The sequence below is a fragment of the Solanum lycopersicum genome, chromosome 4 (assembly GCF_036512215.1).
Source record: "Solanum lycopersicum chromosome 4, SLM_r2.1".
In the NCBI taxonomy this organism is placed as follows: Eukaryota; Viridiplantae; Streptophyta; class Magnoliopsida; order Solanales; family Solanaceae; genus Solanum; species Solanum lycopersicum.
In genome coordinates, this window is record NC_090803.1 from 57,968,268 (window position 1) to 58,040,356 (window position 72,089).

A 72,089-nucleotide genomic window follows, 5' to 3' on the forward strand; every position below is an offset into this window, starting at 1 on the left:
GATCACCCAAAAAATAGTGCGCTATCGCACACGAAAATCATCAAAATGAGGCGTATGCTCGCTTTGGGGCTCGTTTGACCCTCCAAATGGGCTGGAAAATCCGTGATGGCCAACTGTATGCATAGATAAGGTCTTGATGGACGTCCACGAAAAAATTTGGAAGTTTTGACATCAAAATCTGGATCACCCAAAAAATGGTGTGCTATAGCGCACGAAAATCGTTGAAATAAGGCGTATGCTCGATTCGGGGCTTGTTTGACCCTCCAAATTGGCTGGACAATCCGTGATGGCCAACCGTATGCATAGACAAGGTCTTGACGGACGTCCACGAATATTTGGCATTTTTGACGTCGGAATCCGGATCACCCAAAAAATGGTGTGCTATAGCACACGAAAATGTTCGAAATGAGGCGTATGCTAGCTTCGGGGCTCGTTTGACCCTCCAAATGGGCCGGACAATCCGTGATGGCCAACCATATGCATAGACAAGGTTTTGAAGGACGTCCACGAAAAAATTTGGCATTTTTGACGTCGGAATCCGGATCACCCAAAAAATGGTGTGCTATCGCACACGAAAATCGTTGAAATGAGGCGTATGCTCGCTTCGGGGCTCGTTTGACCCTCCAAAGGGGTCGGAAAATCCGTGATGGCCAACCGTATGTATATATAAGCTCTTGACGGACGTCCATGAATATTTGGCATTTTTGACGTCGGAATCCGGATCACCCAAAAAATGGTGTGCTATCGCACACGAAAATCGTCGAAATGAGGCGTATGCTCGCTTTGGGGCTCGTTTGACCCTCCAAATGGGCCGCAAAATCCGTGATGGCCATCCGTAAGCATAGATAAGGTCTTGACGGACGTCCACGATAAAATTTGGCAGTTTTGACATCAAAATCCAGATCACCCAAAAAATGTTGTGCTATAGCGCACGAAAATCGTCGAAATAAGGCGTATGCTCGATTCGGGGCTTGTTTGACCCTCCAAATGGGCCGGACAATCTGTGATGGCCAACCGTATGCATAGACAAGGTCTTGACAGACGTCCACGAATATTTTGCATTTTTGACGTCGGAATCCGGATCACCCAAAAAATGGTGTGCTATCGCACACGAAAATCGTTGAAATGAGGCGAATGCTCGCTTTGGGGCTCGTTTGACCCTCCAAATGGGCCGGAAAATCCGTGATGGCCATCTGTATGCTTAGATAATGTCTTGACGGACGTCCACAAAATAATTTGGCATTTTGACATCAAAATCCAGATCACCCAAAAAATTGTGCGCTATAGCACACGAAAATCGTCGAAATAAGGCGTATGCTCGATTCGGGGCTTGTTTTACCCTCCAAATGGGCCGGACAATCTGTGATGGCCAACCGTATGCATAGACAAGGTCTTGACGGACGTTCACGAAAAAATTTGGCATTTTTGACGTCGGAATCCGAATAACCCAAAAAATGGTGTGCTATAGCACACAAAAATCGTCGAAATGAGGCGTATGCTCGCTTCGGGGCTTGTTTGACCCTCCAAATGGGCCGGACAATCCGTGATCGCCAACCTTATGCATAGACAAGGTCTTGATGGATGACCACAAAAAAATTTGGCATTTTTGACTTCGGAATCCGGATCACCAAAAAAATGGTGTGCTATAGCACACGAAAATCGTCGAAATGAGGCGTATGCTTGCTTCGGGGCTCGTTTGACCCTCTGAATGGGCCGGACTATCCGTGATGGCCAACTGTATTCATAGAAAAGGTCTTGATGGACGTCCACGAAAAAAGTTGGCATTTTTGACGTCAGAATCAGGATCACCCAAAAAATGGTGCGCTATAGCACACGAAAATCGTCGAAATGAGGCGTATGCTCGCTTCGGGGCTCGTTTGACCCTCCAAATGGGCCGGACAATCCGTGATGGCCAATTGTATGCATAGACAAGGTCTTGACGGACGTCCACGAAAAAATTTGGCATTTTTGACATCGGAATTCGGATCACCCAAAAAATGGTGTGCTATAGCACACGAAAATCATCGAAATGAGGCGTATGCTCGCTTTGGGGCTCGTTTGACCCTCCAAAGTGGCCGGACAATCCGTGATGGCAAACCGTATGCATAGACAAGGTATTGACGGACGTCCACAAAAAAATTTTGCCTTTTTGACGTCATAATCCGTATCACACAAAAAATGGTGTGCTATCGCACACGAAATTGTCGAAATGAGGCGTTTGCTCGCTTCGGGGCTCGTTTGACCCTCCAAATGGGCCGTACAATCCATGATGGCAACCGTATACATAGACAAGGTATTGATGGACGTCCACGAAAAAATTTGGCATTTTTGACCTCAGAATTCGGATCACCCAAAAAATGGTGTTCTATAGCACACGAAAATCATCGAAATGAGGCCTATGCTCGCTTCGGGGCTCGTTTGAACCTCCAAATGGGCCGAACAATCCGTGATGGCAAACCATATGCACAGACAAGGTCTTGACGGACGTCCACGAAAAAATTTGGCATTTTTGACGTCGAAATCCGGATAATCCAAAAAATGGTGTGCTTAGTACACGAAAATCATCGAAATGAGGCGTATGCTCGCCTCGGGGCTCGTTTGAACCTCCAAATGGGCCGGACAATCCGTGATAGCAAACCGTATGCATAGACAAGGTCGTGACGGACGTCCACAAAAAAATTTGGCATTTTTGACGTCGGAATCCGGATCACCCAAAAAATGGTGTGCTATAGCACACAAAAATCATCGAAATTAGGCGTATGCACGCTTCGGGGCTCGTTTGACCCTCCAAATGGGCCGGACAATCCATGATGGCCAACCGTATGCATAGAAAAGGTCTTGAAGGACGTCCACGAAAAAATTTGGCATTTTTGAAGTCGGAATCCGGATCACCCAAAAAAAGGTGTGCTATTGCACACGAAAATCGTCGAAATGAGGCGTATGCTGGCTTCGGGGCTCGTTTGACCTTTCAAATGGGCCGGACAATCCGTGATGGCCAACCGTATGCATAGACAAGGTTTTTACGGACGTCAATGAAAAAATTTGGAATTTTTGACGTCGAAATCCGGATCACCCAAAAAATGGTGTGCTATAGCACACGAAAATCGTCGAAATGAGGCGTATGCTCGCTTCGGAGCTCGTTTGACCCTCCAAATGGCTCGTACAATCCGTGATGGCCAACCGTATGCATAGACAAGGTCTTGACGGACGTCCACGAAAAAATTTGGCATTTTTGATGTTGGAATCCGGATCACAAAAAAATGGTGTGCTATAACACACGAAAATCGTCGAAATGAGGCGTATGCTCGCTTCGGGGCTCGTTTGACCTTTCAAATGGCCCGGACAATCCGTGATGGCCAACCGTATGCATATACAAGGTCTTGACGGACGTCCACGAAAAAGTTTGGCATTTTTAACGTCGAAATCCGGATCACCCAAAAAATAGTGTGATATAGCACACGAAAATCGTCGAAATGAGGTGTATGCTCGCTTCGGGGCTGTTTGACCCTCCAAATGGCCCGGACAATCTGTGATGGCCAACCGTATGCATAGACAAGGTCTTGACGAACGTCCACCAAAAAATTTGGCAGTTTTGACGTCGGAATCGAAAATCATCGAAATGAGGCGTATGCTCGCTTCATGGCTCGTTTGACCCTCCAAATGGCCCGGACAATCCGTGATGGCCAACCGTATGCATAGACAAGGTCTTGACGGACGTCCACAAAAAAATTTGGCATTTTTGACGTCGGAATCCGGATCAACGAAAAATGGTGTGCTATAGCACACGAAAATCGTCGAAATGAGGCATATGCTCGCTTCGGGGCTCGTTTGACCCTCCAAATGGGCCGGACAATCCGTGATGGCCAACCGTATGCATAGACAAGGTCTTGACGGACGTCCACGAAAACATTTGGCATTTTTGACGTCGGAATCCGGATCACCCAAAAAATGGTGTGCTATAGCACACGAAAATCGTAGAAATGAGGCGTATGCTCGCTACGGGGCTCGTTTGACCCTCCAAATGGCCCGGACAATTCGTGATGGCCAACCGTATGCATAGACAAGGTCTTGACGGACGTCCACGAAAACATTTAGCATTTTTGACGTCGGAATCCGGATCACCCAAAAAATGGTGTGCTATAGCACGTGAAAATCGTCGAAATGAGGCGTATGCTCGCTTCGGGGCTCGTTTGACCCTCCAAATGGCCCGAACAATCCGTGATGGCCAACCGTATGCATAGGCAAGGTGTTGACGGACGTCAACAAAAACATTTGGCATTTTTGACGTCGGAATCCGGATCACCCAAAAAATGGTGTGCTATAGCACGCGAAAATCGTCGAAAAGAGACGTATGCTCGCTTCGAGGCTCGTTTGACCCTCCAAATGGCCCGGACAATCCGTGATGGCCAACTGTATGCATAGACAAGGTCTTGACAAACGTCCACGAAAAAATTTGTCATTTTTGACGTCGGAATCCGGATCACCCAAAAAATGGTGTGCTTTAGCACACGAAAATCGTCGAATTGAGGCGTATGCTCGCTTCGGGGCTCGTTTGACCCTCCAAATAGCCCGGACAATCTGTGATGGCCAACCGTATGCATAGACAAGGTCTTGACGGACGTCCATGAAAACATTTGGCATTTTTGACGTCGGAATCCGGATCACCCAAAAAATGGTGTGCTATAGCACACAAAAATCGTCGAAATGAGGCGTATGCTCTCTTCGGGGCTCGTTTGACCCTCCAAATGGCCCGGATAATCCATGATGGCCAACCGTATGCATAGACAAGGTCTTGACATACGTCCGTGAAAAAATTTGGCATTTTTGACGTCGGAATTTGGATCACCCAAAAAATGGTGTGCTATAGCACACGAAAATCGTCGAAATGAGGCGTATGCTCGCTTCGGGGCTCGTTTGACTCTTCAAATGGCCCGGACAATCCGTGATGGCCAACCATATGCATAGACAAGGTCTTGACGGACGTCAATAAAAAAATTTGGAATTTTTGACGTCGAAATCCGGATCACCCAAAAAATGGTGTGCTATAGCACACGAAAATCGTCGAAATGAGGCGTATGCTCGCTTCGGGGCTCGTTCGACCCTCCAAATGGCCCGGACAATCCGTGATTGCCAATTGTATGCATAGACAAGGTCTTGACGGACGTCCACAAAAACATTTGGAATTTTTGACGTCGGAATCCGGATCACCCAAAAAATGGTGTGCTATAGCACACGAAAATCATCAAAATGAGGCGTATGCTCGCTTCGGGGCTCGTTTCACCCTCAAAATGGGTCGGACAATCCGTGATGGCCAACCGTATGCATAGACAAGGTCTTGGCAAACTCCACGAAAAAAATTGGCATTTTTGACGTCGAAATCCGGATCACCCAAAAAATGGTGTGCTTTAGCACACGAAAATCGTCGAATTGAGGCGTATGCTCGCTTCGGGGCTCGTTTGACCCTCCAAATAACCCGGACAATCCGTGATGGCCAACCGTATGCATAGACAAGGTCTTGACGGACATCCACGAAAACATTTGGCATTATTGACGTCGGAATCCGGATCACCCAAAAAATAGTGTGCTATAGTACACGAAAATCGTCGAAATGAGGCGTATGCTCGCTTTAGGGCTCGTTTAACCCTCCAAATGGGCCGGACAATCCGTGATGGCCAACCGTATGCATTGACAAGGTCTTGATGGACGTCCACGAAAAAATTTGGAATTTTTGACGTCGAAATCTAGATCACCCAAAAAATGGTGTGCGATAGCACACGAAAATCGTCGAAATGAGGCATATGCTCGCTTCGGGGCTCGTTTGACCCTTCAAATGGGCCGGAGGATCTGTCATGGCTAACCGTATTCATAGACAAGGTCTTGACAGACGTCTACAAAAAAATTTGGCCTTTTTGACGTCGGAATTCGAATCACCCAAAAACTGGTATGCTATAGCACACGAAAATCGTCGAAATGAGGCTTATGCTCGCTTCGGGGTTCGTTTGACCCTCCAAATGGGCCGGACAATCCGTGATGTCCAACCGTATGCATACAAAAGGTCTTGACGGACGTCCACGAAAAAATTTGGCATTTTTGAGTTGGAATCCGGATCACCAAAAAAATAGTGTGCTATAGCACACAAAAATCGTCGAAATGAGGCGTATGCTCGCTTTTGGGCTCGTTTACCCTCCAAATGGCCCGGACAATCCGTGATGGCCAACCGTATGCATCGAAAAGGTCTTGACGGACGTCCACGAAAAAATTTGGCATTTTTGACGTCGGAATCCAGATCACCCAAAAAATGGTGTGCTATAGCACACGAAAATCGTCGAAATGAGGCGTTTGCTCGCTTCGGGGCTCGTTTGATCCTCCAAATGGCCCGGACAATCTGTGATGGCCAACCGTATGCATAGAAAAGGTCTTGACGGACGTCCACGAAAAAATTTGGCATTTTTGACGTCGGAATCCGGATCACCCAAAAAATGGTGTGCTATGCACACGAAAATCGTCGAAATGAGGCGTATGCTCGCTTTGGGGCTCGTTTGACCCTCCAAATGGCCCGGACAATCCATGATGGCCAACCGTATGCATAGTAAAGGTCTTGACATACGTCCATGAAAAAATTTGGCATTTTTGACGTTGGAATTCGGATCACCCAAAAAACGGTGTGCTATATTACACGAAAATCGTCGAAATGAGGCGTATGCTCGCTTCGGGGCTCGTTTGACCCTTCAAATGGCCCGGACAATCCGTGATGGCCAACCATATGCATAGACAAGGTCTTGACGGACGTCAATGAAAAAATTTGGAATTTTTGACGTCGAAATCCGGATCACCCAAAAAATGGTGTGCTATAGCACATGAAAATCGTCGAAATGAGGCGTATGCTCGCTTCGGGGCTCGTTTGACCCTCCAAATGGCCCGGACAATCCATGATGGCCAACCGTATGCATAGTAAAGGTCTTGACATACGTCCATGAAAAAATTTGGCATTTTTGACGTTGGAATTCGGATCACCCAAAAAATGGTGTGCTATATTACACGAAAATCGTCGAAATGAGGCGTATGCTCGCTTCGGGGCTCGTTTGACCCTTCAAATGGCCCGGACAATCCGTGATGGCCAACCATATGCATAGACAAGGTCTTGACGGACGTCAATGAAAAAATTTGGAATTTTTGACGTCGAAATCCGGATCACCCAAAAAATGGTGTGCTATAGCACATGAAAATCGTCGAAATGAGGCGTATGCTCGCTTCGGGGCTCGTTTGACCCTCCAAATGGCCCGGACAATCCATGATGGCCAACCGTATGAATAGTAAAGGTCTTGACATACGTCCATGAAAAAATTTGGCATTTTTGAAGTTGGAATTCGGATCACCCAAAAAATGGTGTGCTATAGCACACGAAAATCGTCGAAATGAGGCATATGCTCGCTTCGGGGCTCGTTTGACCTTCCAAATGGCCCGGTCAATCCATGATGGCCAATTGTATGCATAGACAAGGTCTTGACGGACGTCCACGAAAGCATTTGGCATTTTTGACGTCGGAATCCGGATCACCCAAAAAATGGTGTGCTATAGCACATGAAAATCATCGAAATGAGGCGTATGCTCGCTTCGGGGCTCGTTTGACCCTCAAAATGGGTCGGACAATCCGTGATGGCCAACCGTATGCATAGACAAGGTCTTGACGGACGTCTACAAAAAAATTTGGCATTTTTGACGTCGGAATCCGGATCACCCAAAAAGTGGTGTGTTATAGCACACGAAAATCATCGAAATGAGGCGTATGCTCGCTTCGGGGTTCATTTAACCCTCCAAATGGGTCGGACAATCCGTAATGGCCAACCCTATGCATAGACAAGGTCTTGGCAAACTCCACGAAAAAAATTGGCATTTTTGACGTCGAAATCCGGATCACCCAAAAAATGGTGTGCTTTAGCACACGAAAATCGTCGAATTGAGGCGTATGCTCGCTTCGGGGCTCGTTTGACCCTCCAAATAGCCTGGAAAATCTGTGATGTCCAACCGTATGCATAGACAAGGTCTTGACGGACGTCCACGAAAAAATTTGGCATTTTTGACGTCGGAACCCGGATCACCCAAAAAATGGTGTGCTATAGCACACGAAAATCGTCGAAATGAGGCGTATGCTCGCTTCGGGGCTCGTTTGACCCTCCAAATGGGCCGGACAATCTTTGATGGCCAACCGTATGCATAGACAAGGTCTTGACAGACGTCCACGAAAAAATATGGCATTTTTGACGTCGGAATCCGGATCACCTAAAAAATGGTGTGCTATAGCACACTAAAATCATCGAAGTGAGGCGTATGCTCGTTTCAGGGCTCGTTTGACCATCCAAATGGGTCGGACAATCCGTGATGGCCAAACGTATGCATAGACAAGGTCTTGATAGACGTCCACGAAAAAATATGGCATTTTTGATATCGGAATTCGGATCACCCAAAAAATGGTGTGCTATAGCACACGAAAATCATCGAAATGAGGCGTATGCTCGCTTCAACGCTCGTATGACCCTCCAAATGGGCCGTACAATCTGTGATGTCCAACCATATGCATAGACAAGGTCCTGATGGACGTCCACGAAAAAATTTGGAATTTTTGACATCAGAACCCGGATTACCCAAAAAATGGTGTGCTATACCACACGAAAATCATCGAAATGAGGCGTATGCTCGCTTCGGGGCTCGTTTGACCCTCCAAATTGGCCGGACAATCCGTGCTGGCCACCCGTATGCATAGGCAAGGTCTGGGCGGACGTCCACGAAAAATTTAGGCATTTTTGACGTCGAAAGCCGGATCACCCAAAAAATGGTGTGCTATAGCACACGAATATCGTCGAAATGAGGCGTATGCTCGCTTTGGGGTTCGTTTGACCCTCCAAATGGGCCGGACAATCTGTGATGGCCAACCATATGCATAGAATAGGTCTTGACGAATGTCCACGAAAAAATTTGGCATTTTTGACGTTAGAAACCGGATCACCCAAAAAATGGTGAGCTATAGGACACGAAAATCGTCGAAATGAGGCGTATGCTCGCTTCGGGGCTCGTTTGACCCTCCAAATGGGCCGGACAATCCGTGATGGCAACCGTATGCATATACAAGGTCTTGACAGACGTCCACGAAAAAATTTGGCATTTTTGACGTCGGAATCCGGATCACCCAAAAATTAGTGTGCTATAGCACACGAAAATCGTCGAAATGAGGCGTATGCTCGCTTCGGGGCTCGTTTGAACCTCCAAATGGGCCGGACAATCCGTGATGGCAAACCGTATGCACAAACAAGGTCTTGACGGACGTCCAAAAAAAAATTTGGCATTTTTGACGTCAGAATCCGGATCATCCAAAAAATGGTGTGCTTAGTACACGAAAATCATCGAAATGAGGCGTATGCTCGCTTCGGGGCTCGTTTGAACCTCCGAATGGGCCGGACAATCCGTGATAGCAAACCGTATGCATAGACAAGGTCTTGACGGACGTCCAAAAAAAAATTTGGCATTTTTGACTTCGGAATCCGGATCACCCAAAAAATGGTGTTCTATAGCACACGAAAATCGTCGAAATAAGGTGTAGCTCACTTCGCGGCTGGTTTGACCCTCTAAATTGGCCGGAAAATCCGTGATGGCCAATCGTATGCATTGACAAGGTCTTGACGGACGTCCACGAAAAAAATTGGCATTTTTGACGTCGAAATCCGGATCACCAACAAAATGGTGTGCTATAGCACACGAAAATCGTCGAAATGAGGCGTATGCTCGCTTCGGGGCTCGTTTGACCCTCCAAATGGGCCGGACAATCCGTGATGGCCAACCGCATGCATAGACAAGGTCTTGATGGACGTCCACGAAAAAATTTGGTATTTTTGACGTCGGAATCTAGATCACCCAAAAAATGGTCTGCTATAGCACACGAAAATCGTCGAAATGAGGCGTATGCTCGCTTCGGGGCTCGTTTGACCCTCCAAATGGCCCGGACAATCCGTGTTGGCCAACCGTATGCATAGACAAGGTCTTGACGGATGTCCACGAAAAAATTTGGCATTTTTGACGTCGGAATCCGGATCAACCAAAAAATGGTGTGCTATAGCACAGGAAAATCGTCGAAATAAAACGTATGCTTGCTTCGGGGCTCGTTTGACCCTCCAAATGACCTGTAAAATCCGTGATGGCCAACCGTATGCATAGACAAGGTCTTGACGGACGTCCACGAAAAAATTTGGCATTTTTGACGTCGGAACCTTGATCACCCAAAAAATGGTGTGCTATAGCACACGAAAATCGTTAAAATGAGGTGTATGCTCGCTTCGGGGCTCGTTTGACACTCCAAATGGCCCGGACAATCCGTGATGGCCAACCGTATACATAGACAAGGTCTTGACGGACTTCCACGAAAAAATTTGGCATTTTTGACGTCGGAATCCGGATCACCCAAAAAATGGTGTGCTATAACACACGAAAATCATCGAAATGAGGCGTATGCTTGCTTCAGGGCTCGTTTGACCCTCCAAATGGCCCAGACAATCCGTGATGGCCAACTGTATGCATAGAGAAGGTATTGACGGACGTCCACGAAAAAATTTGGCATTTTTGACGTCAGAATCCGGATCACCCAAAAAATGGTGTGCTATAGCACACGAAAATCGTCGAAATGAGGCATATGCTCGCTTCGGGGCTCGTTTGACCCTCTAAATGGCCCAGACAATCCGTGATGGCCAACCGTATGCATAAACAAGGTCTTGACGGATGTCCACGAAAAAATTTGGCATTTTTGACGTCGGAATCCGGATCACCCAAAAAATGGTGTGCTATAGCACACGAAAATCTTCAAAATGAGGCGTATGCTCGTTTCGGGGCTTAATTGACCCACCAAATGCCCTGGACAATCCGTGATGGCCAACCATATGCATAGACAAGGTCTTGACGGACGTCCACGAAGAAATTTGGCATTTTTAACATCGGAATCTGGATCACCCAAAAAATGGTGTGCTATTGCACACAAAAATCGTCAAAATGAGGTGTATGCTCGCTTCGGGGCTCGTTTGACCCTCCAAATGGCCCGGACAATCCGTGATGGCAAACCGTATACATAGACAAGGTTTTGACGGACGTTTATGAAAAAATTTGGCATTTTTGACGTCGGAATCCGGATCACCCAAAAAATGGTGTGCTATAGCACACGAAAATCATCGAAATGAGGCGTATGCTCGCTTCGAGGCTCGTTTGACCCTCCAAATGGCCCGGATAATCCGTGAAGGCCAACCGTATGCATAGTCAAGGTCTTGACAGATGTCCACGAAAAAATTTGGCATTTTTGACGTTGGAACCCGGATCACCCAAAAAATGGTGTGCTATAGCACACGAAAATCGTTAAAATGAGGCGTATGCTCGCTTCGGGGCTCGTTTGACCCTCCAAATAGGCCGAACAATCCGTGATGGCCAACCGTATGCATAAACAAGGTATTGACGGACGTCCATGAAAAAATTTGGCATTTTTGACGATGGAATTCGGATCAACCAAAAATTGGTGTGCTATAGCACACGAAAATCGTCGAAATGAGGCGTATGCTCGCTTCGGGGCTCGTTTGACCCTCCAAATGGGCCGGACAATCCGTGATGGCAACCGTATGCATATACAAGGTCTTGACAGACGTCCACGAAAAAATTTGGCATTTTTGACATCGGAATCCGGATCACCCAAAAAATAGTGTGCTATAGCACACGAAAATCGTCGAAATGAGGCGTATGCTCGCTTCGGGGCTCGTTTAAACCTCCAAATGGGCCGGACAATCCGTGATGGCAAACCGTATGCACAAACAAGGTCTTGACGGACGTCCAAAAAAAAATTTGGCATTTTTGACGTCAGAATCCGGATCATCCAAAAAATGGTGTGCTTAGTACACGAAAATCATCGAAATGAAGCGTATGCTCGCTTCGGGGCTCGTTTGAACCTCCAAATGGGCCGGACAATCCGTGATAGCAAACCATATGCATAGACAAGGTCTTGACGGACGTCCACAAAAAAATTTGGCATTTTTGACTTCGGAATCCGGATCACCCAAAAAATGGTGTTCTATAGCACACGAAAATCGTCGAAATAAGGTGTAGCTCACTTCGCGGCTGGTTTGACCCTCTAAATTGGCCGGAAAATCCGTGATGGCCAATCGTATGCATTGACAAGGTCTTGACGGACGTCCACGAAAAAAATTGGCATTTTTGACGTCGAAATCCGGATCACCAAAAAAATGGTGTGCTATAGCACACGAAAATCGTCGGAATGAGGCGTATGCTCGCTTCGGGGCTCGTTTGACCCTCCAAATGGGCCGGACAATCCGTGATGGCCAACCGCATGCATAGACAAGGTCTTGACGGACGTCCACAAAAAAATTTGGTATTTTTGACGTCGGAATCTAGATCACCCAAAAAATGGTCTGCTATAGCACACGAAAATCGTCGAAATGAGGCGTATGCTCGCTTCGGGGCTCGTTTGACCCTCCAAATGGCCCGGACAATCCGTGTTGGCCAACCGTATGCATAGACAAGGTCTTGACGGATGTCCACGAAAAAATTTGGCATTTTTGACGTCGGAATCCGGATCACCCAAAAAATGGTGTGCTATAGCACAGGAAAATCGTCGAAATAAGGCGTATGCTTGCTTTGGGGCTCGTTTGACCCTCCAAATGACCTGTAAAATCCGTGATGGCCAACCGTATGCATAGACAAGGTCTTGACGGACGTCCACGAAAAAATTTGGCATTTTTGACGTCGGAACCTTGATCACCCAAAAAATGGTGTGCTATAGCACACGAAAATCGTTAAAATGAGGTGTATGCTCGCTTTGGGGCTCGTTTGACCCTCCAAATGGCCCGGACAATCCGTGATGGCCAACCGTATACATAGACAAGGTCTTGACGGACTTCCACGAAAAATTTTTGCATTTTTGACGTCGGAATCCGGATCACCCAAAAAATGGTGTGCTATAGCACACGAAAATCATCGAAATGAGGCGTATGCTTGCTTCAGGGCTCGTTTGACCCTCCAAATGGCCCAGACAATCCGTGATGGCCAACTGTATGCATAGAGAAGGTATTGACGGACGTCCACGAAAAAATTTGGCATTTTTGACGTCAGAATCCGGATCACCCAAAAAATGGTGTGCTATAGCACACGAAAATCGTCGAAATGAGGCATATGCTCGCTTCAGGGCTCGTTTGACCCTCTAAATGGCCCAGACAATCCGTGATGGCCAACCGTATGCATAAACAAGGTCTTGACGGATGTCCACGAAAAAATTTGGCATTTTTGACGTCGGAATCCGGATCACCCAAAAAATGGTGTGCTATAGCACACGAAAATCTTCAAAATGAGGCGTATGCTCGTTTCGGGGCTTAATTGACCCACCAAATGCCCTGGACAATCCGTGATGGCCAACCATATGCATAGACAAGGTCTTGACGGACGTCCACGAAGAAATTTGGCATTTTTAACATCGGAATCTGGATCACCCAAAAAATGGTGTGCTATTGCACACAAAAATCGTCAAAATGAGGTGTATGCTCGCTTCGGGGCTCGTTTGACCCTCCAAATGGCCCGGACAATCCGTGATGGCAAACCGTATACATAGACAAGGTTTTGACGGACGTTTATGAAAAAATTTGGCATTTTTGACGTCGGAATCCGGATCACCCAAAAAATGGTGTGCTATAGCACACGAAAATCATCGAAATGAGGCGTATGCTCGCTTCGAGGCTCGTTTGACCCTCCAAATGGCCCGGATAATCCGTGAAGGACAACCGTATGCATAGTCAAGGTCTTGACAGATGTCCACGAAAAAATTTGGCATTTTTGACGTTGGAACCCGGATCACCCAAAAAATGGTGTGCTATAGCACACGAAAATCGTTAAAATGAGGCGTATGCTCGCTTCGGGGCTCGTTTGACCCTCCAAATAGGCCGAACAATCCGTGATGGCCAACCGTATGCATAAACAAGGTATTGACGGACGTCCATGAAAAAATTTGGCATTTTTGACGATGGAATTCGGATCAACCAAAAATTGGTGTGCTATAGCACACGAAAATCGTCGAAATGAGGCGTATGCTCGCTTCGGGGCTCGTTTGACCCTCCAAATGGCCAGGACAATCCGTGATGTCCAACCGTATGCATAGACAAGGTCTTGAAGGACGTCCACGAAAAAATTTGGCATTTTTGACGTCGGAATCCGGATCACCCAAAAAATAGTGTGCTATAGCACACGAAAATCGTCGAAATGAGGCGTATGCTCGCTTTGGGGCTCGTTTACACTCCAAATGGCCCGGACAATCCGTGATGGCAAACCGTATGCATCGAAAAGGTCTTGACGGACGTCCACAAAAAAATTTGGCATTTTGGACGTCGGAATCCAAATCACCCAAAAAATGGTGTGCTATAGCACACGAAAATCGTCGAAATGAGGCGTTTGCTCGCTTCGGGGCTCGTTTGATCCTCCAAATGGCCCGGACAATCTGTGATGGCCAATCGTATGCATAGAAAAGGTCTTGACGGACGTCCACGAAAAAATTTGGCATTTTTGACGTCGGAATCCGGATCACCCAAAAAATGGTGTGCTATAGCACACGAAAATCGTCAAAATGAGGCGTATGCTCGTTTCGGGGCTTGTTTGACCCTCCAAATGCCCTGGACAATCTGTGATGGCCAACCGTATGCATAGACAAGGTCTTGACGGACGTCCACGAAAAAAATTTTCATTTTTAACATCGGAATCTGGATCACCCAAAAAATGGTGTGCTATATCACACAAAAATCGTCAAAATGAGGCGTATGCTAGCTTCGGGGCTCGTTTGACCCTCCAAATGGCCCGAACAACCCGTGATGGCCAACCGTATGCATAAACAAGGTATTGACAGACGTCCATGAAAAAATTTGGCATTTTTGACGTCGGAATCCGGATCACCCAAAAAATGGTGTGCTATAGCACACGAAAATCGCCGAAATGAGGCATATGCTCGCTTCGGGGCTCGTTTGACCCTCCAAATGGCCCGGACAATCCGTGATGGCAAACCGTATGCATAGACAAGGTTTTGACGGACGTCCACGAAAAAATTTGGCATTTTTGACATCGGAATCCGGATCACCCAAAAAATGGTGTGCTATAGCACACGAAAATCGTCGAAATGAGGCGTATGCTCGCTTCGGCTCGTTTGACCCTCCAAATGGCCCGGACAATCCGTGATGGCCAACCGTATGCATAGACAAGGTCTTGACGGAGGTCCACAAAAAAATTTGGCATTTTGGACGTCGGAATCCAAATCACCCAAAAAATGGTGTGCTATAGCACACGAAAATCGTCGAAATGAGGCATATGCTCGCTTCAGGGCTCGTTTGACCCTCTAAATGGCCCAGACAATCCGTGATGGCCAACCGTATGCATAAACAAGGTCTTGACGGATGTCCACGAAAAAATTTGGCATTTTTGACGTCGGAATCCGGATCACCCAAAAAATGGTGTGCTATAGCACACGAAAATCGTCAAAATGAGGCGTATGCTCGTTTCGGGGCTTGTTTGACCCTCCAAATGCCCTGGACAATCTGTGATGGCCAACCGTATGCATAGACAAGGTCTTGACGGACGTCCACGAAAAAAATTTTCATTTTTAACATCGGAATCTGGATCACCCAAAAAATGGTGTGCTATATCACACAAAAATCGTCAAAATGAGGCGTATGCTAGCTTCGGGGCTCGTTTGACCCTCCAAATGGCCCGAACAACCCGTGATGGCCAACCGTATGCATAAACAAGGTATTGACAGACGTCCATGAAAAAATTTGGCATTTTTGACGTCGGAATCCGGATCACCCAAAAAATGGTGTGCTATAGCACACGAAAATCGCCGAAATGAGGCATATGCTCGCTTCGGGGCTCGTTTGACCCTCCAAATGGCCCGGACAATCCGTGATGGCAAACCGTATGCATAGACAAGGTTTTGACGGACGTCCACGAAAAAATTTGGCATTTTTGACATCGGAATCCGGATCACCCAAAAAATGGTGTGCTATAGCACACGAAAATCATCGAAATGAGGCGTATGCTCGCTTCGAGGCTCGTTTGACCCTCCAAATGGCCCGGATAATCCGTGATGGCCAACCGTATGCATAGTCAAGGTCTTGACAGACGTCCACGAAAAAATTTGGCATTTTTGACGTTGGAACTCGGATCACCCAAAAAATTGTGTGCTATAGCACATGAAAATCGTTAAAATGAGGCGTATGCTCGCTTCGGGGCTCGTTTGACCCTCCAAATAGGCCGAACAATCCGTGATGGCCAACCGTATGCATAAACAAGGTATTGACAGACGTCCATGAAAAAATTTGGCATTTTTGACGACGGAATTCGGATCACCCAAAAAATGGTTTGCTATAGCACACGAAAATCATCGAAATGAGGCGTATGCTCGCTTCGGAGCTCGTTTGACCCTCCAAATGGCCCGGACAATCCGTGATGGCCAACCGTATGCATAAACAAGGTATTGACAGACGTCCATGAAAAAATTTGGCATTTTTGACGACGGAATTCGGATCAACCAAAAAATGGTGTGCTATAGCACACGAAAATCGTCGAAATGAGGCGTATGCTCGCTTCGGGGCTCGTTTGACCCTCCAAATGGCCAGGACAATCTGTGATGTCCAACCGTATGCATAGACAAGGTCTTGAAGGACGTCCACGAAAAGATTTGGCATTTTTGACGTCGGAATCCGGATCACCCAAAAAATGGTGTGCTATAGCACACGAAAATCGTCGAAATGAGGCGTATGCTCGCTTTGGGGCTCGTTTACCCTCCAAATGGCCCGGACAATCCGTGATGGCCAACCGTATGCATCGAAAAGGTCTTGACGGACGTCCACGAAAAAATTTGGCATTTTTGACGTCGGAATCCAGATCACCCAAAAAAGGTGTGCTATAGCACACGAAAATCATCGAAATGAGGCGTTTGCTCGCTTCGGGGCTCGTTTGATCCTCCAAATGGCCCGGGCAATCTGTGATGGCCAATCGTATGCATAGAAAAGGTCTTGACGGACGTCCACGAAAAAAATTGGCATTTTTGACGTCGGAATCCGGATCACCCAAAAAATGGTGTGCTATAGCACACGAAAATCATCGAAATGAGGCGTATGCTCGCTTCGAGGCTCGTTTGACCCTCCAAATGGCCCGAATAATCCGTGATGGCCAACCGTATGCATAGTCAAGGTCTTGACAGACGTCCACGAAAAAATTTGGCATTTTTGACGTTGGAACTCGGATCACCCAAAAAATGGTGTGCTATAGCACACGAAAATCGTTAAAATGAGGCGTATGCTCGCTTCAGGGCTCGTTTGACCCTCCAAATAGGCCGAACAATCCGTGATGGCCAACCGTATGCATAGACAAGGTATTGACGGACGTCCACGAAAAAATTTGGCATTTTTGACGACGGAATTTGGATCAACCAAAAAATGGTGTGCTATAGCACACGAAAATCGTCGAAATGAGGCGTATGCTCTCTTTGAGGCTCGTTTGACCCTCAAAATGGGCCGGACAGTCCGTGATGGCCAACCGTATGCATAGACAAGGTCTTGACGGACGTCCACGAAAAAATTTGGCATTTTTGACGTCGGAATCCAGAACACCCAAAAAATGTGTGCTAAAGCACACGAAAATCGTCGAAATGAGTCGTTTGCTCGCTTCGGGGCTCGTTTGATCCTCCAAATGGCCCGGACAATCTGTGATGGCCAATCGTATGCATAGAAAAGGTCTTGACGGACGTCCACGAAAAAAATTGGCATTTTTGACGTCGGAATCCGGATCACCCAAAAAATGGTGTGCTATAGCACACGAAAATCGTCAAAATGAGGCGTATGCTCGTTTCGGGGCTTGTTTGACCCTCCAAATGCCCTGGACAATCCGGGATGGCCAACCGTATGCATAGACAAGGTCTTGACGGACGTCCACGAAAAAATTTGGCATTTTTAACATCGGAATCTTGATCACCCAAAAAATGGTGTGCTATAGCACACAAAAATCGTCAAAATGAGGCGTATGCTAGCTTCGGGGCTCCTTTGACCCTCCAAATGGCCCGGACAATCCGTGATGGCCAACCGTATGCATAAACAAGGTATTGACGGACGTCCACGAAAAAATTTGGCATTTTTGACGCCGGAATCCGGATCACCCAAAAAATGGTGTGCTATAGCACAGGAAAATCGTCGAAATAAGGCGTATGCTCGCTTCGGGGCTCGTTTTACCCTCCAAATGGCCCGGACAATCCGTGATGGCCAACCGTATGCATAGACAGGGTCTTGACGGACGTCCACGAAAAAATTTGGCATTTTTGACTTCGGAATCCGGAACACCCAAAAAATGGTGTGCAATAGCACACGAAAATCATCGAAATGAGGCGTATGCTCGCTTCGGGGCTCGTTTGACCCTCCAAATGGCCCGGACCATCCGTGATGGCCAACCGTATGCATAGAAAAGGTCTTGACGGACGTCCACAAAAAAATTTGGCATTTTTGACGTCGGAATCCGGATCACCCAAAAAATTGTGTGCTATAGCACGCGAAAATCATCGAAATGAGGCGTATGCTCGCTTCGGGGCTCGTTTGACCCTCCAAATGGCCCGGACAATCCATGATGGCCAACCGTATGCATAGACAAGGTCTTGACGGACGTCCACGAAAAAATTTGGCATTTTTGACGTCGGAATCCGGATCACCCAAAAAATGGTGTGCTATAGCACACGAAAATCGTCGAAATGAGGTGTATGCTTTCTTCGGGGCTCGTTTGACCCTCCAAATGGCTCGGACAATCCGTGATGGCCAACCGTATGCATAAAAAAGGTCTTGACGGACGTCCACGAAAAAATATGGCATTTTTGACGTCGGAATCCGGATCACCCAAAAAATGGTGTGCTATAGCACACGAAAATCGTCGAAATGAGGCGTATGCTCGCTTCGGGGCTCGTTTGACCCTCTAAAAGGCCCGGAAAATCTGTGATGGCCAACCGTATTCATAGACAAGGTCTTGATGGACGTCCATGAAAACATTTGGCATTTTTTACGTCGGAATCCGGATCACCCAAAAAATGGTGTGTTATAGCACACGAAAATCGTCTAAATGAGGCGTATGCTCGCTTCGGGGCTTGTTTGACCCTCCAAATGGCCCGGACAATCCGTGATGCCAACCGTATGCATAGACATGGTCTTGACGGACGTCCACGAAAAAATTTTGCATTTTTGACGTCGGAATCCGGATCACTTATAAAATGGTGTGCTATAGCACACGAAAATCGTCGAAATGAGGCGTATGCTCGCTTCGGGGCTCGTTTACCCTCTAAATGGCCCGGACAATCCGTGATGGCCAACCGTATAAATAGACAAGGTCTTGACGGACGTCAACGAAAAATTTTGGCATTTTTGACGTCGGAATCCGGATCACCCATAAAATGGTGTGCTATAGCACGCAAAAATCGTCGAAATGAGGCGTATGCTCGCTTCAGGGCTCGTTTGACCCTCCAAATGCCCCGGAAAATCCGTGATTGCCAACCGTATAAATAGACAACGTCTTGACGGACGTCCACGAAAACATTTGGCATTTTTGACGTCGGAATCTGGATCACCCAAAAAAAAGTGTGCTATAGCACACGAAAATCGTCGAAATGAGGCGTATGCTCTCTTCGGGGCTCGTTTGACCCTCCAAATGGCCCGGACAATCCGTGATGGCCAACCGCATGCATAGACAAGGTCTTGACAAACGTCCACGAAAAAATTTGGCATTTTTGACGTCGGAATCTGGATCACCCAAAAAATGGTGTGCTATAGCACACGAAAATCGTCGAAATGAGGCGTATGCTCGCTTCGAGGCTCGTTTGACCCTCCAAATGGCCCGGACAATCCGTGATGGCCAACCGTATACATACACAAGGTCTTGAGAGACTTCCACGAAAAAATTTGGCATTTTTGACGTCGGAATCTGGATCACCCAAAAAATGGAGTGCTGTAGCACGCGAAAATCGTCGAAATGAGGCGCCTGCTCGCTTCGGGGCTCGTTTGACCCTCCAAATGGCCCGGACAATCCGTGACGGCCAACCGTATGCATAGACAAGGTCTTGACAGACGTCAACGAAAAAATTTGGCATTTTTGACGTCGGAATCAAGATCACCCAAAAAATGGTGTTCTATAGCACGCGAAAATCGTCGAAATGAGGCGTATGCTCGCTTCGGGGCTTGTTTGACCCTCCAAATGGCCCGAACAATCCTTGATGGCCAACCGTATTCATAGACAAGGTCTTGACAGATGTCCACGAAAAAATTTGGCATTTTTGATGTCGGAATCCGGATCACCCAAAAAATGGTGTGCTATAGCACACGAAAATCGTTGAAATGAGGCGTATGCTCGCTTTGGGGCTCGTTTGACCCTCTAAATGGTCCGGACAATCCGTGATGGCCAACCGTATGCAAAGACAAGGTCTTGATGGATGTCCACGAAAAAATTTGGCATTTTTGACGTCAGAATCCGGATCACCCAAAAAATGGTGTGCTATAGCACACGAAAATCGTAGAAATGAGGTGTATGCTCGCTTCGGAGATCGTTTGACCCTCCAAATGGCCCGTACAATCCTTGATGGCCAACCGTATGCATAGACAAGGTCTTGACAGACGTCCACGAAAAAATTTGGCATTTTTGACGTCGGAATCCGGATCACCCAAAAAATGGTGTGCTATAGCACTAGAAAATCATCGAAATGAGGCGTGTTCTCGCTTCGGGGCTCTTTTGACCCTCCAAATGGCCCGGACAATCTGTGATGGCCAACCGTATGCATAGACAAGGTCTTGACGGACGTCCACGAAAACATTTGGCATTTTTGACGTCGGAATCCGGATCACCCAAAAAATGGTGTGCTATAGCACACGAAAATCATTGAAATGAGGCGTATGCTCGCTTCGGGGCTCGTTTGACCCTCCAAATGGCCCGGACAATCCGTGAAGGCCAACCGTATGCATAGACAAGGTCTTGACGGACATCCACGAAAAAATTTGGCATTTTTGACGTCGGAATCCGGATCACCCAAAAAATGGTGTGCTATAGCACACGAAAATCGTTAAAATGAGGCGTATGCTCGCTTCGGAGCTCGTTTCACCCTCCAAATGGGCCGGACAATCCGTGAAGGCCAACCGTATGCAAGACAAGGTCTTGACGGACGTCCACAAAAAAAGTTGGCATTTTTGGCGTCGGAATCCGGATCACCCAAAAAATGGTGTCCTATAGCACACAATTTCATCGAAATGAGGCGTATGCTCGCTTCGGGGCTCGTTTGACCCTCCAAATGGCCCGGACAATCCGTGATGGCCAACCGTATGCATAGACAAGGTCTTGACAGACGTCCACGAAAATATTTGGCATTTTTGACGTCGGAATCCGGATCACCCAAAAAATGGTGTGCTATAGCACACGAAAATCGTCGAAATGAGGCGTATGCTCGCTTCGGGGCTCGTTTGACCCTCCAAATGGCTCGGAAAATCCGTGATGGCCAACCGTATGCATAGACAAGGTCTTGACGGACGTTCACGAAAAAATTTGGCATTTTTGACGTCGGAATCCGGATCACCCAAAAAATGGTGTGCTATAGCACACGAAAATCGTCGAAATGAGGCGTATGCTCGCTTCGGGGCTCGTTTGACCCTCCAAATGGCCCGGACAATCCGTGATGGCCAACTGTATGCATAGAAAAGGTCTTGACGGACGTCCACGAAAAAATTTGGCATTTTTGACGTCGGAATCCGGATCTCCCAAAAAATGGTGTGCTATAGCACACGAAAATCGTCGAAATGAGGCGTATGCTCGTTTCAGGGCTCGTTTGACCCACCAATTGGCCCGGACAATCAGTGATGGCCAACCGTATGCAAAGACAAGGTCTTGACCGACGTCCACGAAAAAATTTGGCATTTTTGACGTCGGAATCCGGATCACCCAAAAAATGGTGTGCTATAGCACACGAAAATCGTCGAAATGAGGCGTATGCTCGCTTCGGGGCTCGTTTGACCCTCCAAATGGACCGGACAATCCATGATGGCCAACCGTATGCATAGACAAGGTCTTGACGGACGTCCACGAAAAAATATGGCATTTTTTACGTCGGATCCGTATCACCTAAAAAATGGTGTGCTATAGCACATGAAAATCGTCGAAATGAGGCGTATGCTCGCTTCGGGGCTCGTTTGACCCTCCAAATGGCTCGGAAAATCCGTGATAGCCAACCGTATGCATAGACAAGGTCTTGACGGACGTCCACGAAAAAATTTGGCATTTTTTACGTCGGAATCCGAATCACCCAAAAAAAGGTGTGCTATAGCACACGAAAATCGTCGAAATGAGGCGTACGCTGGCTTCGGGGCTCGTTTGACCCTCCAAATGGCCCGGACAATCCGTGATGGCCAACCGTATGCATAGAAAAGGTCTTGATGGACGTCCACGAAAAAATTTGGCATTTTTGACGTCGGAATCCGGATCACCCAAAAAATGGTGTGCTATAGCACACGAAAATCGTCGAAATAAGGCGTATGCTCGCTTCGGGGCTCGTTTGACCCTCCAAATGGCCCGGACAATCCGTGATTGCCAACCGTATGCACAAACAAGGTCTTGACGGACGTTCACAAAAAAATTTGGCATTTTTGCCGTCGGATTCGTATCACCCAAAAAATGGTGTGCTATAGCACATGAAAATCGTCCAAATGAGGCATATGCTCGCTTCGGGGCTCGTTTGACCCTCCAAATGGCTCGGAAAATCTGTGATGGCCAACCGTATGCATAGACAAGGTCTTGACGGACGTCAACGAAAAACTTTGGCATTTTTGACGTCGGAATCCGAATCACCAAAAAATGGTGTGCTATAGCACACGAAAATCGTCGAAATGAGGCGTACGCTGGCTTCGGGTCTCGTTTGACCCTCCAAATGGCCCGGACCATCCGTGATGGTAAACCGTATGCATAGACAAGGTCTTGACGGACGTCCACGAAAAAATTTGGCATTTTTGACGTCGGAATCCGGATCACCCAAAAAATGGTGTGCTATAGCACACGAAAATCGTCGAAATGAGGCGTACGCTGGCTTCGGGGCTCGTTTGACCCTCCAAATGGCCCGGACAATCTGTAATGGCCAACCGTATTCATAGACAAGGTCTTGACGGACGTCCACGAAAAATTTTGGCATTTTTGACGTCGGAATCCGGATCACCCAAAAAATGGTGTGCTATAGCACACGAAAATCGTCGAAATGAGGCGTATGCTCGCTTCGGGGTTCGTTTGACCCTCCAAATGGCCCGGACAATCCGTGATGGCCAACCGTATGCAAAGACAAGGTCTTGACGGACGTCCACGAAAATATTTGGCATTTTTGACGTCGGAATCCGGATCACCCAAAAAATGGTGTGCTATCGCACACGAAAATCGTCGAAATGAGGCGTATGCTCGCTTCGGGGCTCGTTTGACCCTCCAAATGGCCCGGACAATCCGTGATGGCAAACCGTATGCATAGACAAGGTCTTGACGGACGTCCACGAAAAAATATGGCATTTTTGACGTCGGATCCGTATCACCCAAAAAATGGTGTGCTATAGCACACGAAAATCGTCGAAATGAGGCGTATGCTCGCTTCGGGGCTCGTTTGACCCTCCAAATGGCCCGGAAAATCCGTGATGGCCAACCGTATGCATAGACAAGGTCTTGACGGACGTCCATGAAAAAATTTGGCATTTTTGACGTCGGAATCCGGATCACCCAAAAAATGGTGTGCTATAGCACACGAAAATCGTCGAAATGAGGCGTATGCTTGCTTCGGGGCTCGTTTGACCCTCCAAATGGCCCGGACAATCAGTGATGGCCAACCGTATGCATAGACAAGGTCTTGATAGACGTCCACGAAAACATTTCGCATTTTTGACGTCGGAATCCGGATCACCCAAAAAATGGTGTGCTATAGCACACGAAAATCGTCGAAATGAGGCGTATGCTCGCTTCGGGGCTCGTTTAACCCTCCAAATGGCCCGGAAAATCCTTGATGGCCAACCGTATGCATAGACAAGGTCTTGACGGACGTCCATGAAAAAATTTGGCATTTTTGACGTCGGAATCTGGATCACCCAAAAAATGGTGTGCTATAGCACACGAAAATCGTCGAAATGAGGCGTATGCTCGCTTCGGGGCTCGTTTGAACCTCCAAATGGCCCGGACAATCAGTGATGGCCAACCGTATGCATAGACAAGGTCTTGACAGACGTCCACGAAAACATTTCGCATTTTTGACGTCGGAATCCGGATCACCCAAAAAATGGTGTGCTATAGAACATGAAAATTGTCGAAATGAGGCGTATGCTCGCTTCGGAGCTCGTTTGACCCTCCAAATGGCCCGGACAATCCGTAATGGCCAACCATATGCATAGACAAGGTCTTGACGGACGTCCACGAAAATTTTTGGCATTTTTGACGTTGGAATATGGATCACCCAAAAAATGGTGTGCTATAGCACACGAAAATCGTCGAAATGAGGCGTATGCTCGCTTCGGGGCTCGTTTGACCCTCCAAATGGCCCGGACAATCCGTGATGGCCAACCGTATGCATAGACAAGGTCTTGACGGACGTCCACGAAAAAATTTGGCATTTTTGACGTCGGAATCTGGATCACCCAAAAAATGGTGTGCTATAGCACACGAAAATCGTCGAAATGAGGCGTATGCTCACTTCGGGGCATGTTTGACCCTCCAAATGGCCCAGAAAATCCGTGATGGCCAACCGTATGCAAAGACAAGGTCTTGACGGACGTCCACGAAAAAATTTGGCATTTTTGACGTCGGAATCCGGATCACCCGAAAAATGGTGTGCTATAGCACACGAAAATCGTCGAAATGAAGCGTATGCTCGCTTCGGGGCTCGTCTGACCCTCCAAATGGACCGGACAATCCGTGATGGCCAACCGTATGCATAGAAAAGGTCTTGACGGACGTCCACGAAAAAATTTGGCATTTTTGACGTTGGAATCCGGATCACCCAAAAAATGGTGTGCTATAGCACACGAAAATCGTCGAAATGAGGAGTATGCTCGCTTCGGGGCTCGTTTGACCCTCCAAATGGCCCGGACATTCCGTGATGGCCAACCGCATGCATAGACAAGGTCTTGACGTATTTCCACGAAAAAATTTGGCATTTTTGACGTCGGAATCTGGATCACCCAAAAAATGGTGTGCTATAGCACACGAAAATCGTCGAAATGAGGCGTATGCTTGCTTCGGGGCTCGTTTGACCCTCCAAATGGCTCGGACAATCAGTGATGGCCAACCGTATGCATAGACAAGGTCTTGACAGACGTCCACGAAAACATTTCGCATTTTTGACGTCGGAATCCGGATCACCCAAAAAATGGTGTGCTATAGCACACGAAAATCGTCGAAATGAGGCGTATGCTCGCTTCGGGGCTTGTTTGACCCTCCAAATGGCCCGGACAATCCGTGATGGCCAACCGTATGCATAGACAAGGTCTTGACGGATGTCCACGAAAAAATTTGGCATTTTTGACGTCGGAATCCGGATCACCCGAAAAATGGTGTGCTATAGCACACGAAAATCGTCGAAATGAGGCGTATGCTCGCTTCGGGTCTCGTTTGACCCTCCAAATGGACCGGACAATCCGTGATGGCTAACCGTATGCATAGACAAGGTCTTGATGGACGTCCACGAAAAACTATGGCATTTTTTACGTTGGATCCGTATCACCCAAAAAATGGTGTGCTATAGCACACGAAAATCGTCGAAATGAGGCCTATGCTTGCTTCGGGTCTCGTTTGACCCTCCAAATGGCTCGGAAAATCCGTGATGGCCAACCGTATGCATAGACAAGGTCTTGACGGACGTCCACGAAAAAATTTGGCATTTTTGACGTCGGAATCCGGATCACCCAAAAAATGGTGTGCAATAGCACACGAAAATTATCGAAATGAGGCGTATTGTCGCTTCGGGGCTCGTTTGACCCTCCAAATGGCCCGGACAATTCGTGATGGCCAACCGTATGCATAGACAAGGTCTTGACGGACGTCCACGAACACATTTGGCATTTTTGACGTCGGAATCCGGATCACCCAAAAAATGGTGTGCTATAGCACATGAAAATCGTCGAAATGAGGCGTATGCTCGCTTCGGGGCTCGTTTGACCCTTTAAATGGCCCGGAAATTCCGTGATGGCCAACCGTATGCATAGAAAAGGTCTTGACGGACGTCCACGAAAAAATTTGGCATTTTTGACGTCGGAATCCGGATCACCCAAAAAATGGTGTTCTATAGCACACGAAAATCGTCGAAATGAGGCGTATGCTCGCTTCGGGGCTCGTTTGACCCTTTAAATGGCCCGGAAATTCCGTGATGGCCAACCATATGCATAGACAAGGTCTTGACGGACGTCCACGAAAACATTTGGCATTTTTGACGTCGGAATCTGGATCACCCAAAAAATGGTGTGCTATAGCATACGAAAATCGTCGAAATGAGGTGTATGCTCGCTTCGGGGCTCGTTTGACCCTCCAAATGGCCTGGACAATCCGTGATAGAAAACCGTATGCATAGACAAGGTCTTGACGGACGTCCACAAAAAAATTTGGCATTTTTGACGTCGGAATCCGGATCACCCCAAAAATGGTGTGCTATAGCACACGAAAATCGTCGAAATGAGGCGTATGCTCGCTTCGGGGCTCGTTTGACCCTCCAAATGGCCCGGACAATCTGTGATGGCCAACCGTATGCATAGACAAGGTCTTGACGGACGTCCACGAAAAATTTTGGCATTTTTGACGTCGGAATCTAGATCATTCATAAAATGGTGTGCTATACTACACGAAAATCATCGAAATGAGGCGTATGCTCGCTTCGGGGCTCATTTGACCCTCCAAATGGCCAGGACAATCCGTGATGGCCAACCGTATGCATAGACAAGGTCTTGACGGATGTCCACGAAAAAATTTGGCATTTTTGACGTCGGAATCTGGATCACCCAAAAAATGGTGTGCTATAGCACACGAAAATCGTCGAAATGAGGCGTATGCTCGCTTCGGGGCTCGTTTGACCCTCCTAATGGCCCGGAAAATCCGTGATGGCCAACCGTATGCAAAGACAAGGTCTTGACGGACGTCCACGAAAAAATTTGGAATTTTTGACGTCGGAATCCGGATCACCCAAAAAATGGTGTGCTATCGCACACGAAAATCGTCGAAATGAGGCGTATGCTCGCTTCGGGGCTCGTTTGACCCTCCAAATGGCCCGGACAATCCGTGATGGCCAACCGTATGCATAGACAAGGTCTTGACGGACGTCCACGAAAAAATATGGCATTTTTGACGTCGGATCCGTATCACCCAAAAAATGGTGTGCTATAGCACACGAAAATCGTTGAAATGAGGCGTATGCTCGCTTCGGGGCTCGTTTGACCCTCCAAATGGCCCGGACAATCCGTGATGGCCAACCGTATGCATAGACAAGGTCTTGACGGAGGTCCACAAAAAAATTTGGCATTTTTGACGTCGGAATCCGGATCACCCAAAAAATGGTGTGCTATAGCACACGAAAAATCGTCGAAATTAGGTGTATGCTCGCTTAGGGGCTCGTTTGACCCTCCAAATGGCCCGGACAATCAGTGATGGCCAACCTTATGCATAGACAAGGTCTTGACAGACGTCCACGAAAACATTTCACATTTTTGACGTCGGAATCCGGATCACCCAAAAAATGGTGTGCTATAGCACACGAAAATCGTCGAAATGAGGCGTATACTCGCTTCGGGGCTCGTTTGACCCTCCAAATGGCCCGGACAATCCGTAATGGCCAACCGTATTCATAGACAAGGTCTTGACGGACGTCCACGAAAATTTTTGGCATTTTTGACGTTGGAATCTGGATCACCCTAAAAATGGTGTGCTATACTACACGAAAATCGTCGAAATGAGGCGTATGCTCGCTTCGGGGCTCGTTTGACCCTCCAAATGGCCCGGACAATCCGTGATGGCCAACCGTATGCATATACAAGGTCTTGACGGATGTCAACGAAAAAATTTGGCATTTTTGACGTCGGAATCCGGATCACCCGAAAAATGGTGTGCTATAGCACACGAAAATCGTCGAAATGAAGCGTATGCTCGCTTCGGGGCTCGTTTGACCCTCCAAATGGACCGGACAATCCGTGATGGCCAACCGTATACATAGAAAAGGTCTTGACGGACGTCCACGAAAAAATTTGGCATTTTTGACGTCGGAATCCGGATCACCCAAAAAATGGTGTGCTATAGCGCACTAAAATCGTCGAAATGAGGCGTATGCTCGCTTCGGGGCTCGTTTGACCCTCCAAATGGCCCGGACATTCCGTGATGGCCAACCGTATGCATAGACAAGGTCTTGACGGACGTCCACGAAAAAATTTAGCATTTTTGACGTCGGATCCGTATCACCCAAAAAATGGTGTGCTATAGCACACGAAAATCGTCGAAATAAGGCGTATGCTCGCTTCGGGGCTCGTTTGACCCTCCAAATGGCCTGGACATTCCGTGATGGCCAACCGTATGCATAGACAAGGTCTTGACGGACATCCACGAAAAAATTTGGCATTTTTGACGTCGGAATCTGGATCACCCAAAAAATGGTGTGCTATAGCACACGAAAATCGTCGAAATGAGGCGTATGCTTGCTTCGGGGCTCGTTTGACCCTCCAAATGGCTCGGACAATCAGTGATGGCCAACCGTATGCATAGACAAGGTCTTGACAGACGTCCACGAAAACATTTCGCATTTTTGACGTCGGAATCTGGATCACCCAAAAAATGGTGTGCTATAGCACACGAAAATCGTCGAAATGAGGCGTATGCTCGCTTCGAGGCTCGTTTGACCCTCCAAATGGCCCGGACAATCCGTGATGGCCAACCGTATGCATAGACAAGGTCTTGACGGATGTCCACGAAAAAATTTGGCATTTTTGACATCGGAATCCGGATCACCCGAAAAATGTTGTGCTATAGCACACGAAAATCGTCGAAATGAGGCGTATGCTCGCTTCGGGGGTCGTTTGACCCTCCAAATGGACCGGACAATCCGTGATGGCCAACCGTATGCATAGACAAGGTCTTGACGGACGTCCACGAAAAAATATGGCATTTTTTACGTCGGATCCGTATCACCCAAAAAATGGTGTGATATAGCACACGAAAATCGTCGAAATGAGGCCTATGCTCGCTTCGGGGCTCGTTTGACCCTCCAAATGGCTCGGAAAATCCGTGATGGCCAACCGTATGCATAGACAAGGTCTTGACGGACGTCCACGAAAAAATTTAGCATTTTTGACGTCGGATCCGTATCACCCAAAAAATGGTGTGCTATAGCACACGAAAATCGTCGAAATGAGGCGTATGCTCGCTTCGGGGCTCGTTTGACCCTCCAAATGGCCCGGACAATTCGTGATGGCCAACCGTATGCATAGACAAGGTCTTGACGGATGTCCACGAAAAAATTTGGCATTTTTGACGTCGGAATCCGGATCACCCAAAAAATGGTGTGCTATAGCACACGAAAATCGTCGTAATGAGGCGTATGCTCGCTTCGGGGCTCGTTTGACCCTTTAAATTGCCCGGAAATTCCGTGATGGCCAACCGTATGCATAGACAAGGTCTTGACGGACGTCCACAAAAACATTTGGCATTTTTGACGTCGGAATCCGGATCACCCAAAAAATGGTGTGCTATTGCATACGAAAATCGTCGAAATGAGGTGTATGCTCGCTTCGAGGCTCGTTTGACCCTCCAAATGGCCCGGACAATCCGTGATGGACAACCGTATGCATAGACAAGGTCTTGACGGACATCCATGAAAAAATTTGGCATTTTTGACGTCGGAATCCGGATCACCCCAAAAATGGTGTGCAATAGCACACGAAAATCATCGAAATGAGGCGTATGCTCGCTTCGGGGCTCGTTTGACCCTCCAAATGGCCCGGACAATCAGTGATGGCCAACCGTATGCATAGACAAGGTCTTGACGGACGTCCACGAAAACATTTCGCATTTTTGACGTCGGAATCCGGATCACCCAAAAAATGGTGTGCTATAGCACACGAAAATCGTCGAAATGAGGCGTATGCTCGCTTCGGGGCTCGCTTGACCCTCCAAATGGCCCGGACAATCTATGATGGCCAACCGTATCCATAGACAAGGTCTTGACGGACGTCCACGAAAAATTTTGGCATTTTTGACATCGGAATCTAGATCATCCAAAAAATGGTGTGCTATACTACACGAAAATCATCGAAATGAGGTGTATGCTCGCTTCGTGGCTCGTTTGACCCTCCAAATGGCCCGGACAATCCGTGATGGCCAACCGTATGCATAGACAAGGTCTTGACGGATGTCCACGAAAAAATTTGGCATTTTTGACGTCGAAATCCGGATCACCCAAAAAAGTGTGTGCTATAGCACATGAAAATCGTCGAAATGAGGCGTATGCTCGCTTCGGGGCTCGTTTGACCCTCCTAATGGCCCGAAAAATCCGTGATGGCCAACCGTATGCAAAGATAAGGTCTTGACGGACGTCCACGAAAAAATTTGGCATTTTTGAAGTCGGAGTCCGGATCACCCAAAAAATGGTGTGCTATCGCACACGAAAATCGTCGAAATGAGGCGTATGCTCGCTTCGGGGCTCGTTTGACCCTCCAAATGGCCCCGACAATCCGTGATGGCCAACCGTATGCATAGACAAGGTCTTGACGGACACCCACGAAAAAATTTGGCATTTTGGACGTCGGAATACGGATCACCCAAAAAATGGTGTGCTATAGCACACGAAAATCGTCGAAATGAGGCGTATGCTCGCTTCGGGGCTCGTTTGACCCTCCGAATGGCCCGGACAATCAGTGATGGCCAACCATATGCATAGACAAGGTCTTGACGGACGTCCACGAAAACATTTCGCATTTTTGACGTCGGAATCCGGATCACCCAAAAAATGGTGTGCTATAGCACACGAAAATCGTCGAAATGAGGCATATGCTCGCTTCGGGGCTCGTTTGACTCTCCAAATGGCCCGGACAATCTGTGATGGCAAACCGTATGCACAGACAAAGTCTTGACGGACGTCCACGAAAAAATTTGGCATTTTTGACGTCGGAATCCGGATCACCCAAAAAATGGTGAGCTATAGCACATGAAAACCGTCGAAATGAAGCGTATGCTCGCTTTGGGGCTCGTTTGATCCTCCAAATGGCCCGGACAGTCCGTGATGGCCAACCATATGCAAATACAAGGTCTTGACGGACACCCACGAAAAAATTTTGCATTTTGGACGTCGGAATCCGGATCACCAAAAAAATGGTGTGCTATAGCGCACGAAAATTGTCGAAATTAGGCGTATGCTCGCTTCGGGGCTCGTTTAACCTTCCAAATGGACTGGACAATCCGTGATGGCCAACTGTATGCATAGACAAGGTCTTGACGGACGTCCACAAAAAAATTTGGCATTTTTGACGTCGGAATCCGGATCACCCAACAAATGGTGTGCTATAGCACACGAAAATCGTCGAAATGAGGCGTATGCTCGCTTCGGCTCGTTTGACCCTCCAAATGGCCCGGAAAATCCGTGATAGCCAACCGTATGCATAGACAAGGTCTTGACGGACGTCCATGAAAAAATTTGGCATTTTCGACGTCGGAATCCGGATCACCCAAAAAATGGTGTGCTATAGCACACGAAAATCGTCGAAATGAGGCGTATGCTCGCTTCGGGGCTCGTTTGACCCGCCAAATGGACCGGAAAATCCGTGATGGCCAACCGTATGCATAGACAAGGTCTTGACGGACATCCACGAAAAAATTTGGCATTTTTGACGTCGGAATCCGGATCACCCAAAAAATGGTGTGCTATAGCATACGAAAATAATCGAAATGAGGCGTATGCTCGCTTCGGGGCTCGTTTGACCCTCCAAATGGCCCGGACAATCAGTGATGGCCAACCGTATGCATAGACAAGGTCTTGACGGACGTCCACGAAAACATTTCGCATTTTTGACGTCAGAATCCGGATCACCCAAAAAATGGTGTGCAATAGCACACGAAAATTGTCGAAATGAGGCGTATGCTCGCTTCGGGGCTCGTTTGACCCTCCAAATGGCCCGGACAATCCGTAATGGCCAACCGTATGCATAGACAAGGTCTTGACGGACAACCACGAAAATTTTTGGCATTTTTGACGTTGGAATCTGGATCACCCTAAAAATGGTGTGCTATACTACACGAAAATCGTCGAAATATGGCGTATGCTCGCTTCGGGGCTCGTTTGACCCTCCAAATGGCCCGGATAATCCGTGATGGCCAACCGTATGTATAGACAAGGTCTTGTTGTATGTCCACGAAAAAATTTGGCATTTTTGACGTCGAAATCTAGATCACCCAAAAAATGGTGTGCTATATAGCACACGAAAACCGTCGAAATGAGGCGTATGCTCGCTTCGGGGCTCGTTTAACCCTCCAAATGGCCCGGACATTCCGTGATGGCCAACCGTATGCATAGACAAGGTCTTGAAGTACATCCACGAAAAAATTTGGCATTTTTGACGTCGGAATCTGGATCACCCAAAAAATGGTGTGCTATAGCACACGAAAATCGTCGAAATGAGGCGTATGCTTGCTTCGGGGCTCGTTTGACCCTCCAAATGGCTCGGACAATCAGTGATGGCCAACCGTATGCATAGACAAGGTCTTGACAGACGTCCACGAAAATATTTCGCATTTTTGACGTCGGAATCCGGATCACCTAAAAAATGGTGTGCTATAGCACACGAAAATCGTCGAAATGAGGCGTATGCTCGCTTCGGGGCTCGTTTGACCCTCCTAATGGCCCGGAAAATCCGTGATGGCCAACCGTATGCAAAGACAAGGTCTTGACGGACGTCCACGAAAAAATTTGGCATTTTTGACGTCGGAATCCGGATCACCCAAAAAATGGTGTGCTATCGCACACGAAAATCATCGAAATGAGGCGTATGCTCGCTTCGGGGCTCGTTTGACCCTCCAAATGGCCCGGACAATCCGTGATGGCCAACCGTATGCATAGACAAGGTCTTGACGGACGTCCACGAAAAAATATGGCATTTTTGACGTCGGATCCGTATCACTCAAAAAATGGTGTGCTATAGCACACGAAAATCATCGAAATGAGGCGTATGCTCGCTTCGGGGCTCGGTTGACCCTCCAAATGGCCCGAACAATCCGTGATGGCCAACCGTATGCATAGACAAGGTCTTGAAGGATGTCCACGAAAAAATTTGGCATTTTTGACATCGGAATCTGGATCACCCAAAAAATGGTGTGCTATAGCACACGAAAATCGTCGAAATGAGGCGTATGCTCGCTTCGGGGCTCGTTTGACCCTCCAAATGGACCGGACAATCCGTGATGGCCAACCGTATGCATAGACAAGGTCTTGACGGACGTCCACGAAAAAATTTGGCATTTTTGACGTCGGAATCCGGATCACCCGAAAAATGGTGTGCTATAGCACACGAAAATCGTCGAAATGAGGCGTATGCTCGCTTCGGGGCTCGTTTGACCCTCCAAATGGCCCGGACATTCCGTGATGGCCAACCGTATGCATAGACAAGGTCTTGACGGACGTCCACGAAAATATTTGGCATTTTTGACGTCGGAATACGGATCACCCAAAAAATGGTGTGCTATAGCACACGAAAATCGTCGAAATGAGGCGTATGCTTACTTCGGGGCTCGTTTGACCCTCCAAATGGCTCGGACAATCAGTGATGGCCAACCGTATGCATAGACAAGGTCTTGACAGACGTCCACGAAAACATTTCGCATTTTTGACGTCGGAATCTGGATCACCCAAAAAATGGTGTGCTATAGCACACGAAAATCGTCGAAATGAGGCGTATGCTCGCTTCGGGGCTCGTTTGACCCTCCAAATGGCCCGGACAATCCGTGAATTCCAACCGTATGCATAGACAAGGTCTTGACGGATGTCCACGAAAAAATTTGGCATTTTTGACGTCGGAATCTGGATCACCCAAAAAATGGTGTGCTATAGCACACGAAAATCGTCGAAATGAGGCGTATGCTCACTTCGGGGCTCGTTTGACCCTCCAAATGGCCCGGAAAATCCGTGATGGCCAACCGTATGCAAAGACAAGGTCTTGACGGATGTCCACGAAAAAATTTGGCATTTTTGACGTCGGAATCCGGATCACCCGAAAAATGTTGTGCTATAGCACACGAAAATCGTCGAAATGAGGCGTATGCTCGCTTCGGGGCTCGTTTGACCCTCCAAATGGACCGGACAATCCGTGATGGCCAATCGTATGCATAGACAAGGTCTTGACGGACGTCCACGAAAAAATATGGCATTTTTTACGTCGGATCCGTATCACCCAAAAAATGGTGTGCTATAGCACACGAAAATCGTCGAAATGAGGCCTATGCTCGCTTCGGGGCTCGTTTGACCCTCCAAATGGCTCGGAAAATCCGTGATGGCAAACCGTATGCATAGACAAGGTCTTGACGGACGTCCACAAAAAAATTTGGCATTTTTGACGTCGGAGTCCGGATCACCCAAAAAATGGTGTGCTATAGTATACGAAAATCGTCGAAATGAGGTGTATGCTCGCTTCGGGGCTCGTTTGACCCTCCAAATGGCCCGGACAATCAGTGATGGCCAACCTTATGCATAGACAAGGTCTTGACAGACGTCCACGAAAACATTTCGCATTTTTGACGTCGGAATCCGGATCACCCAAAAAATGGTGTGCTATAGCATACGAAAATCGTCGAAATGAGGTGTATGCTCGCTTCGGGGCTCGTTTGACCCTCCAAATGGCCCGGACGTTCCGTGATGGCCAACCGTATGCATAGACAAGGTCTTGACGGACAGCCACGAAAAAATTTGGCATTTTTGACGTCGGAATCCGGATCACCCAAAAAATGGTGTGCTATAGCATACGAAAATCGTCGAAATAAGGTGTATGCTCGCTTCGGGGCTCGTTTGACCCTCCAAATGGCCCGGACAATCCGTGATGGACAACCGTATGCATAGACAAGGCTTTGACGGACGTCCACGAAAAAATTTGGCATTTTTGACGTCGGAATCCGGATCACCCCAAAAATGGTGTGCTATAGCACACGAAAATCATCGAAATGAGGCGTATGCTCGCTTCGGGGCTCGTTTGACCCTCCAAATGGCCCGGACAATCAGTGATGGCCAACCGTATGCATAGACAAGGTCTTGACGGACGTCCACGAAAACATTTTGCATTTTTGACGTCGGAATCCGGATCATCCAAAAAATGGTGTGCTATAGCACACGAAAATCGTCGAAATGAGGCGTATGCTCGCTTCGGGGCTCGCTTGACCCTCCAAATGGCCCGGACAATCTATGATGGCCAACCGTATGCATAGACAAGGTCTTGACGGACGTCCACGAAAAATTTTGGCATTTTTAACGTCGGAATCTAGATCATCCAAAAAATGGTGTGCTATACTACACGAAAATCATCGAAATGAGGCGTATGCTCACTTCGGGGCTCGTTTGACCCTCCAAATGGCCCGGACAATCCGTGATGGCCAACCGTATGCATAGACAAGGTCTTGAGGGATGTCCACGAAAAAATTTGGCATTTTTGACGTCGAAATCCGGATCACCCAAAAAAGTGTGTGCTATAGCACACGAAAATCGTCGAAATGAGGCGTATGCTCGCTTCGGGGCTCGTTTGACCCTTCTAATGGCCCGGAAAATCCGTGATGGCCAACCGTATGCAAAGACAAGGTCTTGACGGACGTCCACGAAAAAATTTGGCATTTTTGACGTCGGAATCCGGATCACCCAAAAAATGGTGTGCTATCGCACACGAAAATCGTCGAAATGAGGCGTATGCTCGCTTCGGGGCTCGTTTGACCCTCCAAATGGCCCCGACAATCCGTAATGGCCAACCGTATGCATAGACAAGGTCTTGACGGACGTCCACGAAAAAATATGGCATTTTTGAGGTCGGAATCCGGATCACCCAAAAAATGGTGTGCTATAGCATACGAAAATCGTCGAAATGAGGTGTATGCTCGCTTCGGGACTCGTTTCACCGTCCAAATGGCCCAGACAATCCGTGATGGACAACCGTATGCATAGACAAGGTCTTAAAGGACGTCCACGAAAAAATTTGGCATTTTTGACGTCGGAATACAGATCACCCAAAAAATGGTGTGCTATAGCACACGAAAATCGTCGAAATGAGGCGTATGCTCGCTTCGGGGCTCGTTTGACCCTCCAAATGGCCCGGACATTCCGTGATGGCCAACCGTATGCATAGACAAGGTCTTGACGGACAGCCACGAAAAAATTTTGCATTTTTGACGTCGGAATCCGGATCACCCAAAAAATGGTGTGCTATAGCATACGAAAATCGTCGAAATGAGGTGTATGCTCGCTTCGGGGCTCGTTTGACCCTCCAAATGGCCCGGACAATCAGTGATGGCCAACCGTATGCATAGACAAGGTCTTGACGGACGTCCACGAAAACATTTCGCATTTTTGACGTCGGAATCCGGATCACCCAAAAAATGGTGTGCTATAGCACACGAAAATCGTCGAAATGAGGCGTATGCTCGCTTCGGCTCGTTTGACCCTCCAAATGGCCCGGACAATCCGTGATGGCAAACCGTATGCATAGAAAAGGTCTTGACGGACGTCCACGAAAAAATTTGGCATTTTTGACGTCGGAATCCGGATCACCCAAAAATTGGTGTGCTATACTACACGAAAATCATCGAAATGAGGCGTATGCTCGCTTCAGGGCTCGTTTGAACCTCCAAATGGCCTGGACAGTCCGTGATGGCCAACCGTATGCAAATACAAGGTCTTGACGGACACCCACGAAAAAATTTGGCATTTTGGACGTCGGAATCCGGATCACCAAAAAAATGGTGTGCTATAGCGCACGAAAATTATCGAAATGAGGCGTATGCTCGCTTCGGGGCTCGTTTAACCTTTCAAATGGACTGGACAATCCGTGATGGCCAACTGTATGCATAGACAAGGTCTTGACGGACGTCCACGAAAAAATTTGGCATTTTTGACGTCGGAATCCGGATCACCCAAAAAATGGTGTGCTATAGCACACGAAAATCATCGAAATGAGGCGTATGCTCGCTTCGGCTCGTTTAACCCTCCAAATGGCCCGGACAATCCGTGATGGCCAACCGTATGCATAGACAAGGTATTGACGGATGTCCACGAAAAAATTTGGCATTTTTTACGTCGGAATCCGGATCACCCAAAAATGGTGTGCTATAGCACACGAAAATCGTCGAAATGAGGCGTATGCTCGCTTCGGGGCTCGTTTGACCCTCCAAATGGCCCGGACAATCCGTAATGGCCAACCGTATGCATAGACAAGGTCTTGACGGACGTCCACGAAAAAATTTGGCAATTTTGACGTCGGAATCCGGATCACCCAAAAATTGGTGTGCTATAGCACACGAAAATCGTCGAAATGAGGCATATGCTCGCTTCGGGGCTCGTTTGACCCTCCAAATGGCCCGGACAATCCGTGATGGCAAACCGTATGCATAGACAAGGTCTTGACGGACGTCCACGAAAAAATTTGGCATTTTTGACGTCGGAATCCGGATAACCCAAAAAATGGTGTGCTATAGCACACGAAAATCGTCGAAATGAGGCGTATGCTCGCTTGAGGCTCGTTTGACCCTCCAAATGGCACGGACAATCTGTGAGTGCAAACCGTATGCATAGAAAAGGTCTTGACGGACGTCCATGAAAAAATTTAGCAATTTTGACGTCGGAATCAAGATCACCATCGAAATGAGGCGTATGCTCGCTACAGGGCTCGTTTGACCCTCCAAATTGCCCAGACAGTCCGTGATGGCCAACCGTATGCATAGACAAGGTCTTGACGGACGTCCACGAAAAAATTTGGCATTTTTGACGTCGGAATCCGGATCACCCAAAAAATGGTGTGCTATAGCGCACGAAAATCGTCGAAATGAGGCGTATGCTCGCTTCGGGGCTCGTTTGACCGTCCAAATTGCCCGGACAATCCGTGATGGCCAACTTTATGCATAGACAAGGTCTTGACGGACGTTGACGAAAAAATTTGGCATTTTTGACGTCGGAATCCGGATCACCCAAAAAATGGTGTGCTATAGCACACGAAAATCGTCGAAATGAGGTGTATGCTCGCTTCGGAGCTCGTTTGACCCTCCAAATGGCCCGGACAATCCGTGATGGCCAACCGTATGCATAGACAAGGTCTTGACGGACGTCCACGAAAACATTTTGCATTTTTGACGTCGGAATCAGGATCACCCAAAAAATGGTGTGCTATAGCACACGAAAATCGTCGAAATGAGGCGTATGCTCGCTTCGGGGCTCGTTTGACCCTTCAAATGGCCCGGACAATCCGTGATGGCCAAACGTATGCATAGACAAGGTCTTGACGGAAGTCCACGAAAAAATTTGGAATTTTTGACGTCGGAATCCGGATCACCCAAAAAATGGTGCTATAGCACACGAAAATCGTCGAAATGATGCATATGCTCGCTTCGGGGCTCGTTTGACCCTCCAAATGGCCCGGACAATCCGTGATGGCCAACCGTATGCATAGACAAGGTCTTGACGGATGTCCACGAAAAAATTTGGCATTTTTTATGACGGAATCCGGATCACCCAAAAAATGGTGTGCTATATCACACGAAAATCGTCGAAATGAGGCGTATGCTCGCTTCGGGGCTCGTTTGAGCCTTCAAATGGCCCGAACAATCCGTGATGGCCAACCGTATGCATAGACAAGGTCTTGACGGACGTCCACGAAAAAATTTGGCATTTTTGATGTCGGAATCGTGATCACCCAAAAAATGGTGTGCTATAGCACATGAAAATCGTCGAAATGAGGCGTATGCTCGCTTCGGGGCTCGTTTGACCATCCAAATGGCTCGGACAATCCGTGATGGCCAACTGTATGCATAGACAAGGTCTTGACGGACGTCCACAAAAAAATTTGGCATTTTGACGTCGGAATCCAGATCACCCAAAAATATTGCACACGAAAATCGTCGAAATGAGGCGTATGCTCGCTTCGGGGCTCCTTTGACCCTCCAAATGGCCCAGACAATCCATGATGGCCAATCGTATGCATAGACAAGGTCTTGACGGACGTCCACGAAAAAATTTGGCATTTTTGACGTCAGAATCCGGATCACCCAAAAAATGGTGTGCTATAGCACACGAAAATCGTCGAAATGAGGCGTATGCTAGCTTCGGGGCTCGTTTGACCCTCCAAATGTCCCGGACAATCCGTGATGGCCTACTGTATGCATAGACAAGGTTTTGACGGACGTCTGCGAAAAAATTTGGCATTTTTGACGTCAGAATCCGGATCACCCAAATAACGGTGTGCTATAGCACACGAAAATCGTCGAAATGAGGCGTATGCTCGATTCGGAGCTTGTTTGACCCTTCAAATGGCGCAGACAATCCAAGATAACCAACCGTATGCATAGACAAAGTCTTGACGGACGTCCACGAAAAAATTTGGAATTTTTGACGTCGGAATCCGGATAACCCAAAAAATGGTGTGCTATAGCACACGAAAATCGTCGAAATGAGGCGTATGCTCGCTTCGGGGCTTGTTTGACCCTCCAAATGGCCCGGACAATCCGTGATGGCCAACTGTATGTATAGACAAGGTCTTGACGGACGTCCACGAAAAAATTTGGCATTTTTGACGTCGGAAACCGGATCACCCAAAAAATGGTGTGCTATAGCACACGAAAATTGTCGAAATGAGGCGTATGCTCGCTTTCGGGGCTCGTTTGACCCTCCAAATGGCCCGGACAATCCGTGATGGCCAACCGTATGCATAATTAAGGTCTTGACGGACGTCCACGAAAAAATTTGGCATTTTTGACGTTGGAATCCGGATAACCCAAAAAATGGTGTGCTATAGCACACGAAAATCGTCGAAATGAGGCGTATGTTCGCTTCGGGGCTCGTTTGACCCTCCAAATGGCCCGGAAAATCCGTGATGGCCAACCATATGCATAGAGAAGGTCTTGACTGATGTCCACGAAAAAATTTGGCATTTTTGACGTCGGAATCCGGATCACCCAAAAAATGGTGTGCTATAGAACACGAAAATCGTCGAAATGAGGCGTATGCTCGCTTCGCGGCTCGTTTGACCCTCCAAAAGGCCCGGACAATCCGTGATGGCCAACCGTATGTATAGACAAGGTCTTGACGGACGTCCACGAAAAATTTTGGCATTTTTGACGTCGGAATCCGGATCACCCAAAAAATGGTGTGCTATAGCACACGAAAATCATCGAAATGAGGCGTATGCTCGCTTCGGTGCTCGTTTGACCCTCCAAATGGCCGGGAAAATCCGTGATGGCCAACCGTATGCACAGACAAGGTCTTGACGGACGTCCGTGAAAAAATTTTGCATTTTTGATGTCGGAATCCGGATCACCTAAAAAATGGTGTGCTATAGCACACAAAAATCGTCGAAATGAGGCGAATGCTCACTTCGGGGCTCGTTTGACCCTCCAAATGGCCCGGACAAACCGTGATGGCCAACCGTATGCATAGACAAGGTCTTGACGGATGTTCGTGAAAATTTTTGCATTTTTGACGTCGGAATCCGGATCACCCAAAAAATGGTGTATTATAGCACACGAAAATCATCGAAATGAGGCGTATGCTCGGTTTCGGGGCTTGTTTGACCCTCCAAATGGCCCGAACAATCCGTGATGGCCAACCGTATGCATAAACAAGGTCTTGACAGACGTCCACGAAAAAATTTGGCATTTATGACGTCGGAATCCGGATCACCCAAAAAATGGTGTGCTATAGCACACGAAAATCGTCGAAATGAGGCGTACGCTCGCTTCGGGGATCGTTTGACCCTCCAAATGGCCCGGACAATCTGTGATGGCCAACCGTATGCATAGACAAGGTCTTGACGGACGTCCACAAAAAAATTTGGCATTTTTTACGTCGGAATCCGGATCACCAAAAAAATGGTGTGCTATAACACAAGAAAATCGTCGAAATGAGGCGTATGCTCGCTTCGGAGCTCGTTTGACCCTCTAAATGGCCTGGACAATCCGTGATGGCCAACCGTATGAATAGAAACGGTCTTGACGGACGTCCACGAAAAAATTTGGCATTTTTGACGTCGGAATACGGATCACCCAAAAAATGGTGTGCTATAGCACACGAAAATCGTCGAAATGAGGCTTATGCTCGCTTCGGTGCTCGTTTGACCCTCCAAATGGCTGGGAAAATCCGTGATGGCCAACCGTATGCACAGACAAGGTCTTGACGGACGTCCGTGAAAAAATTTGGCATTTTTGATGTCGGAATCCGGATCACCTAAAAAATGGTGTGCTATAGCACACAAAAATCGTCGAAATGAGGCGAATGCTCGCTTCGGGGCTCGTTTGACCCTCCAAATGGCCCGGACAATCCGTGATGGCCAACCGTATGCATAGACAAGGTCTTGACGGATGTTCGTGAAAAAATTTGGCATTTTTGATGTCGGAATCTGGATCACTCAAAAAATGGTGTGCTATTGCACACGAAAATCGTCGAAATGAGGCGTAAGCTCGCTTCGGGGCTCGTTTGACCCTCCAAATGGCCCGGACAATCCGTGATGGCCAACCGTATGCATAGACAAGGTCTTGACGGATGTTCGTGAAAAAATTTGGCATTTTTGACGTCGGAATCCGGATCACCCAAAAAATGGTGTGCTATCGCACACGAAAATCGTCGAAATGAGGCGTATGCTCGCTTTGGGGCTCGTTTGACCCTCCAAATGGCCCCGACAATCCGTGATGGCCAACCGTATGCATAGACAAGGTCTTGACGGACGTCCACGAAAAAATATGGCATTTTTGACGTCGGAATCCGGATCACCCAAAAAATGGTGTGCTATAGCATACGAAAATCGTCGAAATGAGGTGTATGCTCGCTTCGGGGCTCGTTTCACCGTCCAAATGGCCCGGACAATCCGTGATGGACAACCGTATGCATAGACAAGGTCTTAAAGGACGTCCACGTAAAAATTTTGCATTTTTGACGTCGGAATCCGGATCACCCAAAAAATGGTGTGCTATAGCACACGAAAATCGTCGAAATGAGGCGTATGCTCGCTTCGGGGCTCGTTTGACCCTCCAAATGGCCCGGACAATCAGTGATGGCCAACCGTATGCATAGACAAGGTCTTGACGGACGTCCACGAAAACATTTCGCATTTTTGACGTCAGAATCCGGATCACCCAAAAAATGGTGTGCTATAGCACACGAAAATCGTCGAAATGAGGCATATGCTCGCTTCAGGGCTCGTTTGACCCTCCAAATGGCCCGGACAATCTGTGATGGCAAACCGTATGCACAGAAAAAGTCTTGACGGACGTCCACGAAAAAATTTGGCATTTTTGACGTCGGAATCCGGATCACCCAAAAAATGGTGTGCTATAGCGCACGAAAATTGTTGAAATGAGGCGTATGCTCGCTTCGGGGCTCGTTTAACCTTCCAAATGGACTGGACAATCCGTGATGGCAACCTGTATGCATAGACAAGGTCTTGACAGACGTCCACGAAAAAATTTGGCATTTTTGACGTCGGAATCCGGATCACCCAAAAAATGGTGTGCTATAGCACACGAAAATCGTCGAAATGAGGCGTATGCTCGCTTCGGCTCGTTTGACCCTCCAAATGGCCCGGACAATCCGTGATGGCAAACCGTATGCATAGAAAAGGTCTTGACGGACGTCCACGAAAAAATTTGGCATTTTTGACGTCGGAATCCGGATCACCCAAAAATTGGTGTGCTATACTACACGAAAATCATCGAAATGAGGCGTATGCTCGCTTCAGGGCTCGTTTGAACCTCCAAATGGCCCGGACAGTCCGTGATGGCCAACCGTATGCAAATACAAGGTCTTGACGGACACCCACGAAAAAATTTGGCATTTTGGACGTCGGAATCCGGATCACCAAAAAAATGGTGTGCTATAGCGCACGAAAATTATCGAAATGAGGCGTATGCTCGCTTCGGGGCTCGTTTAACCTTTCAAATGGACTGGACAATCCGTGATGGCCAACTGTATGCATAGACAAGGTCTTGACGGACGTCCACGAAAAAATTTGGCATTTTTGACGTCGGAATCCGGATCACCCAAAAAATGGTGTGCTATAGCACACGAAAATCGTCGAAATGAGGCGTATGCTCGCTTCGGCTCGTTTGACCCTCCAAATGGCCCGGACAATCCGTGATGGCCAACCGTATGCATAGACAAGGTATTGACGGGTGTCCACGAAAAAATTTGGCATTTTTTACGTCGGAATCCGGATCACCCAAAAATGGTGTGCTATAGCACACGAAAATCGTCGAAATGAGGCGTATGCTCGCTTCGGGGCTCGTTTGACCCTCCAAATGGCCCGGACAATCCGTAATGGCCAACCGTATGCATAGACAAGGTCTTGACGGACGTCCACGAAAAAATTTGGCATTTTTGACGTCGGAATCCGGATCACCCAAAAATTGGTGTGCTATAGCACACGAAAATCGTCGAAATGAGGCATATGCTCGCTTCGGGGCTCGTTTGACCCTCCAAATGGCCCGGACAATCCGTGATGGCAAACCGTATGCATAGACAAGGTCTTGACGGACGTCCACGAAAAAATTTGGCATTTTTGACGTCGGAATCCGGATAACCCAAAAAATGGTGTGCTATAGCACACGAAAATCGTCGAAATGAGGCGTATGCTCGCTTGAGGCTCGTTTGACCCTCCAAATGGCACGGACAATCTGTGAGTGCAAACCGTATGCATAGAAAAGGTCTTGACGGACGTCCATGAAAAAATTTAGCAATTTTGACGTCGGAATCAAGATCACCATCGAAATGAGGCGTATGCTCGCTACAGGGCTCGTTTGACCCTCCAAATGGCCCAGACAGTCCGTGATGGCCAACCGTATGCATAGACAAGGTCTTGACGGACGTCCACGAAAAAATTTGGCATTTTTGACGTCGGAATCCGGATCACCCAAAAAATGGTGTGCTATAGCGCACGAAAATCGTCGAAATGAGGCGTATGCTCGCTTCGGGGCTCGTTTGACCGTCCAAACGGCCCGGACAATCCGTGATGGCCAACTTTATGCATAGACAAGGTCTTGACGGACGTTGACGAAAAAATTTGGCATTTTTGACGTCGGAATCCGGATCACCCAAAAAATGGTGTGCTATAGCACACGAAAATCGTCGAAATGAGGTGTATGCTCGCTTCGGAGCTCGTTTGACCCTCCAAATGGCTCGGACAATCCGTGATGGCCAACCGTATGCATAGACAAGGTCTTGACGGACGTCCACGAAAACATTTGGCATTTTTGACGTTGGAATCCGGATCACCCAAAAAATGGTGTGCTATAGCACACGAAAATCGTCGAAATGAGGCGTATGCTCGCTTCGGGGCTCGTTTGACCCTTCAAATGGCCCGGACAATCCGTGATGGCCAAACGTATGCATAGACAAGGTCTTGACGGAAGTCCACGAAAAAATTTGGCATTTTTGACGTCGGAATCCGGATCACCCAAAAAATGGTGCTATAGCACACGAAAATCGTCGAAATGATGCATATGCTCGCTTCGGGGCTCGTTTGACCCTCCAAATGGCCCGGACAATCCGTGATGGCAAACCGTATGCATAGACAAGGTCTTGACGGACGTCCACGAAAAAATTTGGCATTTTTGACGTCGGAATCCGGATAACCCAAAAAATGGTGTGCTATAGCACACGAAAATCGTCGAAATGAGGCGTATGCTCGCTTGAGGCTCGTTTGACCCTCCAAATGGCACGGACAATCTGTGAGTGCAAACCGTATGCATAGAAAAGGTCTTGACGGACGTCCATGAAAAAATTTAGCAATTTTGACGTCGAAATCAAGATCACCATCGAAATGAGGCGTATGCTCGCTACAGGGCTCGTTTGACCCTCCAAATGGCCCAGACAGTCCGTGATGGCCAACCGTATGCATAGACAAGGTCTTGACGGACGTCCACGAAAAAATTTGGCATTTTTGACGTCGGAATCCGGATCACCCAAAAAATGGTGTGCTATAGCGCACGAAAATCGTCGAAATGAGGCGTATGCTCGCTTCGGGGCTCGTTTGACCGTCCAAATGGCCCGGACAATCCGTGATGGCCAACTTTATGCATAGACAAGGTCTTGACGGACGTTGACGAAAAAATTTGGCATTTTTGACGTCGGAATCCGGATCACCCAAAAAATGGTGTGCTATAGCACACGAAAATCGTCGAAATGAGGTGTATGCTCGCTTCGGAGCTCGTTTGACCCTCCAAATGGCCCGGACAATCCGTGATGGCCAACCGTATGCATAGACAAGGTCTTGACGGACGTCCACGAAAACATTTGGCATTTTTGACGTTGGAATCCGGATCACCCAAAAAATGGTGTGCTATAGCACACGAAAATCGTCGAAATGAGGCGTATGCTCGCTTCGGGGCTCGTTTGACCCTTCAAATGGCCCGGACAATCCGTGATGGCCAAACGTATGCATAGACAAGGTCTTGACGGAAGTCCACGAAAAAATTTGGCATTTTTGACGTCGGAATCCGGATCACCCAAAAAATGGTGCTATAGCACACGAAAATCGTCGAAATGATGCATATGCTCGCTTCGGGGCTCGTTTGACCCTCCAAATGGCCCGGACAATCCGTGATGGCAAACCGTATGCATAGACAAGGTCTTGACGGACGTCCACGAAAAAATTTGGCATTTTTGACGTCGGAATCCGGATAACCCAAAAAATGGTGTGCTATAGCACACGAAAATCGTCGAAATGAGGCGTATGCTCGCTTGAGGCTCGTTTGACCCTCCAAATGGCACGGACAATCTGTGATGGCAAACCGTATGCATAGAAAAGGTCTTGACGGACGTCCATGAAAAAATTTAGCAATTTTGACGTCGGAATCAAGATCACCATCGAAATGAGGCGTATGCTCGCTACGGGGCTCATTTGACCCTCCAAATGGCTCGGACAGTCCGTGATGGCCAACTTTATGCATAGACAAGGTCTTGACGGACGTTGACGAAAAAATTTGGCATTTTTGACGTCGGAATCCGGATCACCCAAAAAATGGTGTGCTATAGCACACGAAAATCGTCGAAATGAGGCGTATGCTCGCTTCGGAGCTCGTTTGACCCTCCAAATGGCCCGGACAATCCGTGATGGCCAACCGTATGCATAGACAAGGTCTTGACGGACGTCCACGAAAAAATTTGGCATTTTTTTCGTCGGAATCCGGATCACCCAAAAAATGGTGTGCTATAGCACACGAAAATCGTCGAAATGAGGCGTATGCTCGCTTCGGGGCTCGTTTGACCCTCCAAATGGCCGGGACAATCCGTGATGGCCAACCGTATGCATAGACAAGGTCTTGATGGACGTCCACGAAAAAATTGTGCATTTTTGACGTCAGAATCCGGATCACCCAAAAAATAGTGTGCTATAGCACACGAAAATCGTCGAAATGAGGCGTATGCTCGCTTCAGGGCTCGTTTGACCCTCCAAATGGCCCGGACAATCCATGATGGCCAACCTATGCATAGACAAGGTCTTGACGGACGTCCACAAAAAAATTTGGCATTTTTGACGTCGGAATCCGGATCACCCAAAATGGGGTGCTACAGCACACGAAAATCGTCGAAATAAGGCGTATGCTCGCTTCGGGGCTCGTTTGACCCTCCAAATGGCCCGGACAATCCGTGATGGCCAACCGTATGCATAGACAAGGTATTGACGGACATCCACAAAAAAATTTGGCATTTTTGACGTCGGAATCCAGATCACCCAAAAAATAGTGTGCTATAGCACACGAAAATCGTCGAAATGAGGCGTATGCTCGCTTCGGGGCTCTTTTGACCCTCCAAATGGCCCGGACAATCCGTGATGGACAACCGTATGCATAGACAAGGTCTTGATGGACGTCCACAAAAAAATTTGGCATTTTTGACGTCAGAATCCGGATCACCCAAAAAATGGTGTGCTATAGCACACGAAAATCGTCGAAAAGAGGCGTATGCTCGCTTCGGGAATTGTTTGACCCTCCAAATGGCCCGGACAATCCGTAATGGCCAACTGTATGCATAGACAAGGTCTTGACGGACGTCCACGAAATAATTTTGCATTTTGACGTCGGAATCCGGATCACCAAAAAAATGGTGTGCTATAGCACACGAAAATTGTCGAAATGAGGCGTATGCTCATTTCGGGGCTCGTTTGACCCTCCAAATGGCCCGGACAATCCGTGATGGCCAACTGTATGCATAGACAAGGTTTTGACGGACGTCCGCAAAAATATTTGGCATTTTTGACGTCGGAATCCGGATCACCCAAAAAATGGTGTGCTATAGCACACGAAAATCGTCGAAATGAGGCGTATGCTCGGTTCGGAGCTCGTTTGACCCTCCAAATGGAGCGGACAATCCAAGATAACCAACCGTATGAATAGACAAGGTCTTGACGGACGTCCACGAAAAGATTTGGCATTTTTGACGTCGGAATCCGGATCATCCAAAAAATGGTGTGCTATGGCACACGAAAATCGTCGAAATGAGGCGTATGCTCGCTTCGGGGATCGTTTGACCCTCCAAATGGCCCGGACAATCCGTGATGGCCAACCGTATGCATAGACAAGGTCTAGACGGACGTCCACGAAAAAATTTGGCATTTTTGACGTCGGAATCCGGATCACCCAAAAAATGGTGTGCTATTGCACACGAAAATCGTCGAATTGATGCGTATGCTCGCTTCGGGGCTCGTTTGACCCTCCAAATGGCCCGGACAATCCGTGTTGGCCAACCGTATGCACAGACAAGGTCTTGATAGACGTCCACGAAAAAATTTGACATTTTTGACGTCGGAATCTGGATCACCCAAAAAATGGTGTGCTATGCACACGAAAATCGTCGAAATGAGGCATATGCTCGCTTCGGGGGTCGTTTGACCCTCCAAATGGCCCGGACAATCCTTGATGGCCAACCGTATGCATAGACATGGTCTTGACGGACGTCCATGAATAAATTTGGCATTTTTGACGTCGGAATCTGGATCACCCAAAAAATGGTGCACACGAAAATCGTCGAAATGAGGCGTATGCTCGCTTCGGGGCTCGTTTGACCCTCCAAATGGCCTGGACAATCCGTGATGGCCAACCGTATGCATAGACAAGGTCTTGACGGACGTCCATTAAAATAATTTGGCATTTTTGACGTCGGAATCAAGATCACCCAAAAAATGGTGCACACGAAAATCGTCGAAATGAGGCATATGCTCGCTTCGGGGCTCGTTTGACCCTCCAAATGGCCTGGACAATCCGTGATGGCCAACCGTATGCATAGACAAGGTCTTGACGGACGTCCATGAAATAATTTGGCATTTTTGACGTCGGAATCTGGATCACCCAAAAAATGGTGCACACGAAAATCGTCGAAATGAGGCGTATGCTCGCTTCGGGGCTCGTTTGACCCTCCCAATGGCCCGGACAATCCGTGATGGCCAACCGTATGCATAGACAAGGTCTTGACGGACGTCCATGAAATAATTTGGCATTTTTGACGTCGGAATCTGGATCACCCAAAAAATGGTGCACACGAAAATCGTTGAAATGAGGCGTATGCTCACATCGGGGCTCGTTTGACCCTCCAAATGGCCTGGACAATCCGTGATGGCCAACCGTATGCATATACAAGGTCTTGACGGACGTCCACGAAAAAATTTGGCATTTTTGACGGCGGAATCCAGATCACCCAAAAAATGGTGCACACGAAAATCGTCGAAAAGAGGCGTATGCTCGCTTCGGGGCTCGTTTGACCCTCCAAATGGGCCGGACAATCCGTGATGGCATACCGTATGCATAGAAAAGGTCTTGACATACGTCCACAAAAAAATTTGGCATTTTTTGACGTCGGAATCCGGATCACCCAAAAAATGGTGTGCTATAGCAAACGAAAATCGTCGAAATGAGGCGTATGCTCGCTTCGGGGCTCGTTTGACCCTCCAAATGGCCCGGACAATCCGTGATGGCCAACCGTATGCATAGACAAGGTCTTGACGGACGTCCACAAAAAAATTTGGCATTTTTGACGTCTGAATCTGGATCACCCAAAAAATGGTGTGCTATAGAAGACGAAAATCATCGAAATAAGGCGTATGCTCGTTTCGGGGCTTGTTTGACCCTCCAAATGGGCCGGACAATCCGTGATGGCCAACCGTATGCATAGGAAAGGTCTTGACGGACGTCCACGAAAAAATTTGGCATTTTTGACGTCGGAATCCGGATCACCCAAAAAATGGTGTGCTATAGCACACGAAAATCGTCGAAATGAGGCGTATGCTCGCTTCGGGGCTCGTTTTACCCTCCAAATGGCCCGGACAATCCGTGATGGCCAACCGTATGCATAGACAAGGTCTTGAAAGACGTCCACGAAAACATTTGGCATTTTTGACGTTGGAATCCGGATCACCCAAAAAATGGTGTGCTATAGCACACGAAAATCGTCGAAATGAGGCGTATGCTCGCTTCGGGGCTCGTTTGACCCTCCAAATGTCCCGGACAGATGGCAAACCGTATGCATAGACAAGGTCTTGACGGACGTCCATGAAAACATTTGGCATTTTTGACGTCGGAATCCGGATCACCCAAAAAATGGTGTGCTGTAGCACACGAAAATCGTTGAAATGAGGCGTATGCTCGTTTCGGGGGTCGTTCGACCCTCCAAATGGGCCGGATAATCTGTGATGGCCAACCGTATGCATAGACAAGGTCTTGACAGACGTCCACGAAAAAATTTGGCATTTTTGACGTCGGAATCCGGATCACCCAAAAAATGGTGTGCTATAGCACACGAAAATCGTCGAAATGAGGCGTATGCTCGCTTCGAGGCTCGTTTTACCCTCCAAATGGGCCGGACAATCCGTGATGGCCAACCGTATGCATAGAAAAGGTCTTGACAGACGTCCACAAAAAAATTTGGCATTTTTGACGTCGGAATCCGGATCATCCAAAAAATGGTGTGCTATAGCAGACGAAAATCGTCGAAATAAGGCGTATGCTCGCTTCGGGGCTCGTTTGACCCTCCAAATGGCATGGACAATCCGTGATGGCCAACCGTATGCATAGACAAGGTCTTGACGGACGTCCACGAAAAAATTTGGCATTTTTGACGTCGTAATCATGATCACCCAAAAAATGGTGTGCTATAGCACACGAAAATCGTTGAAATGAGGAGTATGCTCGCTTATGGCCTCGTTTGACCCACCAAATGGCCCGTAAATTCCGTGATGGCCAACCGTATGCATAGACAAGGTCTTGACGGACGTCCACGAAAAAATTTTGCATTTTTGACGTCGGAATCCGGATCACCCAAAAAATGGTGTGCTATAGCACATGAAAATCGTCGAAATGAGGCGTATGCTCGCTTCGGGGCTCGTTTGACCCTCCAAATGGCCCGAACAATCCGTGATGGCCAACCGTATGCATAGACAAGGTCTTGACGGACGACCACGAAAAAATTTGGCATTTTTGACGTAGAATCCGGATCACCAAAAAATGGTGTGCTATGGCACACGAAAATCGTCAAAATGAGGCGTATGCTCGATTCAGGGCTCGTTTGACCCTCCAAATGGCCCAGACAATCCATGATGGCCAACCATATGCATAGACAAGGTCTTGACGGACGTCCACGAAAAAATTTGGCATTTTTGACGTCGGAATCTGGATCACCCAAAAAATGGTGTGCTATAGCACACGAAAATCGTCGAAATGAGGCGTATGCTCGCTTTGGGGCTCGTTTGACCCTCCAAATGGCCCGGACAATCCGTGATGGCCAACCGTATGCATAGACAAGGTCTTGACGGACGTCCACGAAAAAATTTGGCATTTTTGACGTCGGAATCCGGATCACCCAAAAAATGGTGTGCTATAGCACACGAAAATCGTCGAAATGAGGCGTATGCTCGCTTCGGGGCTCGTTTGACCCTCCAAATGGCCCGGAAAATCCATGATGGCCAATCGTATGCATAGACAAGGTCTTGACGGACGTCCACGAAAAAATTTGGCATTTTTGACATCGGAATCCGGATCACCCAAAAAATGGTGTGCTATAGCACACGAAAATCGTCGAAATAAGGTGTATGCTCGCTTCGGGGCTCGTTTGACCCTCCAAATGGCCCGGACAATCCGTGATGGCCAACCGTATGCATAGACACGGTATTGACGGATGTCCACGAAAAAATTTGGCATTTTTTATGACGGAATCCGGATCACCCAAAAAATGGTGTGCTATATCACACGAAAATCATCGAAATAAGGCGTATGCTCGCTTCGGGGCTCGTTTGAGCCTTCAAATGGCCCGAACAATCCGTGATGGCCAACCGTATGCATAGACAAGGTCTTGACGGACGTCCACGAAAAAATTTGGCATTTTTGATGTCGGAATCGTGATCACCCAAAAAATGGTGTGCTATAGCACATGAAAATCGTCGAAATGAGGCGTATGCTCGCTTCGGGGCTCGTTTGACCATCCAAATGGCTCGGACAATCCGTGATGGCCAACTGTATGCATAGACAAGGTCTTGACGGACATCCACGAAAAAATTTGGCATTTTTGACGTCAGAATCCGGATCACCCAAAAAATGGTGTGCTATAGCACACGAAAATCGTCGAAATGAGGCGTATGCTCGCTTCGGGGCTCCTTTGACCCTCCAAATGGCCCGGACAATCCATGATGGCCAATCGTATGCATAGACAAGGTCTTGACGGACGTCCACGAAAAAATTTGGCATTTTTGACGTCAGAATCCGGATCACCCAAAAAATGGTGTGCTATAGCACACGAAAATCGTCGAAATGAGGCGTATGCTCGCTTCGGGGCTCGTTTGACCCTCCAAATGTCCCGGACAATCCGTGATGGCCTACTGTATGCATAGACAAGGTTTTGACGGACGTCTGCGAAAAAATTTGGCATTTTTGACGTCAGAATCCGGATCACCCAAATAACGGTGTGCTATAGCACACGAAAATCGTCGAAATGAGGCGTATGCTCGATTCGGAGCTTGTTTGACCCTTCAAATGGCGCAGACAATCCAAGATAACCATCCGTATGCATATACAAAGTCTTGACGGACGTCCACGAAAAAATTTGGAATTTTTGACGTCGGAATCCGGATAACCCAAAAAATGGTGTGCTATAGCACACGAAAATCGTCGAAATGAGGCGTATGCTCGCTTCGGGGCTTGTTTGACCCTCCAAATGGCCCGGACAATCCGTGATGGCCAACTGTATGTATAGACAAGGTCTTGACGGACGTCCACGAAAAAATTTGGCATTTTTGACGTCGGAAACCGGATCACCCAAAAAATGGTGTGCTATAGCACACGAAAATTGTCGAAATGAGGCGTATGCTCGCTTTCGGGGCTCGTTTGACCCTCCAAATGGCCCGGACAATCCGTGATGGCCAACCGTATGCATAATTAAGGTCTTGACGGACGTCCACGAAAAAATTTGGCATTTTTGACGTTGGAATCCGGATAACCCAAAAAATGGTGTGCTATAGCACACGAAAATCGTCGAAATGAGGCGTATGTTCGCTTCGGGGCTCGTTTGACCCTCCAAATGGCCCGGAAAATCCGTGATGGCCAACCATATGCATAGACAAGGTCTTGACTGATGTCCACGAAAAAATTTGGCATTTTTGACGTCGGAATCCGGATCACCCAAAAAATGGTGTGCTATAGAACACGAAAATCGTCGAAATGAGGCGTATGCTCGCTTTGCGGCTCGTTTGACCCTCAAAAAGGCCCGGACAATCCGTGATGGCCAACCGTATGTATAGACAAGGTCTTGACGGACGTCCACGAAAAATTTTGGCATTTTTGACGTCGGAATCTGGATCACCCAAATAATGGTGTGCTATAGCACACGAAAATCATCGAAATGAGGCGTATGCTCGCTTCGGTGCTCGTTTGACCCTCCAAATGGCCGGGAAAATCCGTGATGGCCAACCGTATGCACAGACAAGGTCTTGACGGACGTCCGTGAAAAAATTTGGCATTTTTGATGTCGGAATCCGGATCACCTAAAAAATGGTGTGCTATAGCACACAAAAATCGTCGAAATGAGGCGAATGCTCACTTCGGGGCTCGTTTGACCCTCCAAATGGCCCGGACAAACCGTGATGGCCAACCGTATGCATAGGCAAGGTCTTGACGGATGTTCGTGAAAATTTTTGCATTTTTGACGTCGGAATCCGGATCACCCAAAAAATGGTGTTTTATAGCACACGAAAATCATCGAAATGAGGCGTATGCTCGGTTTCGGGGCTTGTTTGACCCTCCAAATGGCCCGGACAATCCGTGATGGCCAACCGTATGCATAAACAAGGTCTTGACAGACGTCCACGAAAAAATTTGGCATTTATGACGTCGGAATCCGGATCACCCAAAAAATGGTGTGCTATAGCACACGAAAATCGTCGAAATGAGGCGTACGCTCGCTTCGGGGCTCGTTTGACCCTCCAAATGGCCCGGACAATCTGTGATGGCCAACCGTTTGCATAGACAAGGTCTTTACGGACGTCCACGAAAAAATTTGGCATTTTTTACGTCGGAATCCGGATCACCAAAAAAATGGTGTGCTATAACACAAGAAAATCGTCGAAATGAGGCGTATGCTCGCTTCGGAGCTCGTTTGACCCTCTAAATGGCCTGGACAATCCGTGATGGCCAACCGTATGAATAGAAACGGTCTTGACGGATGTCCACGAAAAAATTTGGCATTTTTGACGTCGGAATACGGATCACCCAAAAAATGGTGTGCTATAGCACACGAAAATCGTCGAAATGAGGCTTATGCTCGCTTCGGTGCTCGTTTGACCCTCCAAATGGCCGGGAAAATCCGTGATGGCCAACCGTATGCACAGACAAGGTCTTGACGGACGTCCGTGAAAAAATTTGGCATTTTTGATGTCGGAATCCGGATCACCTAAAAAATGGTGTGCTATAGCACACAAAAATCGTCGAAATGAGGCGAATGCTCGCTTCGGGGCTCGTTTGACCCTCCAAATGGCCCGGACAATCCGTGATGGCCAACCGTATGCATAGACAAGGTCTTGACGGATGTTCGTGAAAAAATTTGGCATTTTTGATGTCGGAATCTGGATCACCCAAAAAATGGTGTGCTATTGCACACGAAAATCGTCGAAATGAGGCGTAAGCTCGCTTCGGGGCTCGTTTGACCCTCCAAATGGCCCGGACAATCCGTGATGGCCAACCGTATGCATAGACAAGGTCTTGACGGATGTTCGTGAAAAAATTTTGCATTTTTGACATCAGAATCCGGATCACCCAAAAAATGGTGTGCTATAGCACACGAAAATCGTCGAAATGAGGCGTATGCTCGCTTCGGGGCTCGTTTGACCCTCCAAATGGCCCGGACAATCTGTGATGGCCAACCGTATGCATAGACAAGGTCTTGACGGACATCCACGAAAACATTTGGCATTTTTGACATCGGAATCCGGATCACCAAAAAATGGTGTGCTAAAGCACACGAAAATCGTCGAAATGAGGCGTATGCTCGCTTCGGGGCTCGTTTGACCCTCCAAATGGCCCGGACAATCCGTGATGGCCAACCGTATGCATAGACAAGGTCTTGACGGACGTCCACGAAAACATTTGGCATTTTTGACGTCGGAATCTGGATCACCCAAAAAATGGTGTGCTATAGCACACGAAAATCGTCGAAATGAGGCGTATGCTCGTTTCGGGGCTCGTTTGACCCTCCAAATGGCCCGGACAATCCGTGATGGCCAACCGTATGCATAGACAAGGTCTTGACGGACGTCCACGAAAAAATTTGGCATCTTTGACGTCGGAATCCGGATCACCCAAAAAATGGTGTGCTATAGCACACGAAAATCGTCGAAATGAGGCGTATGCTCGCTTCGTGGCTCGTTTTACCCTCCAAATGGCCCAGACAATCCGTGATGGCCAACCGTATGCATAGACAATGTCTTGACGGACATCCACAAAAAAATTTGGCATTTTTGACGTCGGAATACGGATCACCCAAAAAATGGTGCGCTATAGCACACGAAAATCGTCGAAATGAAATGTATGCTCGCTTCGGGGCTCGTTTGACCCTCCAAATGGCTTGGCGAATCCGTCATGGCCAACCGTATGCATAGACAAGGTCTTCACGGACTTCCACGAAAAAATTTGGCATTTTTGACGTCGGAATCCGGATCACCCAAAAAATGGTGTGCTATAGCACACGAAAATCGTCAAAATGAGGCGTATGCTCGCTTCGGGGCTCGTTTGACCCTCCAAATGGCCCGGACAATCCGTGATGGCCAACCGTATGCATAGACAAGGTCTTGACGGACGTCAACAAAAATATTTAGCATTTTTGACGTCAGAATCCGGATCACCCAAAAAATGGTGTGCTATAGCACATGAAAATCGTCGAAATGAGGCGTATGCTCGCTTCGGGGCTCGTTTAACCCTCTAAATGGCCGGACAATCCGTGATGGCCAACCGTATCCATAGACAAGGTCTTGACGGACTTCCACGAAAAAATTTGGCATTTTTGACGTCGGAATCCGGATCACCCAAAAAATGGTGTGCTATAGCACACGAAAATCGTTGAAATGAGGCGTATGCTTGCTTCATGGCTCGTTTGACCCTCCAAATAGCCCGGACAATCCGTGATGGCCAACTGTATGCATAGACAAGGTCTTGACGGACTTCCACGAAAAATTTGGCATTTTTGACGTTGTAATCCGGATCACCCAAAAAATGGTGTGCTATAGCACACGAAAATCGTCGAAATGAGGCATACGCTCGCTTCGGGGCTCGTTTGACCCTCCAAATGGCCCAGACAATCCGTGATGGCAAACCGTATTCATAGACAAGGTCTTGACGGACGTCCACGAAAAAAATTGGCATTTTTGATTTCGGAAACCGGATCACCCAAAAAATGGTGTGCTATAGCACACGAAAATCGTCAAAATAAGGTGTATGCTCGCTTCAGGGCTCGTTTGACCCTCCAAATGGCCCGGACAATCCGTGATGGCCAACCTTATCCATAGACGAGGTCTTGACGGACTTCCACGAAAAAATTTGGCATTTTTGATGTTGGAATCCGGATCACCCAAAAAATGGTGTGCTATAGCACACGAAAATCATCGAAATGAGGCGTATGCTCGCTTCGGGGCTCGTTTGACCCTCCAAATAGCCCGGACAATCCGAGATAACCAACCGTATACATAGACAAGGTCTTGACGGACTTCCACGAAAAATTTGGCATTTTTGACGTTGTAATCCGGATCACCCAAAAAATGGTGTGCTATAGCACACGAAAATCGTCGAAATGAGGCGTACGCTCGCTTCGGGGCTCGTTTGACCCTCCAAATGGTTCAGACAATCTGTGATGGCCAACCGTATGCATAGACAAGGTCTTGACGGACGTCCAAGAAAAAATTTGGCATTTTTGACGTCGGAATCCGGATCACCCAAAGAATGGTGTGCTATAGCACACGAAAATCGTCGAAATAAGGTGTATGCTCGCTTCGGGGCTCGTTTGACCCTCCAAATGGCCCGGACAATCCGTGATGGCCAACCGTATGCATAGAGAAGGTCTTGACGGACGTCCACGAAAACATTTGGCATTTTTGACAACGGAATCCGGATCACCCAAAAAATGGTGTTCTATAGCACAAGAAAATCGTCGAAATGAGGCGTATGCTCGCTTCGGGGCTCGTTTGACCCTCCAAATGGCCCGGACAATCCGTGATGGCCAACTGTATGCATAGAAACGGTCTTGACAGACGTCCACGAAAAAATTTGGCATTTTTGACGTCGGAATCCGGATCACCCAAAAAATGGTGTGCTATAGCACACAAAAATCGTCGAAATGAGGCGTATGCTCGCTTCGGGGCTCGTTTAAACCTCCAAATGGCCCGGACAATCCGTGATGGCCAACCGTATGCATAGACAAGGTCTTGATGGACGTCCACAAAAAAATTTTGCATTTTTGACGTCGGAATCCGGATCACCCAAAAAATGGTGTGCTACGAAAATCGTAAAAATGAGGCGTATGCTCGCATCGTGGCTCATTTGACCCTCCAAATGGCCCGGACAATCCGTGATGGCCAACCGTATGCATAGACAAGGTCTTGACGGACGTCCAAGAAAAAATTTGGCATTTTTGACGTCGGAATGCGGATCACCCAAAAGATGGTGTGCTATAGCACATGAAAATCGTTGAAATGAGGCGTATGCTCGCTTCGGGGCTCGTTTGACCCTCCTAGTGGCCCGGACAATCCGTGATGGCCAACCGTATGCATAGAAAAGGTCTTGACGGACGTCCACGAAAAAATTTGGCATTTTTGACGTCGGAATCCAGATCACCAAAAAATAGTGTGCTATAGCACACGAAAATCGTCGAAATGAGGCGTATGCTCGCTTAGGGCTCGTGTGACCCTCCAAATGGGCCGGACAATCCGTGATGGCCAACCGTATGCATAGACAAGGTCTTGACGGACGTCCACGAAAAAATTTGGCATTTTTGACATCGGAATCCGGATCACCCAAAAAAGGTGTGCTATAGCACACGAAAATCGTCAAAATGAGGCGTATGCTTGCTTCGGGGCTCGTTTGACCCTCCAAATGGCCCGGACAATCCGTGATGGCCAACCGTATGCATATACAAGGTCTTGACGGACGTCCACGAAAATATTTGGCATTTTTGACGTCGGAATCCGGATCACCCAAAAAATGGTGTGCTGTAGCACACGAAAATCGTCGAAATGAGGCGTATGCTCGCTTCGGGGCTAGTTTGACCCTCCAAATGGCCTGAACAATCCGTGATGGCCAACCGTATGCATAGACAAGGTCTTGACGGACGTCCACAAAAAAGTTTGGCATTTTTGACGTCGGAATCCGGATCACCCAAAAAATGGTGTTTTATAGCACACGAAAATCGTCGAAATGAGGCGTATGCTCGCTTCGGGGCTCGTTTGACCCTCCAAATGGCCCGGACAATCCGTGATGGCCAACCGTATGCATATACAAGGTCTTGACGGACGTCCACGAAAATATTTGGCATTTTTGACGTCAGAATCCGGATCACCCAAAAAATGGTGTTTTATAGCACACGAAAATCGTCGAAATGAGGCGTATGCTCGCTTCTGGGCTCATTTGACCCTCCAAATGGCCCGGACAATCTGTGATGGCCAACCGTATGCATAGACAAGGTCTTGACGGACGTCCAAGAAAAAATTTGGCATTTTTGACGTCGGAATCCGGATCACCCAAAAAATGGTGTGCTATAGCACACGAAAATCGTCGAAATAAGGTGTATGCTCGCTTCGGGGCTCGTTTGACCCTCCAAATGGCCCGGACAATCCGTGATGGCCAACCGTATGCATAGAGAAGGTCTTGACGGACGTCCACGAAAAAATTTGGCATTTTTGACGTCGAAATCCGGATCACCCAAAAAATGGTGTGCTATAGCACACGAAAATAGTCGAAATAAGGTGTATGCTCGCTTCGGGGCTCGTTTGACCCTCCAAATGGCCCGGACAATCCGTGATGGCCAACCGTATGCATAGAGAAGGTCTTTACGGACGTCCACGAAAAAATTTGGCATTTTTGACGTCGGACTCCGGATCACCCAAAAAATGGTGTGCTATAGCACACGAAAATCGTCGAAATGAGGCTTATGCTCGCTTTGGGGCTCATTTAACCCTCCAAATGGCCCGGACAATCCGTAATGGCCAATCGTATGCATAGACAAGGTCTTGACGGTCGTCCACGAAATAATTTTGCATTTTTGACGTCGGAATCCGGATAACCCAAAAAATGGTGTTCTATAGCACACAAAAATCGTCGAAATGAGGCGTATGCTCGTTTCGGGGCTCGTTTGATCCTCCAAATGGGCCAGACAATCCGTGATGGCCAACCGTATGCATATACAAGGTCTTGATGGACGTCCACACAAAAATTTGGCATTTTTGACGTCGGAATCCGGATCACTTAAAAAAGGTGTGCTATAGCACACGAAAATCGTCAAAATGAGGCGTATGCTTGCTTCGGGGCTCGTTTGACCCTCCAAATGGCCCGGACAATCCGTGATGGCCAACCGTATGCATATACAACGTCTTGATGGACGTCCACGAAAATATTAAGCATTTTTGACGTCGGAATCCGGATCACCCAAAAAATGGTGTGCTGTAGCATACGAAAATCATCGAAATGAGGCGTATGCTCGCTTCGGGGCTAGTTTTACCCTCCAAATGGCCCGGACAATCCGTGATGGCCAACCGTATGCATAAACAAGGTCTTGACGGACGTCCACAAAAAAGTTTGGCATTTTTGACGTCGGAATCCAGATCACCCAAAAAATGGTGTGCTATAGCACACGAAAATCGTCAAAATGAGGCATATGCTCGCTTCGGGGCTCGTTTGACCCTCCAAATGGCCCGGACAATCCGTGATGGCCAACCGTATGCATATACAAGGTCTTGACGGACGTCCATGAAAATATTTTGCATTTTTGACGCCGGAATCCGGATCACCCAAAAAATGGTGTGCTGTAGCACACGAAAATCGTCGAAATGAGGCGTATGCTCGCTTCGGGGCTCGTTTAAACCTCCAAATGGCCCGGACAATCCGTGATGGCCAACCGTATGCATAGACAAGGTCTTGATGGACGTCCACAAAAAAATTTGGCATTTTTGACGTCGGAATCCGGATCACCCAAAAAATGGTGTGCTACGAAAATCGTCAAAATGAGGCGTATGCTCGCTTCGTGGCTCGTTTGACCCTCCAAATGGCCCGGACAATCCGTGATGGCCAACCGTATGCATAGAAAAGGTCTTGACGGACGTCCACGAAAAAATTTGGCATTTTTGACGTCGGAATCCGGATCACCCAAAAAATGGTGTGCTATAACACACGAAAATCGTCGAAATGAGGCGTATGCTCGCTTTGGGGCTCGTTTGACCCTCCAAATGGCCTGGACAATCCGTGATGACCAACCGTATGCATAGACAAGGTCTTGACGGACGTCCACGAAAACATTTGGCATTTTTGACGTCGGAATCCGGATCACCCAAAAGATGGTGTGCTATAGCACATGAAAATCGTCGAAATGAGGCGTATGCTCGCTTCGGGGCTCGTTTGACCCTCCTAGTGGCCCGGACAATCCGTGATGGCCAACCGTATGCATAGAAAAGGTCTTGACGGACGTCCACGAAAAAATTTGGCATTTTTGACGTCGGAATCCAAATCACCCAAAAAATAGTGTGCTATAGCACACGAAAATCGTCGAAATGAGGCGTATGCTCGCTTAGGGCTCGTGTGACCCTCCAAATGGGCCGGACAATCCGTGATGGCCAACCGTATGCATAGACAAGGTCTTGACGGACGTCCACAAAAAAATTTGGCATTTTTGACATCGGAATCCGGATCACCTATAAAATGGTGTGCTATAGCACACGAAAATCGTCGAAATGAGGCGTATGCTCGCTTCATGGCTCGTTTGACCCTCCAAATGGCCCGGACAATCCTTGATGGCCAACTGTATGCATAGACAAGGTCTTGACGGACGTCCACGAAAAAATTTGGCATTTTTGACGTCGGAATCCGGATCACCCAAAAAATGGTGTGCTATAGCACACAAAAATCGTCGAAATGAGGCGTATGCTCGTTTCGGGGCTCGTTTGATCCTCCAAATGGGCCAGACAATCCGTGATGGCCAACCGTATGCATAGACAAGGTCTTGACGGACGTCCACACAAAAATTTGGCATTTTTGACGTCGGAATCCGGATCACCCAAAAAAGGTGTGCTATAGCACACGAAAATCGTCAAAATGAGGCGTATGCTTGCTTCGGGGCTCTTTTGACCCTCCAAATGGCCCGGACAATCCGTGATGGCCAACCGTATGCATATACAAGGTCTTGACGGACGTGCACGAAAATATTTGGCATTTTTGACGTCGGAATCCGGATCACCCAAAAAATGGTGTGCTGTAGCACACGAAAATCGTCGAAATGAGGCGTATGCTCGCTTCGGGGCTAGTTTGACCCTCCAAATGGCCCGGACAATCCGTGATGGCCAACCGTATGCATAGACAAGGTCTTGACGGACGTCCACAAAAAAGTTTGGCATTTTTGACGTCGGAATCCGGATCACCCAAAAAATGGTGTTTTATAGCACACGAAAATCGTCGAAATGAGGCGTATGCTCGCTTCGGGGCTCGTTTAACCCTCCAAATGGCCCGGACAAACCGTGATGGCCAACCGTATGCATATACAAGGTCTTGACGGACGTCCACGAAAATATTTGGCATTTTTGACGTCAGAATCCGGATCACCCAAAAAATGGTGTTTTATAGCACACGAAAATCGTCGAAATGAGGCGTATGCTCGCTTCTGGGCTCATTTGACCCTCCAAATGGCCCGGACAATCTGTGATGGCCAACCGTATGCATAGACAAGGTCTTGACGGACGTCCAAGAAAAAATTTGGCATTTTTGACGTCGGAATCCGGATCACCCAAAAAATGGTGTGCTATAGCACACGAAAATCGTCGAAATAAGGTGTATGCTCGCTTCGGGGCTCGTTTGACCCTCCAAATGGCCCGGACAATCCGTGATGGCCAACCGTATGCATAGAGAAGGTCTTGACGGACGTCCACGAAAAAATTTGGCATTTTTGACGTCGAAATCCGGATCACCCAAAAAATGGTGTGCTATAGAACACGAAAATCGTCGAAATGAGGCTTATGCTCGCTTTGGGGCTCATTTAACCCTCCAAATGGCCCGGACAATCCGTAATGGCCAATCGTATGCATAGACAAGGTCTTGACGGTCGTCCACGAAAAAATTTGGCATTTTTGACGTCGGAATCCGGATCACCCAAAAAATGGTGTGCTATAGCACACAAAAATCGTCGAAATGAGGCGTATGCTCGTTTCGGGGCTCGTTTGATCCTCCAAATGGGCCAGACAATCCGTGATGGCCAACCGTATGCATATACAAGGTCTTGACGGACGTCCACACAAAAATTTGGCATTTTTGACATTGGAATCCGGATCACCCAAAAAATGGTGTGCTATAGCACACGAAAATCGTCGAAATGAGGCGTATGCTCGCTTCGGGGCTCGTTTGACCCTCCAAATGGGCCGGACAATCCGTGATGGCCAACCGTATGCATCGACAAGGTCTTGACGGACGTCCACAAAAAAATTTGGCATTTTTGATGTCGGAATCCGGATCACCAAAAAAATAGTGTGCTATAGCACACGAAAATCGTCGAAATGAGGCGTATGCTCGCTTCGGGGCTCGTTTGACCCTCCAAATGGGCCGGACAATCCGTAATGGCCAACCGTATGCATAGACAAGGTCTTGACGGACGTCCACGAAAACATTTGGCATTTTTGACGTCGGAATCCGGATCACCCAAAAAATGGTGTGCTATAGCACACAAAAATCGTCGAAATGAGGCGTATGCTCGCTTCGGAGCTCGTTTGACCCTCCAAATGGGCCAGACAATCCGTGATGGCCAACCGTATGCATATAATAGGTCTTGACGGACGTCCACGAAAACATTTGGCATTTTTGACGTCGGAATCCGAATCACCCAAAAAATGGTGTGCTATTGCACACAAAAATCGTTGAAATGAGGCGTATGCTCGCTTAGGGGCTCGTTTGACCCTCCAAATGGGCCGGAGAATCAGTGATGGCCAACCGTATGCATAGACAAGGTCTTGAAGGACGTCCACGAATAAATTTGGCATTTTTGACGTCGGAATCCGGATCACCAAAAAAATGGTGTGCTATAGCACACGAAAATCGTCGAAATGAGGCGTATGCTCGCTTCGGGGCTCGTTTGACCCTCCAAATGGGCCGGACAATCCATGACGGCCTACCGTATGCATAGAAAAGGTCTTGACGGACGTCCATGAAAAAATTTGGCATTTTTGACGTCAGAATCCGGATCACCTAAAAATGGTGTGCTATAGCACACGAAAATCGTCGAAATGAGGCGTATGCTCGCTTCGGGGCTTGTTTGACCCTCCAAATATGCTGGACAATCCGTGATGGCCAACCGTATGCATAGAAAAGGTCTTGACGGACGTCCACAAAAAAATTTGGCATTTTTGACGTCGGAATACGGATCTCCCAAAAAATGGTGTGCTATATAGCACACGAAAATCGTCGAAATGAGGCGTATGCTCGCTTTGGGGCTCGTTTGACCCTCCAAATGGCCCGGACAATCCGTGATGGCCAACCATATGCATAGACAAGGTCTTGACTGACGTCCACGAAAAAATTTGGCATTTTTTACGTCGAAATCCGGATCATCCAAAAAATAATGTGCTATATAGCACACGAAAATCATCGAAATAAGGCGTATGCTCGCTTCGGAGCTCGTTTGACCCTCCAAATGGCTCGGACAATCCGTGACGGCCAACCGTATGCATAGACAAGGTCTTGACGGACGTCCACGAAATTTATTGCATTTTTGACGTTGGAATACGGATCACCCGAAAAATGGTGTGCTATATAGTACACGAAAATCGTTGAAATGAGGCGTATGCTCGCTTCGGGGCTCGTTTGACCCTCCAAATGGCCCGGACAATCCGTGATGGCCAAACGTATGCATAGACAAGGTCTTGACGGACAACCACAAAAAAAATTGGCATTTTTGATGTCGGAATCCGGATCACCCGAAAAATGGTGTGCTATAGCACACGAAAATTGTCGAAATGAGGCGTATGCTCGCTTCGGGGCTCGTTTGACCCTCAAAATGGCCCGGACAATCCGTGATGGCCAACCATATGCATTGACAAGGTCTTGACTGACGTCCACCAAAAAATTTGGCATTTTTGACGTCGAAATCCGGATCATCCAAAAAATAATGTGCTATATAGCACACGAAAATCATCGAAATGAGGCGTATGCTCGCTTCGGAGCTCGTTTGACCCTCTAAATGGCTCGGACAATCCGTGATGGCCAACCGTATGCATAGACAAGGTCTTGACGGACGTCCACTAAAATATTTTTTGCATTTTTGACGTTGGAATCCGGATCACCCAAAAATGGTGTGCTATATAGCACACGAAAATCGTTGAATTGAGGCGTATGCTCGCTTCGGGGCTTGTTTGACCCTCCAAATGGCCCGGACAATCCGTGATGGCCAACCGTATGCATAGACAAGGTCTTGACGGACGACCACAAAAAAAATTTGACATTTTTGATGTCGGAATCCGGATCACCCGAAAAATGGTGTGCTATAGCACACGAAAATCGTCGAAATGAGGCGTATGCTCGCTTCGGGGCTCGTTTGACCCTCAAAATGGCCCGGACAATCCATGATGGCCAACTGTATGCATAACAAGGTCTTGACGGACGTCCACGAAAAAATCTGGCATTTTTGATGTCGGAATCCGGATCACCTGAAAAATGGTGTGCTATAGCACACGAAAATCGTTGAAATGAGGCGTATGCTCGCTTCGGGGCTCGTTTGACCCTCCAAATGGGCCAGACAATCCGTGATTGCCAACCGTATGCATAGACAAGGTCTTGACGGACGTCCACGAAAAAATTTGGCATTTTTGACGTCGGAATCCGAAATCACCCAAAAAATGGTGTTCTATATAGCACACGAAAATCGTCTAAATGAGGCGTATGCTCGCTTCGGAGCTCGTTTGACCCTCCAAATGGCCCGGACAATCCGTGATGGCCAACCGTATGCATAGACAAGGTCTTGACGGATGTCCACGAAAAAATTTGGCATTTTTGACGTCGGAATCCGGATCACCCGAAAAATGGTGTGCTATAGCACACGAAAATCGTCGAAATGAGGCGTATGCTCGCTTCAGGGCTTTTTTGACCCTCCAAATGGGCCGGACAATCCATGATGGCCAACCGTATGCATAGACAAGGTCTTGACGGACGTCGACGAAAAAATTTGGCATTTTTGATATCGGAATCCGGATCACCCAAAAAATGGTGTGCTATAGCACACGAAAACTGTCGAAATGAGGCGTATGCTCGCTTCGGGGCTTGTTTGACCCTCCAAATGGGCCGGACAATCCGTGATGGCCAACCATATGCATAGACAAGTTCTTGACGGACGTCCACGAAAAAATTTGGCATTTTTGACGTCGGAATCCGGATCACCAAAAAAATTGTGTGCTATAGCACACAAAAATCGTCGAAATGAGGCGTACGCTCGCTTCGGGGCTCGTTTGACCCTCCAAATGGGCCGGACAATCCGTGATGGCCAACCTTATGCATAGACAAGGTCTTGACGGATGTCCACGAAAAAATTTGGCATTTTTGACATCGGGATCCGGATCACCCAAAAAATGGTGTGCTATAGCACACAAAAATCGTCGAAATGAGGCGTATGCTCGCTTAGGGGCTCGTTTGACCCTCCAAATGGGCCGGAGAATCAGTGATGGCAAACCGTATGCATAGACAAGGTCTTGAAGGACGTCCACGAAAAAATTTAGCATTTTGGACGTCGGAATCTGGATCATCAAAAAAATGGTGTGCTATAGCAAACGAAAATCGTCGAAATGAGGCGTATGCTTGCTTCGGAGCTCGTTTGACCCTCCAAATGGGCCGGACAATCCGTGATGGCCTACCGTATGCATAGACAAGGTCTTGACGGACGTCCATGAAAAAATTTGGCATTTTTGACGTCGGAATCCGGATCACCTAAAAAATGGTGTGCTATAGCACACGAAAATCGTCGAAATGAGGCGTATGCTCGCTTCGGGGCTTGTTTGACCCTCCAAATGGGCCGGACAATCCAAGATGGCCAACCGTATGCATAGACAAGGTCTTGACAGACGTCGACGAAAAAGTTTTGCATTTTTTACGTCGTAATCCGGATCACCCAAAATATGGTGTGCTATAGCACACGAAAATAATCGAAATGAGGCGTATGCTCGCTTCGGAGCTCGTTTGACCCTCCAAATGGCTCGGACAATACGTGATGGCCAACCGTATGCAATGACAAGGTCTTGACGGACGTCCACGAAAAAATTTGGCATTTTTGACGTCGGAATCCGGATCACCCAAAATATGGTGTGCTATAGCACACGAAAATCATCGAAATGAGGCGTATGCTCGCTTCGGAGCTCGTTTGACCCTCCAAATGGCCCGAACAATCCGTGATGGCCAACCGTATGCATAGACAAGGTCTTGACGGACGTCCACGAAAAAATTTGGCAATTTTGACATCGGAATCCGGATCACCCAAAAAATTGTTTGCTATATAGCACACGAAAATCGTCGAAATGAGGCCTAAGCTCGCTTCGGGGCTCGTTTGACCCTCCAAATGGGCCGGACAATCCGCGATGGCCAACTGTATTCATAGACAAGTTCTTGACGGACGTCCACCAAAAAATTTGGCATTTTTGACGTCGGAATCCGGATCACCCAAAAAATGGTGTGCTATAGCACACGAAAATCGTCGAAATGAGGCGTATGCTCGCTTCGTGGCTCGTTTGACCCACAAAGTGGGCCGGACAATCCGTGATGGCCAACCATATGCATAGACAAGGTCTTGACGGATGTCCACGAAAAAATTTGGCATTTTTGACGTCGGAATCCGGATCACCCAAAAAATGGTGTGCTATAGCACACGAAAATCGTCGAAATGAGGCGTATGCTCGCTTCGTGGCTCGTTTGACCCTCAAAATGGGCCGGACAATCCGTGATGGCCAACCATATGCATAGACAAGGTCTTGACGGATGTCCACGAAAAAATTTTGCATTTTTGACGTCGGAATCCGGATCACCCAAAAAATGGTGAGCTATAGCACACAAAAATCGTCGAAATGAGGCTTTAGCTCGCTTCGGGGCTCGTTTGACCCTCCAAATGGGCAGGACAATCCGTGATGGCCAACCGTATGCATAGACAAGGTCTTGACGGACGTCCACGAAAAAATTTGGCATTTTTAACGTCGGAATCCGGATCACCCAAAAAATGGTGTGCTATATAGCACACGAAAATCGTTGAAATGAGGCGTATGCTCACTTCGGGGCTCGTTTGACCCTCCAAATGGCCCGGACAATCCGTGATGGCCAACCGTATGCATAGACAAGGTCTTGACGGACGACCACAAAAAAATTTGGCATTTTTGATGTCGGAATCCGGATCACCCAAAATATGGTGTGCTATAGCACACGAAAATCGTCGAAATGAGGCGTATGCTCGCTTCGGGGCTCGTTTGACCCTCCAAATGGGCCGGACAATCCGTGATGGCCAACCGTATGCATAGACAAGGTCTTGACGGACGTCCACGAAAAAATTTGGCATTTTTGACGTCGGAATCCGGGTCACCCAAAAAATGGTGTTCTATATAGCACACGAAAATCGTCTAAATGAGGCGTATGCTCGCTTCGGAGCTCGTTTGACCCTCCAAATGGCCCGGACAATCCGTGATGGCCAACTGTATGCATAGACAAGGTCTTGACGGATGTCCACGAAAAAATTTGGCATTTTTGACGTCGGAATCCGGATCACCCGAAAAATGGTGTGCTATAGCACACGAAAATCGTCGAAATGAGGCGTATGCTCGCTTCAGGGCTTTTTTGACCCTCCAAATGGGCCGGACAATCCATGATGGCCAACCGTATGCATAGACAAGGTCTTGACGGACGTCCACGAAAAAATTTGGCATTTTTAACATCGGAATCCGGATCACCCAAAAAATGGTGTGCTATAGCACACGAAAATCGTCGAAATGAGGCGTATGCTCGCTTCGGAGCTCGTATGACCCTCTAAATGGGCCAGACAATCCATGATGGCCAACCGTATGCATAGACAAGGTCTTGACGGACGTCCATGAAAAAATTTGGCATTTTTGACGTCGGAATCCGGATTACCCAAAAAATGGTGTGCTATAGCACACGAAAATCATCGAAATGAGGCGTATGCTCGCTTCGGGGATCGTTTGACCCTCCAAATGGGCCGGACAATCCGTGATGGCCAACCGTATGCATAGAGAAGGTCTTGAAGGACGTCCACGAAAAAATTTGGCATTTTTGACTTTGGAATCCGGATCTCCCAAAAAATGGTGTGCAATAGCACACGAAAATCATCGAAATGAGGCGAATGCTCGTTTCGGGGCTCGTTTGACCCTCCAAATGGGCCGGACAATCTGTGATGGCCAACCGTTTGCATAGACAAGGTCTTGACGGACGTCCACGAAAAGATTTGGCATTTTCAACGTCGGAATCCGGATCACCCAAAAAATGGTATGCTATAGCACACGAAAATCGTCGAAATTAGGCGTATGCTTGCTTCGGGGCTCGTTTGACCCTCCAAATGGGCCGGAAAATCCGTGATGGCCAATCGTATGCATAGACAAGGTCTTGAAGGACGTCCACGAAAAAATTTGGCATTTTTGACTTTGGAATCCGGATCACCCAAAAAATGGTGTGCAATAGGACACGAAAATCATCGAAATGAGGCGAATGCTCGTTTCGGGGCTCGTTTGACCCTCCAAATGGGCCGGACAATCCGTGATGGCCAACCGTATGAATATACAAGGTCTTGACGGACGTCCACGGAAAAATTTGGCATTTTTGACGTCGGAATCCGAATCACCCAAAAAATGGTGTGCTATAGCACATGAAAATCATCGAAATGAGGCGTATGCTCGCTTCGGTGATCGTTTGACCCTCTAAATGGGCCGGACAATCCGTGATGGCCAACCGTATGCATAGACAAGGTCTTGACGGACGTCCATGAAAAACTTTTGGCATTTTTGACGTCGGAATCTGGATCACCCAAAAAATGGTGTGCTATAGCACACGAAAATCATCGAAATGAGGCGTATGCTCGCTTCGGGGCTCGTTCGACCCTCCAAATGGGCCGGACAATCCGTGATGGCCAACCGTATGCATAAACAAGGTCTTGACGGACGTCCACGAAAAAATTTGGCATTTTTGACGTTGGAATCCGGATCACCCAAAAAATGGTGTGCTAAAGCATACGAAAATCGTTGAAATGAGGTGTATGCTCGCTTCAGCGCTCGTTTGACCCTCTAAATGGCAGGATAATCCGTGATGGCCAACAGTATGCATAGACAAGGTCTTTACGGACGTCCACGAAAAAATTTGGCATTTTTGACGTCGGAATCCGGATCACCCAAAAAATGGTGTGCTATAGCACACGAAAATCGTCGAAATGAGGCGTATGCTCGCTTCGGGGCTCGTTTGACCCTCCAAATGGGCCGGACAATCCGTGATGGCCAACCGTATGCATAGACAAGGTCTTGACGGACGTCCACGAAAAAATTTGGCATTTTTGACGTCGAAATCCGGATCACCCATAAAATGGTGTGCTATAGCACACGAAAATCGTCGAAATGAGGCGTATGCTCGCTTCGGGGCTCGTTTGACCCTCCAAATTGGCCGGACAATCCATGATGGCCAACCGTATGCATAGACAAGGTCTTGACGGACGTCCACGAAAAAATTTTGCATTTTTGATGTCGGAATCCGGATCACGTAAAAAATGGTGTGCTATAGCACACGAAAATCATCGAAATGAGGCGTATGCTCGCTTTGGGGTTTGTTTGACCCTCCAAATGGGCCGGACAATCCGTGATGGCCAACCGTATGCATAGACAAGGTCTTGACAGACGTCCATGAAAATATTTGGCATTTTTGACGTCGGAATCTGGACCACCCAAAAAATAGTGTGCTATAGCACACGAAAATCGTCCAAATGAGTCGTATGCTCGCTACGGGGATCGTTTGACCCTCCAAATATGCCGGACAATCCGTGATAGTCAACCGTATGCATAGACAAGGTCTTGACGGACGTCTACAAAAAAATTTGGCATTTTTGATGTCGGAATCTGGATCACCCAAAAAATGGTGTGCTATAGCACACGAAAATCGTCGAAATGAGGCGTATGCTCGCTTCGGGGCTCGTTTGACCCTCCAAATGAGCCGGACAATCCGTGATGGCCAACCGTATACATAGACAAGGTCTTGACGGACCTCCACGAAAAAATTTGGCATTTTTGACGTCAGAATCCGGATCACCCAAAAAAGGGTGTGCTATATAGCACACGAATATCATCGAAATGAGGCGTATGCTCGCTTCGGGGCTCGTTTGACCCTCCAAATGGCCCGGACAATCCGTGATGGCCAACCATATGCATAGACAAGGTCTTGACTGACGTCCATGAAAAAATTTGGCATTTTTGACGTCGGAATCCGGATCACCCAAAAAATGGTGTGCTATATAGCACACGAAAATCGTCGAAATGATGCGTATGCTTGCTTCGGGGCTCGTTTGACCCTCCAAATGGCCCGGACAATCCGTGATGGCCAACCGTATGCATACACAAGGTCTTGACGGACGTCCACGAAATTTTTTTGCATTTTTGACGTTGGAATCTGGATAACCCAAAAAATGGTGTGCTATAGCACACGAAAATCGCCGAAATGAGGCGTATGTTAGCTTCGGGGTTCGTTTGACCCTCAAAATATGCCGGACAATCCGTGATGGCCAACCGTATGCATAGTCAAGGTCTTGACAGACGTCCACGAAAAAATTTGGCATTTTTTACGTCGGAATCTGGATCACCCAAAAAATGGTGTGCTATAGCACACGAAAATCATCGAAATGAGGCGTATGCTCGCTTCGGGGCTCGTTTGACCCTCCAAATGGGCCGGACAATCCGTGATGGCCAACCGTATACATAGACAAGGTCTTGACTGACCTCCACGAAAAAATTTGGCATTTTTGACGTCGGAATCCGGATCACCCAAAAAAGGGTGTGCTAAATAGCATACGAAAATCGTCGAAATGAGGCGTATGCTCGCTTCGGGGCTCGTTTGACCCTCCAAATGGCCCGTACACTCCGTGATGGCCAACCATATGCACAGACAAGGTCTTGACTGACGTCCACGAAAAAATTTGACATTTTTGACGTCGGAATCCGGATCACCCAAAAAATGGTGTGCTATAGCACACGAAAATCGTCGAAATGAGGCATATGCTCGCTTTGGGGCTCGTTTAACCCTCCAAATGGCCCGGACAATCCGTGATGGCAAACCGTATGCATAGACAAGGTCTTGACAGACGTCCACAAAAAAATTTGGCACTTTTGACGTCGGAATCCGGATCACCCAAAAAATGGTGTGCTATAGCACACGAAAATCGTCTAAATGAGGCGTATGCTCGCTTCGAGGCTCGTTTGACTCTCCAAATGGGCCGGACAATCCGTAATGGCCAACCGTATGCATAGACAAGGTCTTGACGGATGTCCACAAAAAAATTTGGCACTTTTGACGTCGGAATCCGGATCACCCAAAAAATGGTGTGCTATAGCACACGAAAATCGTCTAAATGAGGCGTATGCTCGCTTTGGGGCTCGTTTGACTCTCCAAATGGGCCGGACAATCCGTGATGGCCAACCGTATGCATAGACAAGGTCTTGACGGACGTCCACAAAAAAATTTGGCATTTTTGACGTCGGAATCCGGATCACCCAAAAAATTGTGTGCTATAGCACACGAAAATCGTCGAAATGAGGCGTATGCTCGCTTCGGGGCTCGTTTGACCCTTTAAATGGCCCGGTCAATCCGTGATGGCCAATCGTATGCATAGACAAGGTCTTGACGGACATCGACGAAAAAATTTGGAATTTTTGACGTTGGAATCCGGATCAACCAAAAAATGGTGTGCTATATAGCACACGAAAATCGTCGAAATGAGGCGTATGCTCGCTTCGGAGCTCGTTTGACCCTCCAAATGGCCCGGACAATCTGTGATGGCCAACCGTATGCATAGACAAGGTCTTGACAGACGTCCACGAAAA